General features: G+C 47.6%; 2 protein-coding genes across 12 annotated transcripts; one reads left to right on the top strand and one right to left on the bottom strand.

The window, feature by feature from the left end:
• The first annotated feature begins 30,853 nt into the window (after positions 1–30,853).
• LOC120707013 (proteasome activator subunit 4-like) lies at positions 30,854–34,380 on the top strand. Of its 11 annotated transcripts, none has more exons than XM_039991781.1 (7): positions 30,854–31,493; positions 31,604–32,641; positions 32,786–32,913; positions 33,013–33,227; positions 33,468–33,669; positions 33,749–33,797; positions 34,001–34,380. In XM_039991781.1, exons 2-7 carry the CDS (start codon positions 32,603–32,605, stop codon positions 34,019–34,021), a joined length of 654 nt encoding a protein of 217 aa, XP_039847715.1. In that variant the 5' UTR covers positions 30,854–31,493; positions 31,604–32,602; the 3' UTR covers positions 34,022–34,380. The 11 variants fall into 11 exon arrangements, 7 of the variants coding, with proteins under 7 accessions (XP_039847715.1, XP_039847716.1, XP_039847711.1 ...); XM_039991777.1 differs by lacking the exon at positions 33,749–33,797 and having other exon boundaries at positions 30,859–31,493; positions 31,604–31,732; positions 31,866–32,641; XM_039991776.1 differs by lacking the exon at positions 33,749–33,797 and having other exon boundaries at positions 30,859–31,493; positions 31,604–31,745; positions 31,866–32,641.
• Positions 34,381–49,552: 15,172 nt separating this feature from the next.
• On the bottom strand, positions 49,553–56,457 carry LOC120707012 (phenylacetaldehyde reductase-like). The gene is made up of 6 exons (XM_039991774.1): positions 56,233–56,457; positions 54,238–54,407; positions 52,569–52,757; positions 51,442–51,604; positions 50,595–50,784; positions 49,553–50,033 (listed from the first exon to the last, which is right to left on the bottom strand). Exons 1-6 carry the CDS (start codon positions 56,369–56,371, stop codon positions 49,874–49,876), a joined length of 1,011 nt encoding a protein of 336 aa, XP_039847708.1. The 5' UTR covers positions 56,372–56,457; the 3' UTR covers positions 49,553–49,873.
• Between the last annotated feature and the right edge of the window lie 14,995 nt (positions 56,458–71,452).

The following is a 71,452-nucleotide window of genomic DNA, read 5'->3' as shown; positions in this document are numbered from 1 at the left end:
TTTCACCAATCTGATCCCAATAGAGAGGAGTCCTGCACCTTCTGCCATACAATGCCTCGAAGGGAGACTTCTTCAGACTAGCCTGATAGCTGTTGTTATATGAGAACTCAGCATAAGACAGGCACTTATCCCAACTAGTACCATACTGAATAGCACAAGCTCTCAGCATATCCTCCAACACTTGGTTGGTTCTCTCTGTCTGCCCATCTGTCTGAGGGTGATAAGCCGTACTGAAACGCAGCTTCGTATCCAACGAATCATGGAGCTGCTCCCAGAACCGAGAAGTGAACTGAGACCCTCTGTCAGTTATAATCTTCTTGGGCACACCATGCAAGCAGACAATCCGAGAGATGTACAACTCTGCAAGTCTAGCACCGGAGTAAGTAGTGTTCACTGGAATGAAGTGAGCAACCTTCGTCAATCGATCCACTACTACCCATATAGAGTTGTACCCTTTCTGAGTACGAGGCAATCCAACAATGAAGTCCATAGTGATCTCCTCCCATTTCCACTCTGGAATCTTCAAAGGCTGTAACAGACCTGCTGGCCTCTGATGCTCAGCCTTGACACGCTGACAGGTGTCACAAATAGCCACATACTCTGCCACTGAACGCTTCATCCCATACCACCAGAAACGTTCCTTCAGATCATAATACATCTTCGTGCTGCCCGGATGAATAGAGTAAGCTGTATCATGGGCCTCACTCAGAATCAACTTTCGGAGATCCTTCACATCTGGCACACAGATCCGGTTCTTGTACCACAAAGTACCCTGATCATCCTCTCTGAAATGAGGAGCCTTGCCCTTCTTGAGCAACTCACGAATCTCCTGCAGCTTCTCATCATCTTTCTGATGCTGCCTAATCTCTGACTCTAGAGTCGGTACTGCCTCAAATGCTGCACTGGAAGTATGATGCAAGAAGCCCAGACTCAACTGCTCGAACTCCTCGCATAACTCTGGAGGCATCTGGAAAGCCACGGCCATGTTGACATAACTTCTTCTGCTCAGAGCATCTGCTACAACAATGCAACGATGGTGCCCACCTCGAGGGGGTACACAGACCAAGCCTCGTAGCCTGGGGACCATTGAAGCTCGAGCCCCCTCGTGCCCCGTCGGTAAGTTACTCCCGAACCAAAATGACCTAATTAGTAAGCCAAGACCATCCCATTCCAGTCTTGTGGTAGCGCTGTTGTCCTAGGTTGTCGCTCTATGAACCGGTCCTTATGGAGAGTGGCCAACCCAGCAGTAAGCACCTTGCTGGCCCGCTAAACCATGTTTCTATCAAAAACCAACTTTTAACGAGACGTGAGCCCCTCAAACGGGCCACTCCCAGAATTAAGTTGCATATACCATTAATCAAATTAATTTAAAAGGACCATGTGTGTTATAGCGCGGAACCTAGCACAACTAACCAAAATACGACCCAAGGGATATATAAAGGATAAAAAGTGGCTAGGAAAGTCCTTATAGGCATACAGTATTAAAATGCAGTATGAAAATGTATTTAAAGTGATAGGTGGTGTTCATGTTATACTTGCCTTCCTCAAACTGTTACTGCTGCTCAAACTGCTCTAAAGATGGTGGCTGCTCCGGGTACTAGTACTGGGGCTCCTCCGGTAGCTCAACGTCTACTCACGATCGCAACGCCAAAACAAGTCCAGAACATACACATGCACTCAAATAAAGGCAACCACTAAGAAATAGTACAACAATACATAAAAACAGCTAACAAAACTAAGCTAAAACTATTCTATGCGTTACAACAATCGCGTGGACATAAAGAACGCCTAAAACAGAGTTAAAACGCGAAAACTAGACCTAAAACAAGATCCAGGGACCTAACTGCGAGAAAAACTGAGCTACAGGGGTTTCTAGGCAAAAACCGAGGGCCTAAATGTAATTAAACATTAAATCTGGGGTCTAACACGCAAAAGGACAGGGGCTGGACGGCGGGTTCGAAATCTAAAAAGCTCAGGGTTCAAAACGTAAAAACTAGGACTGAACTGTAAATACTTTTACACTACTCAGGACGGCGGGTTAAATAGGGAAAAACTGAGGGTCTCTTTAGGAAAAGAGCCATTCCGAACCGGTACGTTTGGATCTCGGCCGTCGGATCGGGATCTCGCGGCTCAGATTAAAAAGGTTAGAGATCTAATCGTGGCTGTTGGATTTTGATCGGGTGGCTGAGACACTTCGCGCGTGGGAGCGGCGGCGGTAGGTCGCCGGAGCTCTACTCCGCGGTGGGGGGGTCGCTGGGGTTGGCCAAACCGGCGCCCCAAGGGTTGTTCTGACCCGGCTCTGGGTCTGGGATGGACTATGCGCCATGCGTAGTCCACCTGGGGTCTTTGCAGGCCTCTGGGTGGTCCGCGGCGGCGCGTTCCGCGACGGTGGCGGCCCTGCGCGACGGGGGATCGCTGGCGAGCGAGGCCGGGGCACCTAGAGTGCGCCACAAGTGAAGGTTTCTAGCGGAGCGGTGTGGCCGCGGTGGCGCAGCGCGGCGGCACGGCGGAGCTGTCCTGGTGCTGCGGCTAGGGTTGGTGGCGGCACTTGGCATGGAGGGTGAAGGCTCTGGGGGTCCGCAGGGGCCAATTAAAGGCCGGAACCGGGGTTTGGGCGTGCGTGCCCGAAATGGAAGGCGCGACGTGGGGATCTCGGCCGAGAATCACGGCCGGTTGTTGCTGTGCAGCGCGTCGGAGAAGGAAGGTTTGCCCTGTGGGGTCGCGGTGTCAGGGAAGGAGCGCGCCAACGGGCGAGCCGGGCTGCAGGCGTGGGGAGCGGACTGGGTCCACGGGCAGCGGGGCACGGTCGAGTGAGCAGAGGCGCGGTTGTGGTGGAGAAGACGGGGCCGACAAGCGGGCCCCGCTGGTCAGCGAACGGGGGGGGGGGGGCGCACGCAGCAGCTGGCTGGGCGCGCGCGTGCGGGGGTGCTGGACCAGGGAGGGAGGAGGGCACGCGCGTGGTACTGCTGGGCTGCGGGGTGAGCGGAGAGGGGGAGCTGGGCCTAGCGCTGGGCCGCCCGGGAGGGGGGAAAAGAGAGCTGGGCCGCGGGCTTGGGTTGGGTTGCCATTTGGGTCCAGTTTGGGTTTCTAGCTTCTTTCCTCTTTTTCCTTCTCCTTTTCCTCTCTTCTAACTCAAACCAAACTCAAACTAATTGAATTCAAATTCAAATTTGAATCCAACACTAGCACTCAAACAAATAAAAGAGATGCTCCAGCATGAATGCAACAACAAGATTTCAAACTTAGACAAATTTTAATTACTTGTGGATCAAAATTAGATTTAATGCAAGTCTAAGCATAATGAAACCTTAGAAAAATAAATAAAGCCAATTAAATTTATTAATAAATAGGAAATTTAATTTAGGGTGTTACAAGAACCTATTTGATACATTATCAACCTAGATTAGGATATCATCTTTAGATGAGTATGCTTGAATAGGTGTCACGAACTATATGCTTAGCCATGCTTAGCAACGGTACAAGACGAGAGGTGGCAAGGTCACCACCACTCGTGAGCTATAGGATGTTTGATTAATTTACATGATTAGTCAAGAATGGATAAAAGTTGAGCAAATATGAAAAATGATTCAGAGTTGGGCAAGTATGATAGGGCCATGTTGGGATGGAGCTCACATGGTTAGTCTTGCTTGAGTTGATTAAGGACCGATGCGTAATCGCTTTGATACTTGAGCACCTTTCCGTAAAAACCACATACTATATAATGGGACGGTAAGCCAACTAGCATAAGTCACACCTTGCCTTGATCGGATTCGGTGCGAGTTGTGATGGAGTGCGATCAGCGTTTCCGGTGCACTTGTCCTTCTCGACTGTTCGCTCATAGTCGGTTGTGTTTGTGCGAAAGGTTGAGGCATGAATCAACACTTATCCTTGGCCGTGAGTATGGTCGTTGGTCTTGTTCTCGTGTGGAAAAGTTGTACACCCCTACAGGGTTTTCGATCTATTGCAATAGCCGCGCTCTCGGACATTGAGCACGCTCTTGTACTTTGACTTTAACGTAGAGTTACCGAGGAAGTTCATGGAAGATTGAGCTTATGATTTATGAACACCTTATTTATGCAATTGTTTGATGCAAGCTTTAGAGATCATAGATGCTCTGTCTTTTGTTTATTACAACTTGATCAAAGTTAGATGAATTTATGCAAAAGTTAAATACCGTACCCTATCCTTGATACTAACCAAATCCATTCTCCTTGAGGTCGGGATATTATATACCCATATTGGATAAGCCCTGCGAGTACCTTTTGTACTCATGGTGCTATCGTTAAAGTTGTTGCAGGTGATGCGCAGCCGGAGGCCGTGTTCAGCTACTTCTACCCCGCGGACGGAGGTGCGGGTGAGGAGTAGATGGCCGGTGGCTATGTGAAGGGCACTATCGGCATATAGTGTTACCTTATTATTTTACGATATGTATGGAGTGCTAGTAGTAGAACTTTCCGCTGTAAAAACTCTGAGGACTTGTTGTATTAAACTTTGAACCGCTTTGTAATATAATCTCGTGTGTTAGACGTGCCTATGTAATGGTGTTACTGTTGTGCTCGTAGAGTGTGTTTAAATCCTGGGCGGTGCTCATGACACATTCCAAGGACTACCGGGGTTGGTTCCCTCTAATCAAGTTGATCAATGGACGATGACTCGATTAGGTAGGATCAACTTGGGCTGGTTCCTCACAAGCGAGAACGCGAGGCCGGGGATGACTGCGTAAGGGCGGAGATGAGGACCGCGTAGCTGTGGAGGTTGGCGGCGGCAAGATGGGCCAAAGGCACGGGCCGCGTCGGCGAGGCGGCCCATGGCGACGTAGGGGAGGGAGACGAGTTGCATGAGGAGCATTGAGTGCGGGTGCAGGCGCGAGCACGAGCCCACAGAATTGACAAGGCGAGAGGGAGTTGGGGAGGCGTGCGCGGCGCGGCGCCGAGAGGAAAGTACCGTATACCCTTGCGATATCTGGAAGCTTCACTGTGATCTGAGAGGACGACGACACGGATGACACATATAAATGGATCTTCACTGTTAACTTGTCATCTAATGGTTAAAATATTATTTGCTGTTGTGACTTAATGGTTGAGCTCGTAATGCACGAGCTCTAGAGTGAAAAGATTGTTTGGCACTTTCAGATATGTTGATACCAGTTGTAATTTTGTATTCTGCTAGCAGAGAAGTAATGCAACGGTTGTATTTACCATGTGTGCTATATCATGTACAGGTCTGCACTTAGAAGCTGAGAATGATGCAAAACTTGAGGTCGTGCGTGAAATATGGATTTGCTGGAACTTACTTTTTTTATTTTTCAGAATTGTGAGAAGTGCTAGATTAACTAGAGTTACACAGATTTCATGTTGAATTGAAAAACTTTAATATTGTATCATGTATGTATTTGATGAGATGTTGGATTAGAATGTTTGCTGAAATAATAATGGATTGATTAGAGAAACGGGCTGCATTTTAATGGCCCAGATGTAAAATGGGCTCCTCTTTTTTCATGAGAAGAAACTTAATTGGGCCATATGCAATTGGGCTCAAATTGACTTGCTTGCTGCCACATCAGCTGCCATATCATCAACCACGTCGGATGCCATGTCGGATGCCACGTCAGCCGTTATGTCGGATGCCACGTCAATGTCCATGTCATTGATGGTTGAACACGTGGCATTATTTGTGACATCTGTGATATTTATTTTCATCATAGATATTGGGCTTGGGATGGGCTAAGTGGACTTCGGACCATTTTGTGACGGTTTAGAAATGTCATAGATCGTACCAATCTATGACGATTACAAAAAAAAAAAGTCGCTCGATTTAATCTGTGACACTCAATCCATGACGTTATTCGAAATCGTCATAGATGTTGTTTTATGACATTTTTTCAATAATCTGTGACGAATTTATTTCGAAATAGATTAAATGATTTCTTGTAGGTATGAGCTCATTTCTCTCATTATATTGTGGACAAACTATCATGCCTCCCTGTAACACCCTAATTTAATTTTCCTATTTAATAATAAATTTAATTGGCTTTATTTAATTTTCTAGGATTTAATTTGCTTAGTCTTGCATTTAATCTAATTTTTGTTCCACAAGTAATTAAAATTTTTCTTAGGTCAATATGTGTGCATTCTTGCTGGTGCATTGTTTTATTTGTTTGAGTGCTAGGGTTGAATTCAAATTCAAGTTTGAATTCAAAGAGTTTGAGTTTGGTTTGAAATAGAAAAGAGGAAAGAAAATAGAAAAAACCAAACCCAGTTTCCAGCCCAACCCCTCTCCTCAGCCCAGTCCACCTCCTCCTCCTCTTCCTCTCTACTGCACCGGCCCAGCCACCTGCGCGGCCCAGCGCCCCTCCCCGCGCGGCCCACACCCGTGGCCCAGCTTCCACCGCGCTGACCCAGCGCCGCACTCGGCCCAGCTCTCGCGCACCGGCCCTTTCCCGCACTCCGTTCGCCCGCGCTCTCGCTACGCGTCACCCTTCCCTTCACTGACCAAGCGACCCCACCTGGCAGCTTCGCCCCCTCCGCGCCCTCCGCTCGCGCAACTGTCACACCGAGATCCCCGGCGAGGTTTCCATCCCGGGGGCGCACCCCAAGGACGCTCCGCCGCCCTATAAGTACCGCCCGCGCCCCTCTGTACTTCATTCTCCACGCCAGCGCCGCCCCAAAACCTAATTCGCCGTGCCCGCACCGCTCCGCCGTGAAAAGGCCCCTGCGCCGCCGCGGCCATGCCGCTCCGCCGCACCGGAGCCCCGGCCAAGCAGCGCAGCAGCACTCCCTCGCTGCCTGGAGTCTCTCCACAGCATCGTCCCTCGACCCCAGCCCAGATCTCGCCGAATTCCGCCAGGAGCGCCGCCGCCGGTGAGCACTTCCGCCACCCCGATTTCTCGCCGCCGTCGGCCCTCGGGTCCCTTTGACCCCCACCAGCTTCGCAGGAGCACCGCACGTCGATACGAGGGGTCCAGGCACCCGGGCTCCCTCTGCATCGCCTCCTCCTCGATCTCCGTCCGTGCGCCGCCGCTCGCCATCGACGCCACCGCCCCTGCACGGCCGCCCTACCCGATTTCGGGCCCCGGTGAGCACCTCCCGAACCACGGATCCTTTTTCGCTAGTCTGTAGGCCCTGACCCGTGCCCAGGACAGCCTACACGACTCACGCCGGTGAACTCCGGCCGCGCCGAGCCGCCCTTGTCAGTGAGGACCTTTGTCCCAGTCCCGTACCACCTCCTTGAGTGCCCCAGTGGTTTATGCATGTCGAGCGCTTCCTTTTGCACCAAACCCTAGGCCAAAAGACCCCCTGTAGCGCCTAGGCCAACCTCTCCGACGAACTTCCGGTGAAGCGCTGCCGCGGAGACTCAAGCCCGGCGACTCGCGCCGCCGCCCCCTCGCAACCCCAGCCCTGAGCCGTCCGATCAAGAGTGGATGCGCAAGATTAGATCGAGTTTCCATCAGATCTGAGCCACTAGATCAAGATCCAACGGCCCACGCGCGTAGATACCGGTTCAGCCTGGCGCATTTGTTAAAGAGTCCCTGTCTTTCATCGAAATCAACCCGCGGTCCAGAAGCTTTCAAAAATAATTCCAAACAGCCCCTGTTTTTTATGTTTAGGCCCCTGAGCTTTTTAGATATAGAACCTGCCGTCCACCCCTGACCTTTTCACGCGTTAGCCCCTGGATCTTTTCGGTTTTTATGTTTAGGTCCTCGGTTTTTGCCCAGAAACCCCCTGTAACTTAGTTTTTCTTACAGTTAACCCCTAGATCCTGTTTTAGGCCTAGTTTTCGCGTTCTAGCTCCGTTTTAGGCGTTCTTTATGTCCACGCGATCGTTGTAACGCGTAGAATAGTTCTAACTTAATTTTGTTTGCTGTTTTTATGTATTGTTGTACTGTTTCTTAGTATATGTTATTGTTTGCATGTATGTTTATGTTGTGTATTGTTTTTGGCCATGTGTTCGTGAGTAGGCGTTGAGCTACCTGAGGAGCCCCAGTACCAGTACCCGGAGCATCCACCTTCTGAGTAGTTTGAGCAGCAGGAATAGTTTGAGGAAGGCAAGTATAACATGAACAACACCCATCACCTTTAATTACAATTTCATACTGCATTTTAATAATATATGCCTATAAGGACTTTACTAGCCACTTTATATCCTTTATATATATCCCTTGGGTGGTATTTTGGTTAGTTGTGCTAGGTTGCTGCGCTATAACACACTTGCTGCGCTATAAGGACTTTACTAACACACTTGTGCTAGTTCTGGGAGTGGCCATTTGAGTGGCTCACGCCCCGTTAAAAATTGGTTTTTATAGAAACATGGTTTAGGGGGCCAGCACGGTGCTTAGTGCTTGGTTAGCCACTCTCCATAAGGACTGGTTCATAGAGCGACAACCTGGGACAACAGCGCTACCACAAGACTGGAATGGGACGGTCTTGGCTTACTAATTAGGTCTTTTTGGTTTGGAGTAACTTACCTACGGGGCAAAGGGTGGTAAGCTTCAATGGTCCCTACTCCTCCGGCTTGGTCTGTGCTTGGTCTGTGCACCTGTGCTTGTACCCCCGTGAGGTGGGCCCCATCGTCGCCGATCCAACTCTTCGCGGTTACGCCTTACCAACGAGATTCTTTGTAACGGCCTCGTAGTGTGCTTGCTAGCCATCTCACCTAAGGAAGTGTGATGAACAACTAGCGTAGCTCACGACTTGTGGGTAAAGATGTGCAACCTCTGCAGAGTGTAAAACTAGTATACTAGCCGTGCTCACGGTCATGAGCGGCCCAGATCCTCCTTTTGATTAGTGGGGTTATCTTCCTTTGGTTAGGAGGGTTTCCCTGGGTGGCTTGGTTTGGTTTGGTTCTCAGTAGTTCATAATTAATTCTGATTAATTACTATGTAACTGGGTTTATGGTAATTCATCAACTTGTAGTAAATAGCTTAAATAAAATTTTGCCAAGACTTAAAAGCTAATGCAGTTGAGTCAGCCAACTTTAGAGCCTCATAGTTTGTGTTATACTTGTTGAGTACAAGTTGTGTACTCACTCTTGCCTACTCTACTCTTTTTCCTCTTGGGGATACTCTACTGCTGCTCAGTTTCTGCTGACGCGAGGGAGTTCACTCAGGGCTACCAGGAGTACGAGGACTTCTAGGCGTTCATCTCCCAGTCGACGTCCCTATGGCGCCCAGCTTCGTCGAGAGTTTACGTATATGTTTTACGCTTCCGCTGTATCAGACATTTTGTCATTAATGTAATAAATAACATTCGTACTCACTTTATTATATCTTTTTACGTGATATGTGCTGTGATATACTGTTCATTCTGTTGTATATACATGTGACTTGATCCTGGCACGAATATGATTGCTCGGTTTATGCCCTTTTATAAACCGGGTGTTACACTCCCTTCTTTGTGACCACTTGAACTGGGCTGACCCACTCATTCTCTTGCACGGGGTATATTATACCCGCGTGCGGTAGCTTTAGTACCTCTTTTTTGACTACCTCCATCATCGAATCATTAAGCCACCGTGTTGATGTTCTCTTGATGGCTTATATTCCGGTTCCATAGGAATGTGATGGGTACATAAGTTTTGGCTCTTGATGGCTTATATTCCAGTTCCATAGAAATGCAATGGGTACATAAGTTTGGGCTGATCCCCTTCATGTCTTGGAGAGAATATCCAATGACGGACCGATATTTCTGCAAGACTGCAATGAGCCTCCGAGTCTCGCTCTCTGTCAGCTTATCACCGATGACAACTGGTGTGGGTCTTTTGTTGTGGAGGAATGCGTACTTCAAACTAGGAGGCAGCAGCTTTAGCTTAGGGAGAGGAGGTTGCGGTGTCTCGTCTTCGTTGATCTTACTCTTGCCATCTGGATCTATTTCCTGGGTGAAGTGTGTAATATCGTCTTCAAGAATGGGCTGAGTTTGCTCTTCTTGGTTGATGTTCACTGCGTCCTCTAATGAGTCTTGCTTCAGTCTAGCCTCTGCAATGGTGTTGCATGAACAGACTAGAGTGACCGGAATTCTTTCTTTGCTAACTTTTATCTCGAGGGTTGCTCGATCTCCATTTGGGTTGACAAGTGGTTCTATTGGCTGTTCCACTAAGACAAACTCTTCACCTTCATGGATATCGAAGATGTGGAAGTCTAGGAAGACCTTGTTACATCCCATTTTCAGGTACATGGCATGAAGAATTCTCTTACTTTCCACTATCTGGTCATCGATCCACTTCAGGTGTTTACGAGAGAAGGTCAGGGGTTCTTCTCTCGAGATGTGATCCGCCAAAGTTTTGGACAACACGTTCACCCCGACCTTCAGATCGTAAAAGGTTTCTTGTGGTTCAGCGTCCCCAATAGTGTAGAGGAGTACCCTTGGATTGCACTAGATCTGAATGATGCTACCGCTAGCTTCTGCTTCCTCTGTCCACTCCTTGCTTATGATCTCGCAGAAAGACCCTCAATCTGATGAAGCTTCCGGAATGAACGCCTCAGATCTTGAGCATATGCACTTATGCTCCTTCGGCATGGTTGAAACATCACCGAGTTCTAGGTAGTCTTCCTCTGTGAAGAGGCCTGGTATGAACAATGGCATATCTTCATGGAGGGGCTCATGATCTAGGGACTTTGGTGGTTCAATAATTTCCTCTCTGTATGGTGGAGGTGGAGAGGATGCAGCTGATAGAACCTGAAGTTGTTGCGTCTCACTAGGCTGCTCCATTGGCTCTGGTGGATTGTCATAGATCCGGGTGTACTGAGTGTTGTTTAGAACCTTCTCTAGGAGGGTCCTGACTTTAGCCACTGTTTTGTACATGACGGATCCCTCGAAATACACATTCATGAAATGTGCACTTTTCGGCTTGAGGCCATAGACGAAGTGCTACATAAGTATCTCTTCCGGGATGTGATGTGGCGGCCCAGAGTCTACCAAATGCATGAATCTAGCCCATGCTACTCCAAGTGATTCATCGCCTTGCTCGAAAGATAGCAGTTGCTTCCGATGAGGAATCACTTTGGAGACAGTGAAGAAGAACAAGCAGAAGTCATCCTTCAGTTGTATCCAATCTCCTCCAACTCTTCTTGCAATCCGAATGTAACAAATCTTCACTTCCCCCATCAGAGAGAACGGGAATAGCTTCCACCGTAAGGTGTGTTGAGTCATACCAGGTATAATCAGAACAGAACAATTCTCGTCGAAATCCTGCAGATGAGCACAGGGGCATTCGTCCTTTCTTCCAGAGAAGGACTGTGCATGAACCATGGCTACGAGACTGGGACGGATCTCATAACCATCGGATAAAATGGGGAGGCAAGATGGCGGCGGTTCCAAATACTCGCGAGAGGGAACTGCCGGATAACTAGGTGTAAACTCCATGTGGTAGGGTGGAAAGTCATAAACCCAGGTTTAGCACGCTTCCAAACTTAGTTTACTCCACCGCCGCTAGTTCATCCTTTCTTGCTTCTTCTTGCTGCGAGAAACTAGCCACCGCTAGCCCCCGAGCGTGAAGCGAGAAAAGATTCATTCCATCCACATTCCCATGGTGCCTAGGAAGATTCAGGGAAAAGGAAAGGCGGGCGGAGCTGCTGATGAAGTTGAAGGCCTGGGATGGAAAGAGAGTAAGTGCTCTGACTTCCACTTCCTAGGTCTTGTACAAGAAGATCTTCTCCAGCCTTGGGAGAAAGTTTTCTGGTGGAAATCCATGGGCGAACCTTTTCCTCTTGAGGGAGGTAATGAATCTGTTATTTTTCATTCTCATGTTCTTTGTGGCCTTGGAATCCCCACCTCTAATTTCTTTCGTGGCCTTTTGCATCATTGGGGAATTCAAGTGCATCACTTGACCCCGAATTCGATTCATCACATTTGTATCTTTGTCAACCTTTGCGAAGCTTTCTTGGGGATCGAACCCCATTTTGATCTTTTTTAGTATCTTTTCCACTTGAAGCCGCAACCCAAGGTTACTGAAATAGATGTAGTTGGGGGTGCTGGCTTGCAACTCCGTCAGGGGGTAAAGTCAAAGTATATCCCCTATCAGTTGAGTGATAAAGTCATCGACTGGAAAGAGATGTGGTTTTAGGTCCAGAACCAGTCTCCTCTTTCTTGTAGATCAGTTGGCCCTCCTATCAAAAACCCTAGTTGAAAATCGAAAGGAGGGAACCTAAATCAAGTCAACTTTCCCTTGGGGACATAGATCTGTTGAAGAAGAACCATCAGATCACTGGGGCTTCAGTAGTGGCGCATTGGTCACTCCGAAGAATTCAGCCTTTGCAACAGCGAGTACATTTGGGGATTTAGTATACTGGAGAAATAGACACCACTCGCTATACTCAGTTCAAGATTTCCCACGTTGATCTGAAATGTTGAGTGGATCGACTTCTAAAAAATGCAGTTTGGAGGCCTAATATCTCAGGGATGTTCAGAGCCGGCAAGCATCCTCGCAAGGTACTCAACTTGTAGTAGCCATCGAGTACTTCCCCTTCTTTGTTTTAGAGTCCGTTTAATTCGAGATTTGTCGTGCAGATTAATCCCGAACATTATCAAAGTAGACCTCCTCTTCCTGAAGTTGTGCCCGGAGCACAAATAGACCCAAGTGTGCATTTGAATGCTTTGACTTTGTTGATTTCTTTGATTCGATCTTTGTACTGATATTGATCAATATTCTTCTTGTCACTTGTGCAGGTCCTTCTAAGAGCCAAATTGTATCTGCCAACCGCGATGGGATAGAGGACGAGCCTGTGGTTGAGTTGCCAACGACTCGGAAGCAGAAGGCCCCCTCGACTGGCGGCACCGAAAAGTAAGTGGAAATTGTTGCTTCATACATCTGAAATCTTTGCTGATTCGGTTGTTCTTAGGCCTCACTCTCCAGCTGAAAAGTGGACACGCAGCTCTGCAGCCAGTCCAGTTGCGTCTGCACAATCCGAGCTTGGTGGAAATGCTTTGACGAGCTCTGCTAAGGAGCAGGGTTCATCGGGACTGGCTACCGCACCAAAGCTTGTTAAACCAAAGAAACTGCTAATCAAGAAGTCTTCCCAGTGAGTATGACTGTAGCTGCTACATCTTTGTAGATTCGAACTGAATGTTAATCTTCGAGTTCTTTCAATGTCCAGCAAACCCGTACAATTTGGCGTCGAAGATATGGATCAGGATTCTATCTTTGAGTCACTTGATGATATTGCCAGGATCCCAACCAACCCTCCGACCACCAATGATCGACAAGATTCAAAGGTCAGGGATACTCCTATTGGGCAATTAGAGGAGACCCCTATAGCTGAGCAGGGGGAAGTCTTGACAGACAAGCCTTTGTCTGCTGCCGTTGGTGAGTACCATCACTTTGTATTAACAACATCGGCTTGTTTTTTGTGTCTTTTATCGGCTTCGTTGTTCTTTCAGATGCTTAGTCAGAGGATCTACCACAGTCCTCACCACCTGCCCCGAATGCTGACCAACCAAAGCAGGATGAGTTGCAAAAAGAGACAGAAAGGTCAGCAGAAGGGGCGGATTATCTTGCAGGGGAAATCCTGGACAGTCAGGGTGTTCTGACTGTAAGTAATCATATACTTGAGTACTTATCTGCGTTATCGAGTAGATTTGTGCTTTGCAATAAATCCATTTTTGCAGGAACTGGCAAAACAAGTTGCCAACCAAGCTCAGCGACTTCAAGTAGTTGGTGAGAGATTGCGACTCTCCACCGATCAAGAGCAGCAGCTTCAGAAGATCGCAGCTCTTGAAAAGTCTTTTGAAGAGTTAAAGGCCGAGGACCAGAAACAAGTCGATCTCCTGCAGACCAGAATAGATACTCTAGGGAAAGACAAAGCTACCCTCGAGGAGAGGATTCTCAAGCGGCAGGAGAAAAAAAAAGTTTGGCCAAGGAGAAGAAAGGTAATCACTCTTCCCTTGAACCTAAAGTAGTCGATGTCTCCTTGTATTGTTGTGCATTGATGCTTATGATCACCTTTTATTCACATAGACCTCAAAAACTTGTTAGTAAAAAGAGATGAACTGGTGACTGATCTGACCAATATTGTGTACCGTCACACAGATGCTATGGAGAAGATGTCAAAGATCCAGGCTGATTCGGACAAGCAACTGGTCGACAGCATGCAACTGATCAAGCACTTGGAGGCTGATCGGGACCTCAAGGCTAAGCAACTAGCCGATCTTGAGGCGGCAACGCAAGTTGTTGTTGATATGATTGAAGGTAACGAAGCAGGTGCCAAGACTTTGGTGGAGCATCTTTGTCAATTTCCCCAAAGGATTACTAGCTTCGTGTCTGATACCTCAAAATAGTATCTGGCCCATGCTCTAGGCCTAGTGAAATCATTCTAGCCTGCAGCGAACTTAATTCTGATCGGTGATGGGTTAGCCAGAGGGTGCTCAGAGGAAAAATTCTCTAAGTATGTTGAGGAAGTGAAACCCATTGCTGATAAAATCATTGATGATCTGGGGCGGCCCTCGGATGGAGAGGCTTGAACATTAAGTTGTAATATTCTTTTGTTGGCATGAACACATGATCTACAATGTTGAATCACAACATGATGTAATATTTATAAATAGAGTACTCGACTTATCTTCGTAGTAGTCACTGTTGTGACTTGAGACTTGGTCGAGTAGGCATAGACGCGAAGCTTGAGGCTATCCGCCTCGGGCTTTTAATTTGTCTTTTGTTGAGTACCGAGGTAGTCGAATGGTTGTCTTTATCAGAAGAAAATATGATTACCTACCCTGATTTCACTAACTACCGAGTGACTTAGCGCTCTGGTAGTGTAATCAATGATTGCTTGCTTGATTTCACTAAACTCTCAAGAGTTATAGCGCTCCTGCAGTACATTCTAGTAGATAGGATTGCCTACTTGATTTCACTAGACTCCAAAGAGTGTATTGCTCTGTAGTACAATCGAGTAGATGAAATTGCCTACTTGATTTCACTAAACTCTAAAGAGTGTAGCACTTTGTAGTACAATCGAGTAGCAAAGATTGCCTACTTGATTTCACTAGACTCCTAAGAGTGCAGCGCTCTGTAGTACAATCGAGTAAATAAGATTGCCTACTTGATTTCACTAGACTCCGAAGAGTGTAGCACTCTGTAGTACAATTGAGTAGCAAAGATTGCCTACTTGATTTCACTAGACTCCTAAGGGGTTGTTTGGTTTCAGGGGCTAAACTTTAATCTATGTCACATCAAAGAGAATCTTAATATTTACAAGTATTAAATAAAGGTTAATTATAAAACTAACTGCCGAACCCTAGGGCTCAACTGCGAGACGAATCTAATGAGGTATATTAATCGATGATTAGCGGATGGTTACTGTAGCATCACTGTAGCAAATTATGGATTAATTAGGCTCATTAGATTCGTCTCACGAAGTAGCACTCAGCTGTCAAAAAAATATAATCATATTTTATTTAATACTCCAAAATAGTAAGATTTCTTTTAATGTGACAGGGACTTAAAAAAAGTCCCTATAAACAAACAACACCTAAGAGTGTAGCGCTCTGTAGTACAATCGAGTAAATAAGATTGCCTACTTGATTTCACTAGACTCCAAAGAGTGTAGCGCTGTGTAGTACAATCGAGTAGCAAAGATTGCCTATTTGATTTCACTAGACTCCGAAGAGTGTAGCGCTCTGTAGTACAATCGAGTAAATAAGATTGCCTGATGACGATTTCTCCTCCTTATAAACTTCAACATAAAGCATTTGGTAATTGTATGGACTTTCATAGTTAATACAGTTTGTGGGTTGAACCTAACTCGGGCTGACCCATCCTAGCCTTTATTGCAGAAAGGCTAGGGGTTAGCCCTGAGTTGGTTTGACCCAACCGACTAATTTTGTACATTTGTACATATGTTTGACCCAACATATTGCTGAAAGACTGGGGGTTGATCCTGAGTTGGTTTGACCCATCTGACTAATTTTGGACTTGGTACAACAAGTACTCAATCTTCATAAAATATGATAGATCGGGGGTTGAACCTAATTCGGGTTGACCCAACCCAGCCACCCCCTTAAGGAGATTGGGGATTGACCCCGAATTGGTTTGACCCATCCGACTATAAAAGATGATTTCCGTAGATGATACTAGTCATAGATAGAAGCTTGAGATTATCCAGGAACATTAGTTCCTCTCTTCATTTCATGTCGTAGCTTTGCGGAGGTTGATGCATTGAAAACTCGAGTGCTTTGCTTTAGGTTGTAAAAAGCATTGTGCGTGGAGTCTTTGTTGAGCAGTACCAGTCCTCGATTGCTTGGTCAGTGGAGGAGGTGCTGGGCTAACATTGCATCTTTTTTGTGAGCTGCACAAACAATTGTCGGGTAATCGATAATTAGATGTTGGACTGTAAGCTTCATACTCTTCTCGTTCTTTCTTTCTATTGATGATAACTGTGCATGCATCGCCCCCAATGTTGATGACGTTGCGGAGATCGCTGTTGGAGTAGTCGAAAGAGTCGTCGAGCTGTTGACGACGTTCTGCATGAGGCTACGCCTTGTGCCTCTCTTCTGATTGTGTATTTCTTCAGTTCATTATGCTTATCATCCAGGTGTATGGTGACTGTGACTCTAGGTGGCGGTGGAGGAATCTCATAATTGATTGCTCCTGTTTCTGTTGCTTCCGCATCAGATAAAAATTGATCGTAGTCGCTTGAATTGTGGTCGACGAGGTCTACTCGCTCTGAAGGATTATCTTTGTGGCCTTCTGTTTCTAAAAGCATAGCCATGAAGATTTCGCGATCGGGATTGAAGATTTTTGAAGTGTCATCTTCCCGTAGCGGAGTTCCTTGTTGAAACGGTAGTTCTTTGTCTTCTGAAGGTTGTCGCTTGTTCTCCCTCTGGGTTCTAGATATGTGCTTTTATTTATAGAGTTTCTGATGGTGAAAACTTGATCAGACTTTGATTTCTTGTCTGTGACGGGTTCTTCTGCGATTCGACTTCTTTTAGAGACTTGATCCGAATCCGGGTAGAATTCAAAATTTGATTCCACTCGAGGGGATAGTCCGAGTGTGTGTCGAAGAAGATTTTCATCATATGGAAGTCTATCTGGAATAGGCCATCCTCCGTCGGTTCAAACAGAGAATTCATTCATGAAGCTGTGATATTTGTCAAAATTCTCGATTTCTTCTCACCTGCCCATGTACTCTTCGATTGGAATAGAGTCGAGTTTGGGGTGAGAGTCTGATAAATACTGATCCAATTGAGTTGGCGATCTGCTTTAAGATTCATCCCTTAACTTTTTGGCATTAGATTGTTCCCACAATGCCTCAAGCTTGTCAGGATTTGACAACCCTTCCATGAATAAATCAATGTCGTCCGACCATTCGGCGAGCTCATGTGACAATCCAGGTTTTATGGGCTAAAATCACTCTTTTAAAATAAAGTTTTTGTGTTTTTGTTTATTTAAAAGTTTAAAACATGATTTCCTTAGCAAGGGTATTTTTGTAACTTTGAAAAAGTGCAGAGTCCTTTTTACAAAATAGTTTTGCAAAAGGCAAAATTTCAAATTTTATGAAGGGTTAAAATGCATATTTTGTTTTTCATGTTTACCCTCATAAAAAGATGCATTTATGCTTAGGGCTACCCTTGCAATTTCAAAACTTTAATTGTGTTCTTTTAAATATAAAAAGAATTGGCGGATTTCAAAATATTTTCAAGTCCTTTGATCTATTGAATTTTTGCACAACATGTTGAACACTTTTTCATTTGAGCCCTAGATCAACGGGAAATTTTACTTTACAGTTAGCCCCCTAAACTTTTGGAAAAATATCAAACCACCCCTGCCTCTATCTTCCTTCTTCCTCCTATGCTGGGAAACTCTGTCGTTTTGCCGCCGTTGCTGGTTGCGCCCCTAGGTTGGTCGCGCCGCCTCGGAGCACTGCCTCCATGCGTCGAAATACCCCTCCCCGCCGCCACCCAAGCCGCCTTGCTGCTCTTCGCGCACACGCCACGCCGCCGCACCTCGCTACCTCGCCGGCCGCCCACTGGAGAACAAGCACCGCCGCAGGATTGTGCCCCCAGCCTCGGCGAAGCCAATCTTCTCTTCTGCTCCCTCATCATTTCTCAGCTGGGCCTATAAATAGCCCCGACCGGTCCTATCCCAGCATTCCCATCGCCGCCCAACACCATTGGCGCCGCCGCTCGTCGGCCGTACACCGAGCTGCCACCTCGCCCTCCCTTTTCCCCAAATTGAGCTTCCCATGACCTTCACCACCTCCTCTGGAACCCTCCCAACCCAGCTGTCCCTCCACTCCCTCATCGAAATGCTGCTCCACCGTGCCACCTTGTCTGCCCATCCCGAGCCCCAACCCGAGCCACCAACTGGTGCGCCCTGATCCCCTAAAGCTCCCTGGCCCCTTCCCCCTCGCCGCCAGTGACTCCCTTCGCCGGATTTCGGCCGAACGGAGCTCCCCTGCCGCCGTCCATGGCTGAAGGACTTGATTGTGGGACACCCGAGGTGTCTGCACAGTAGAACAGCATTTATTTTCTGTGATTCATGTGTGAAATTCCTTGAGTAAGGGTCTATTTTAAAAATATCATGTGTGATTATTGTAGGGTCCATTTGTGTAAATATGAATTGATGTAGGGTCATTCTTATAGTTTTATTTGAAGAGGATGTGTGATTATTGTTTTGGTGGAGTGTTTGTTTGCAAAATTCAGTGCAATCATTACATGGCAGAAAATTTTACTTTTTAGTCTGAATTTGAGGTGAATTTGCATTGGAAAAGACAAAAGTCCATTAAATTCAAAATCCTTCTTATGTTTTCAAAATAACTCTTTAACCTTTGGTCAAATCAATTTTTGCACAACACTAAAGTTGTAGATCTTGAAAAGTTGAACAACTTTCATGTTGGACACTTTTTCATTAGAGCCCTAGTTTAGGAGATATTTTAGTTTTACAGTGGGACCCCTGATCTTTTCGGAATTTACAAAGAAGTCCAGCTTCTTCTTCCTCCTCCCTCCCTTCCTGCTTCCTCTGTCCACCGGCGTAGCGCGGCCCGCCGCTCAGGGCTGGCCCCGGCCACCTCCTGCTCTCCGTGGCACCCACGCGTCGCTCCCCAGCCCTTCACCGCTCTTTTGCCCTCGCGCTGGAGCTCTCCTCCCCGTGCCATGCGCCCCCACGGCTCCACTGGCCGCCACCTCGGCGCCGCCGTGGACAGCACAGGATAGAGCCCCGCCGCTCTCTCTTTCGCACGCATCGGCACCATAAGAACCCCCGCTTGCTAATCCTCTCGCTCTTTCGCCAGTTCCCCGCCCCCAAACCCCAGAACGCCGCCGCCGTCCATCTGCACGCCGGCGAGCTCGAAGCTCACTGTCGCCCCGCACCTCCGCAGCCGCTCCGCCCACGCAGAACCCACCATTAGCTTCGCCTCATCCTCGCGCAGCTCGCAGACCTCTCCTCCTTGCCCAGAACCCACTAGAGCACCCTCGCCGTCGATCCCGTGCTCCTACCGCCGCTGCTCGCCGTCGACGACCCATCTCCGGTCGCCTCCTCCCCGACCTGACCCCACTAGAAGGTAGCGCGTGAAGCCCTGAAGCTCCCACGCCTCTCCACCCTCGCCGCCGGCGACCAGAGCCGCCGGATTCGGCCGGTCAAACCCTCCCCCTCGCTCTGACTCCGGCCAAAGGCATATTTGCTAGGATTTGAAATCTTCTAGGGGCTTAACTTCAAGTTTTCAATCCTTTCTCATTTGTTTCTAGGCTGAACTTTAAAAATACCTAGAAATTCGTAGAAAAATCAGAAAAATACAAATCCAAATGTTTTGGAATCCTTGTTACAAGGCCTACAACTTTTGTTACATGCACATCTTCATTTATTGTCTGTATTTTAATCCAAACATCTTCATTTATTGTCTGTATTTTAATCCAAGAAAAAGAATTGAATAAATAGGCTTTAATTGTTCTAGGAGTTATACTTAGTAACTGTTTGTGATTTTTGGTTTGATTGTGTCTTACAGTGTTACTAGTGCCTAGTAAAAATTTGAAACCTTTTTAACATCATTAACTAGGTCAAAGTTTCAAGATTCCTAAATCTACTAGTTTTGCTAATTTATTTGTGCTAGTAGAAATATTTAAGTTCTCAGTGTGACACTTTTTCCATGCTTACATATCACTACAACCTTGCTGTTACCCAAGTTTGGGAAATTTTAGAGCTGTCTAACTATATCTTTGATTTAATACTTGTGAAGTAGGCTTTAATTGTGATAAATAGTTTCCTTGCTTAGAAAATTCTGAGAATTTTTGTGGTACTCTACTTTGGTCGTGTAGTTATGTTTGTAAAATTTAGGATCCACAAACACTATATAACTTCCTGTACTAATTAGCCTTATCATATGTGGTTTAATTTTGTCAAAATTATTACTTCAGTTATATGTCTAAATAAATTCTGAAAAATTTATGGAACGTTCATAAGCATATGAAGCGTGTTCTAAGAAATTTTAAGCTTCATAGGTGTGGTAGTTTGTTCTATAGAATTTAATCTTGTTCTAGGTGTTGTCTGAGTAAATGAATTGTTTTGAATGATTGGCTGCATGAATTGATATGAAATTTTCAGGATTAATTACTCTTTATACCTTCTGTTTAGAGTAATTTTTTATGAATGTCTTACTCTTTGAGTGCTGAGTTGTTGATTTATTAGCAAACCATGTTTTGATTTGCTATATGAAACAACTACCACTTGCTTTTCGAAGATAGTGTAGTTCTTTTGTGAAGTTGATCATGTTGTTTTGTGGAGTAAATGATTTTAATTAACTACTCCATAAATGACTGCCCATGTGTTAAGTTTGTTTGCTAATTGTTAGACTGCAGTGTCTTCACCTCGTGTGTATGTTTATAATACTGTTCTTGCATCACATATATATACGACTGTTTTATCGGATGGGATATACGAGCTGATCCCAGATTCCGAAGAAGGTGATCCAGAAGCCCAGGTGAATGCCGCTGTACTGACTAAAGACCCGGACCAAAATTCGGAAGAGCCCAAGGCTGTTTTAGCTAGCGACTACCGAGAAGGCAAGCCCTAGACATAACCCAGTATTTCAAATTATTACAATTTATCGTTATTACTTACTTGTGCATTTACAGTTCTTAGGATTTGAATTGAAACCCTAGATGCATGATCCTAGGAACCTATGTACTAAATACTAGACCTGAGTTAGAATAATTGCAAAGCTTATAGGACCGGTAAAAGTCGAGTGATTGTCTGTCACTCGCGAGCTCTATAGGAATTACTTGTTTACTTTCTGCTATCAATATAAGGACGAAGGATGGGGTCGTGTTCGATATCATGACCTTGGGTGAGACCCCGTCTGTGTTGATAAATTCTGCTAAGGTCGCGGTGTGTGGTAGCAGTTGTTAAGTTTTTGAACGTACTAGCCACATGCCGTAAATATGGTACGCGGTAAGCCTAGTAGCCGATCGGACCGGGGAGTGGATATACCTTTCACTCTCTCTTAGAGATAGGTTTTATTTATGTTTATGTTGCGCAACACCACGGGTGCAGGGAGCAAGTTGGTGCCCTGTAGTCGTGGAGAGTGACCCTATCCACAAGCCGGAATGAAAGGTCAACAGTTGTTAGGGAACGACCCGACGATGTTCCAAACGTGTGTGTTAGGTCTGCCTGGCCAGGTCAACAAATTTTGATTTGAATCGTCTGCTTCTCACGGTTTGGGACTGCTTGATCCCTTTGCCACATAGAGTAATAAGAGTAACTTTATTTGATCAATCTTGATGTTTGACTAAAGTTCTACCATGGTTGAGTAGAGTTAGTTGCTTACATAGAATGGATAATCAACTAGAATATTGAAAGCTAAAATGTGAAATTAAGGACCTACTCTTTATTGCTTTTCAGCAAATGAAAAACTAGAGCCTACAAAACCCTGCATAGTCTAGCTAGGTGGACTAAGTATATCCGTTGACGGTTAAGTCTTGCTGAGTATTAGAATACTCAGCCTTGCTGTCAAAACCTTTTTCAGGTATGAGTTTTGAGGATCAGATCTCTAGCTTGACCTATCCCTGCTCTTTGCCTCCTGGCTAGTCCGTAGAGTGGGATCCGTCTTCGACCGGCAATGACCCCGATGAGTGATACCTTGCTTGGGCTAGCTTGGTGTCCTTTTGCGACGTGTTGTAGCCGTCGTGTTTTCTTTCCGCTGTTTTTATAACTCTGAACTTTAAACTTATGTCTTGTATAATGATTTACTAAGTTTGGATCTGTATTAAGTACTTTGAACTTATTGTAATAAATACTATGCCTGTGTTGTAAAATGTATGGTTGTGATATCTCTGGACTCGCCTTCGTGCGGGGTATTCTTGTTCGATCCGAGATCTGGTGGTTGTATCGGGACGTTACCCGACAGACCAAGAATTGTTCCGTTTGAAGTGCGTTTGAGTCGGTGTTGCCTTTATGGTGATGGCCAGCATACTTGAGCCGAGATAATTCAGGTGGTTCTGCCACAGATTGCTTTGATTAAGATCTTCTCAAGGTCCTTTTTGCAAAACTGCCTGAGTTCTTTTCTTTTCCTTTCAATGAACTTTGAAAAATTCTAGAAAAATTTTGAAAAATCATAAAAATGCCAAATAAATTTTGTTGTGCTCCTCTTAACTAGCTCTATGACTTTGGCTACTAAAGTTTACTTGAAACCTTATATTGTGTGCTCTAGTTTAAATGTTAGAAAATGAGTGTTTTATTTATATCTCTTTAACCATAGTCTTGCTATACTTGATTTTTGGAACCTAGCATCATTTTACCATGTATGTTCTTGTGTAAAAATTGTGATCCAAATACCTGATTTTACTTGTTATTTCATGTGTTTTATTTTAAATGCTTGGAAATTCATGCTTTATTTATATCTCATATTCCAATACTGTGTTGTTTGTGATCTTTGGAACATGTGTTGTCCATGCTACGAGTAGGACTGTATAAATTTTGTTGGCCCAGTACTAGCCTCTAGCATGGGTTCTTAAATATTTTTGATATATGATGCTTGATTCATGTTTATTTTGTGAGGCTTGTTCCTATTAGTTTTTGTAGCTGAAATTTTTATGCTTGCCTCTACTTGCCATGTGTAAGCTTTCGTAATTTTTGCAGCAATAGTAGCTCTGTCTAGCACTAGGTTTAGATTTATGCTTGTTTGATAGGATTATTTCATTCAGGCAAGTTATTGCTTATAAAAAAATTTATGAAAATATTCTTGAGAACTACTGCTGAGTAGTATGTCATGTCCATGAAGTTTCAATCTCTAGTTATGTCTGGAACTTGACATATAAATAGATCTTGTTGTGCTTTCTTTTGATGTATTGCTTATCTTCTTCAAATTTTTTTAAAAAATCCTTTTTATTGTTTATTGTGTGGAAATAAAAACCCCTTTTCCATGCTATTTTATGAAATCTATTATTTTCACTTTTACTCTATAAATGATTGCCCAGTAAAGTAACACTTTTAAGCTTGGTCTTAAATGTTTACTTTATTGGATAACAACTTTTTAGTGAAGGAAAGCTATACTTAAGCACTTCACTAATTCCAACTACTGCATTGCATATAGAAACAATATCGCTAGCAAACGGAATGTACAAACTCATCCAGGAACCAGATGAGGATTTTTCTGAAGTCCAGGCCAACATTGCGGAATTAACTGAAGTCCCAAACCCAGATTCGGAAGGACCAAAGCTTACTAACTCTCTAGACACCACTGAAGGCAAGCCCCGGTGCATAATCCCATTATTTTAAATTATGCAACTTATTGTTATTATTTATTTGTGCATTTAAGTTATTGGAATTGATTGAAAACCTTAGATGCATAATTCTAGGTTCCTATTGATTGAACACTAAAAACTGAGTCCGTACTAGATGCTATGCTAATAGGACCGGTAAAAGTCGAGTGATTGCCTGTCACTCGCGAGCTTTATAGGAGTTGATTGTTTACTTTCTTGTAATCACTATAAGGAACATGGACGGATTGGGTTACAAGTTTCATGGTGGAAATCCGTCTGTGTTGATAAAATTTGATAAGGCTGCAGTGTGTGGTAGCAGTGATTAAGCGTTTGAAAGTACTAGCCACATGCCGTAAATATGGTACGCGGTAAGCCTAGTAACTTCTCGGCCCGGCAAATGGACATACCTCCCACTCTCTTTTAGAGATAGGAAGTTAATTTATGTTGAAATCTATGATAGGTTGCGCAATCGACCACGGGTGCAGAGAAGAGCGATTCTCTGTAGTCAGGGAGAGTGGCCCTGATCCATGAACCGGAATGAGAAGCAAACGGTTGCTTAGGAGTGACTCATCAGTGCTCCAAGCATGTGTGTTAGGTTTACCCTTGCAAGGTTGGAAATTCGTTTCAGAATTGTCCGTTTCTCGCGGATATTGAGACTGCTTGACCCCTTTGCCACATAGAGTAAGAAGTGGAACAATATGATACTCAATATGGTTGGATGAAATTAATTCTCTACATGCTTGAATAGATAGGTGCAAATCTAGAATGGCTAATAAAACTAGAATTTGACAGCTAAAACTTGAAATTAAGGACCTACTATTTGTTGCTTTTTAGCAAAAGAAACCCCAGAGCCTTCACAAGCCTTGCATGTCTAGCTAAAGGGATATTATATACCCTTAGTCGTGTCAGCCTTGCTGAGTATTAGTATACTCAGTCTTGCTTTTGACTTTGTTTTCAGGTGCCTGGTGAGATTGATGTCATGTACGGGCTTCATCATGATGTCATATATCAACGCTAGATATCGTTTACTTTCCCGCTGTTTATAAACTCTGAAGTACTTATCTACTTTCAAATTTCTGAGGTGCCCTATTTAAATTCTCAAACTCAGTTTGTAATGACTTTTACTATTGAAATTTTTGTTATAAAAGTTATGGCTATTGTAATCTCTGGGCTCACCTTCGAGTGAGGTATGTTGTTTCGATCTGAAATATAGTGGTTTTATCGGGATTTTACCCGACAGACTGTCAGATTACTCCGTTTGAAGTGTGAATTAATTGTTTCATCTATAATGGTTAGGGTTAATGCACTTTAGCCGGATTAATTTTGGCGGTTCTTCCACAGCTTGTCTTCAGAGATCGACCCGTCGAGTTCGTCGAGGTAATCGATGAATGCTTGGTCTTGTTCAAAATCCGATTGACTTGATGCCCAGGGATTAACGAATTCTGGATACTCTTGATCATCGAGTCCATTTGCGTTGAGCGTGTCTTCTGCCAGTTTTATGCATTGAGTAATCTTCTTATCAATGTGATCAAGGCATGAGAAGATGTTGCATGTATGTTCTATCTGTGGATTAGTTTTCTTGTAGCTGACACTTGATTTTCTCTTTCGGAGGGCTGATTTTGCAAGATTGATGCAGCCTGCAATACTGTTAGAGACACGATCGATCCTGTCGAGTAGCTCAGAATTGTCTACTCGAGGGCATTGAATGGCCATCAAGTCCTTGAGATAATTCCCAATCGTTATTGATGAAACCATGTTGGTTGGTAGCTCTGCTTGAACAATGTCCTATCGGGATCCAGACAAGGGAGCCTCTCAATTAATGATGGTTTCCTGTCTTGTGATTTCCAGGAGTTTGTTCAAGTCCTCTTCCATCTCTGAAAGAGTTTTTGGCGTAGGTGAGTCAAAATCGAGTTGATTCCGGACTTCGTTGACATGGATTGGGAGTTCGACTTCGTCGAGTTGATCAACGAAGTTATCGATTTCTTGACGTCGCGCAGCTTCTGAGGCTTCCAGTGCGTTAGGATCAATCAGACGGCTGTCGAAGCCACCCGAGCCATTGGCAACGAAAACCCAGGAACCCACGTAGAAAGTGGTGCCTTTAGCGGGCACTGTGTTGTCGTCGACGGGTGCCATCGAATTCTTCTATCGATCATTGGCGAAGCCCCCTACCTAGCTCGCCAGCTGTCGGTGTTTAGCCGCCAAGCTCTCCGAGGTATACCCCGAGGAGATTGATTATAGGCAGGGACTCGTCGGGATCAGAATGCGATGGTGCAAGGAACACAAAGATTTAGACAGGTTCAGGCCTCCGGAGTGTAATACCCTACGTCCTGTGTGGTGGTTTGTATTACCTTATGTGTTGTTCGATGTGTATCGTCTGCTTTGGAGGGGTCCCTGCCCGCCCTTATATAATCTGGGGAAATAGGGTTACACGGAAACTCCTAGTCGAGTATTGTTAGAGTCCTAATCCGATGAGGTCGGGTAGTTTCCTTATACATCAACTAGTCCTACTGCTATTTGAGTAGTTACTATAGAGGTAGGGCATATCCATGTGCTACTCCCTACTCAAGAATATTTGACACCCATGAGCAGTCCCGTTGCCCCAGGTCTGACAAACACCCAACTCACAGGATCAAGTTGAAACAGACTCATACCCAACGAGTTATTCAAAGGAAACGTAGGATTCGCTTTGGTGAATCTGAACTTCGGGAAACAAATCCTCGTATCTCATTTTTGGTTTGCCTCACAACTTGTGTTCTAGCATTTTATTTGTAATTCCGCATCAATCTACTTTGGTGTGTTGTTTCTGTGTGTGGAGGGACTTGAAATATACTTGATATCACTTGCAGAAGCTTTAAACCAAGTTATAATTGTGCTAGAGCTTGAGGAGGGGATTACTCTGATATTTGTGCAGGTTCTACAGCTGACTGGTCTAACCGGTCACTCAAACCGGTCTGATCGGTTGTCTGGTTTGTCAGCCATTCTATGTGTTAGACTGGTCTGACCGGTTTGCCTTACCAGTTTGACCAGTCAGTGTGCTGACATTTTGTCTAAGTGTTGTAATTTGCAGAATTTGTTGAAATGCCTATTCACCACCCCTCCTCTAGGCGACATTCGAGGTCCTTTCAATTTTGTCTAAGTGTGCTGATGTTGGCACTCCTTAGCCTAAATGAATTACTCCGCAAGCGCACAGAGACCGATTGTAGCTTTCACCAGGGAGTATACTTGAGATATCGAATCCAAGGAACGGTAAAGCTTTGACCAGATCTAGAACTATTCAACCGGACATACCGAGAGAGAAGTGGTAATAGGGAAGAGGACCTAACTCCAGATAACCTACTACTCTACATAGTTAACGAGCTAACTACTAACTTGATCTGCTTCGGCGGCTAGAAGAGGAAGGACTTCAGAAAGGGATGAGAGGGGAGTCCAATGGCAACAGGCAACTACTGCTAAGAAAACACTCGAACGCGAGGGACGGACAGGGCTGTCACCACCTGCAGCCTACTATAACGGTACCATGGGGTGGAACACAACCTGAGATAGCTAGCCAAGCCTGGGCACCTCTCCCACAATTCTCAAGCTATTTGCTCCTACCATGTACTTAGATTGAAAGCAACCTCAAATAAGTAGAACTTGCTACTTACGCAGACTCAGGATCCCGCAAATCAACGGAAGTAACTAAATAAGTAACTAAAGTGGAAAGTAAAGCTAGGCAGAAACTGAAGTTGAGACGAGGAACTTCCTCAAAGATATATTCCTCCGAGGTGGATACAAAATACGGAGTAAGACCGGGAGAACTTACTCAGAGATACATTTTGTCTAAGTGTTGTCATTTGCAGAATTTGTTGAAACGCCTATTCACCCCCCCCCCTGGGCGACATCCTAGTTTCTTTCAGTTATAGGGGGAAATTTAGTAGTGTTGGCATCTGCAGGCGTCATCGCTGGTCAATTAGTGGTGACGTTGGTAGGTGCCAATAGCCCATTGATTCTCCATCTCAAGAGATTCATTGTGGAAGCTCATGGTTGCATCTCGATCAAGGTCGAGAACAATATATTTTGGGCCAGCGGGAAGAGGCTCAAACTCAATCGAGGGGATGATGAATGTTCATCTTCACAAAAGTGAAGGCTATCATCCGAGTCGTACTCTTTAGAAGATTCCACTTCCAAGAGAACGAGCTCGGATGACACGAACGGAGTGCATCATCTCCTCGAGCGTGTTCTGCTTGGGAATGGGCTTTGCCAAAAGATTTTCTGAGTAAGAAGTAGCAGTGGCAAAAGCAGTTTTCCTAAGCAGTTCAGCTAGGCTCCCTTGATGAGATGTGAGCAAACTTTCAAGTGGGTAGCCTATGAGAAGATCAAAATCGAGGGTATCGAAGATATGAAAGTCTAGGTGTACCTCGATTTTGTCTAAGGTTAGCGAAACGGCACTTGCGACCCCCCGACATTCAAGAATGTGTCCAAAGGGACAACTTTTGAGTAGCTTGTCGGATGGTCTTAGCATAACATCGCCCAAAAGAGTATACGCTATAGAACATGGAATGATGATAGAGGGTGTACTCGTCCAAACGTCTTCGGAAAAGCATCTCATTCCATCTAACCATTCCTCCTTTATGACCTCCTTGAGAAATGGTTCGTTAAGAGGATCGAGAGGAGAAGGAGGTACCGTAGAATTGAGGGAAGGTTCTGTCAGGAGATTTTACAATTGGTCAGTATGGATAGAAGAGGGTTCCTTCCTTAATTGGGCATCATGGAAATTCGAGGTGTTCTTGTTGTTTCCAGATGGATCATCCTCAAATCCATAAGAGAACTCCGAAGGTTGTATTTCTTCTTCCTTCGATGTTTGTGGTTTGAGAGAGGGCTCAACAGACGAATATTGGGATGTGAAAGATGAAGGCTCAGATTTTGGTGTTGAGAGACTCTCATTGTAACATCCCAAATTTTTTCGGAATGTTAAAGAGTCAAAAAATATGAATTCCAAAAAAAATTGTGGTGGTGCTGTAGTAAATTCATTTAAGTAGGAATTCTACCTCCCTAAATTCCTAGTAAATTAAAATTTTGTTTTAAATTAAGGAATTAAATTGTTAGTGTGGAAACACGTGGAGTTATATGGATTCCTTTGCAACAACCTTGTTTAATTCGAATTCGACTTGGATTTATTTCCTCGTTTGAAAATTTGTCTGGAAATTAAATTGAGGTGTGCCCCACAATTTAATTTCAAATGCTAACTACCCTATGTGGGCCCCTTCTAAACCTTGGCCCTAACTCGTGACCCATTCCGCGGCCCAAGACCAAAAGCCCTATCCAGATCCAGCCCAGCCAAAAGGAAAACAAAGCATCCTTTTAAACCCAACTCAGCCCAACCCCCTTGGCCTTTCTGGTCTACTCACCCGCGCGGCCCAGAGCCGGCCCAGCTAGCACAACCCAGCATCAGCCGACACCACGCCTCCTCCCTCTATTCTTCGCCTCCTAACGCTGACAGCCGGGCCCCATCTAGCAGGTGCCCCTGTTCCCCTTAATCTTTCCCCTCGACGCATGCCGCCCGCTGCTGCTTTTGCTCTGCTCGCTCGCCCGCTCGCACGGCGTAGCCTTCCTCGCTTCGCGACAAGTCGTGGAGACCGCCGCTCCTGCCCTTGATCGCTTGCTCCACGCATCCAAATCGTAGCCCAGCGCGCGCGACCGTGGGATGGACGCCACGTACCCCCTTGCATCCACCGAGCCCCGCCGGCTAAATCCTCGACATCCTCACCCTAAACCCTAGAGTCGCTCCGCCTATAAAGGCCCTATCGCTGCCGCCACAAACCCTAGAAGCCCTCAGGCTCTTTTCCTTGTGCACCGCCACCAGAGAAATGGAAGGCCAAGAGAAGGGAGAGAAGAAGTAGAGAAGAAGAAGAAGGGGGAGGGGAGGAGGGCCGAGAAGCAGCCGCCTGCCACCGGAGCGTGACACCGTCACCAGCAGGAAGGAGGAGCACCGCCAGTACCCTGGACCATGCCGCCGTCAAGCCAAGGAGGAGGGCGACGCCGGAACCGTCATCGCCAACGGAGCTTCGCCAAGCCAGCGCCCAGTACGACGACATTGATGTCCATGCGCTGCCTGCACAGCCCCGGCTCGCCCCTACTGCAAATCATAAAGGCGCCGTCATCCCTCCGTCCTCGAGCCAAACTGGTAGGCCACCATCGATGCTGCCTGTTTCCTTGCCTCCTTTGTACTGCCGACGTGCGCGTTCGCCGTTGATGAGCCCTCTCGTAGTGAGCCCATAGGACACCCTGTCCCCGTTTCCTGCAGGAGCCCGACGCCTTGCTCCGTGCGCAAACCCGCAGCCTGCCATCGCCGTATGTCTGCACCAGAGCCGCGCACGCCCAAGGGGACAGCCCAAGGCCGCACCTTTTCTGGCCCCTTGGAACGCACACATTGAAAACGAGCCTTGCCATGACCTTATGGAGACGAACACAGCTATTTCGTCGCGTTCGCGACAAGATGAGCCCTTGTTGGCATTTCGTCGAGCACTCACGGTGCGCAGCCACACAGCTCGCACGCACACACAACCTCGCCACGCGGTGCACCATCGCCTGAAACGCCGCCCTGGCATCGTTGCACGCACACATGCCGCCTCCAACGCCATCGAGCACCGACAGGTGTCCCTTGGCATTTTGCCGAACACCTTGCAGGAAACCACTAAACCACATCCACGCACACCGCATGCGATGTCGTAGGCTGGTTCACTTTGCAGCCGTCGCATTCCATCTCGGTGTCTCTACCCTGTTTTAGCCCTAGCCTTGTCATGCACAGGCATCGCACATCGTGGCCGTGATGCCGCGTTCATGCCGTGGCCATGCTCGACGTGGGCAGGCGCTGATCGGGCCGATAGGCCTTGCCTTTTGCTTCCCAGCGTGCACAACCGAGCCGAGTAAATTGCAAGAGAATTGTAAAAGTTTGTTTATTAGATGTGTATCAAATCTTCTCAAGTTCTGTACAAATATTATTTATAGCCTAAACGAATAAGTCCTAGCACATCTATTTATATATATATAAACAATTGAAATTAGCAGGTAAAAAAAAGCACATGTACCTCTCACAGGTGACCCTACGTGTCAGACCCTTAGTACAGCTGCAGACCGAAACAGACGAAATCTCTGCCAAATCTCTGGATCTTTTTTCACCGCACGCAGCGCTTACCCGCCTGCGCGTTCCCGCCCTGGGTTACCCGCTCCCCTCCATTTCCTTATCTGCAGCGCCCCTCTCGATCCTCTCCCCGATTCCCTTTCCATCCGCCGCCGTGACGGTGTGCTCCTCGCCGCCGCTGCGCCCGGCGAGGATGCCCCTGCGCCGCGCCGTGCGGGACCTCTGCGTCATCGCGGGGATATGACGGACGATTTCCATTGGCTTTGAGGTCTTCGACCCGCCGCGCCGTGCCCTCAGTCTCGTCGGGTTCCCGCCGCAGCGGGTGTGGGAGGCCTCGCTGCCGCAGCGGCCAGCGGACGCGGCTGAACGGATGCGCAGGGGCGTGGCCGGCTTCCCCAGCCAGCCTTCCCGCCGGCTCCTCCCTCCACGGTTGCTTCCCTGTCGCGCGCCCTTTCCTCCCTCCCCTCCCGATCCCTCACGTGCGGCCGCTGCCGTCGTCGCCGTCTTCGTCACGTTCGACCTGCCCCCACCACGGATCCACACACGCAGTGCGCGAGTACCTCCTGCGCACCCTCGCTGTTTCCTGCGACGCGTCCTCCCCTGAGACGGACGAGCAGATGGGATCGACGACGACCGGATGGTCGCAGTGTTGGCATCGGCGAGCAGGGCAAGCATGGCTCCACTGGTGACGGAAGGTAAGAAGAGACTCTTCTTCCCAAAATTATTTTTTACAGACAATGCCTTTTGGTTATTTCAGGATGATTTCGCATGCTGGCCTCCTTACTTTCATGCTTCAACCTTTAAGGAATGGTGGTGTATCCTAAGCAATGGTTCCCTTGGCGGGATGCACAACCACGTCAGAGCAACAGCCAGCACGCCGGCGCGCTGTTCACCACCAGCTGCTGCAACCCATTAGCCGTCCATGTCTGTGCTGGTAACCTGTTCGAGTAAGTGCCTATGAAAGGCACAGTTGTGGATTAGTTAGTTTCCTTGTGCGTCCTCCTGTTGATTCACCTTCAGACACGATTAACTAGCTTCAATGCACGGGCACCTTCTCATGGCCACAGACCTGGCCACGGTGAGTGGCGCCTTGACTGGGGATGCCACGGCGAGGGCAGCGGCGTCGACCTGGCGCGCCGGACGTGCTGCGGGCATGCGGGTTCCTGCATGGCGCGGTGTTGGAGCTGGTGATGCGGTCATGTGCAGGGACGTGGCGCCGCAGAGCTGGGCCACCACGCGCGCTACTGCTGCTCACTGGGACACCGGGATCGGTCGCGACGCAGCACTCGGGGGCTTCATGGGCAAGACGATAACCGGGGCGGACCACAAGTTCGACTAGCTCTCCGACATGGCCACTGCGCTGCTCAACACCATCGCCGACGGGAGTTAGCCGGCTGGCAAGGCGCCCGCCCTGCCATTGGATGTATTTATTAGTAAATACCTGTTGCATATATTAGTAAAATTATCGTAGTTTCCCTGCTGCTTGTGGTCCAACGTTCTTCCATAGGATGTTAGTCGCTAACCAATATTCTTTTTATTCTTCAGAGTGGTTTTGACTTATCGAACCAATGTAGGTCGATTTGTTGATTAAATTTATTAAGATGCATCCGTGATTTTAATCTGAGTTGTAATCCTCTTGTTTTAATCTGAGTAGTCTCAAAGGTTTTTATTGAAATGCATCTATGATTTTGGAGATAAATAAAGATCATGAACATACATAAAAAATCTAACGAAATGTATGGCTTTTATTTTGCATATTGGAGGTGGTACCTAATTGGTTAAGGCTAATATTGTTGGTTAGTGTATGGCTACAATGCAGTTAATTGGTTCCATATTTTCAAATGTAAGTCTTGTCTTTTACCTTTTCTTTTGCAATGCTGATTTGTGGTAAAGAGTACTGTTCCATATTTAAATGTTTCTACACTTCCTTGTCCAGTAAATATGAATTTCCAATCGTGCACACGTTTCCTTCATTTGCAATTGACAGTCCCTGAAGAGAATTGCCAAGTTTGTTAATGCAAATATCCTCCCTGGTGCTACTTCCGAAGTTGGGCTTCTTTGTTGTGCCTGCGTTCATTCATATTTGGTTTCCTATTATCCAATAGATCAGTACAAGTATGTTTACGACTTTGTTCACCAGATGGTTTCCTCATCTGATCTATAAATCGTTTACCCAAGAACCTTATATTATCCTGTTTTTTTTATTTTTTGTAGGCCATTCACTTGTCAGCCTGGTAATATTATTAAACCATGGGGCTGTTCAAAAGCTCATCAGGGTAGGGAGGTTGAAATGCTTAATTTCTGTCCAAAGTGGCATGATCCCAGTCAAGATGAACTTTCTTGTGCAAACGAATTACTACAATTTCATTTGCAGTCAGCTTTAGATGATCTTTTGACTATTTGTCAGACAAAACTTCATTCTAAGACAGGTATTTATGGTTTCTGGCCATTGACATTCTGTTTTCTTTCTGTTTGATTACACATTGGGAGAAAAAAATCAATATCTCATGTCAACCTTAAGCAACGCAACCCCCCCACCCCCCCTCCCAAAAAAAAGAAAAAGAAAAAATAGAAGAAAAAACTATGCAGTCAATGCAGCTATGTTATCCTCTTTTTAGTATTTGGTTATTATTTTCTCAGGAGCCTACTTATAATTTTTTTTCTTTTAGCAGGAGATGAGAAGGAGCACCTAAAAGTAACTAACACATCTTCTCTGCAGTGCATGGTGTTGCCAGAAATGCGCCCATCATATAAAGATGAGAGGTCGAAGGAAGTGGAGCCCATATACTTCATAGCAGGATCTGCTGGTAGCACTGTTGGCAGCTCAGAAATGCGTGAAAAGTCTGCAGAATTTGTGCACATAGCTTGCAGGTGAAGTTTATTCTTAAATAATCAAGTATCATTTGATAATATTAAATGTTTAGTCTCACAATTGCATTTCTATAAACATGCACTTACTAAAGGAAAGAACTGATGACACTCGCGTAATTGATGCTTTGGTAAACTATGGCATTCACTAGGCTAAAAGACTCAAGTTTGTGGATTCTGATTCTTCTATGTGGATTGTGATCGAAGTTCTCAATTTTGTCTCCATTAGACCTAGATGCTGAAATCTCTATTTTACAAAATATTTTAGATGGCAATATATTAATAGGGATAATTTAGTTACTCTTGTAGATCTCATTCCACATGAGCATCACAGGTTATGGCTGACAATATATAATGGCTCATGGTCGCTGTGGAGAAGATCGGTGGGAAGGTACTCAAGGTCTGCGTCAGCAACCCGGACCTCTTCGCGCTTGACAGCTCCCGGCTCGACGTCGACATTGGCTACCACATCAAATATATGACTATGCACGTGGATGCTTACGGAGGGAATTCATTTCACCCGTATCAACGCACGGGTACAAGTTTAAGAAGCATTATATACTTGATATAGAGTGATTGCTACAGTATCGATAAACAAGGTTAATTTCTTTAGTAGTCATTTCTTGTAATGAAATTATTTTATAAATACATTTTTCTATGACACGTGCCACACATCTCCACTACCTGTATAATTATCTGTCTAATTATCACACATGCCATTTGCCTGTTTTTATAATTATATATATTTTTATATTTTGTTGTCTATTTTTACCACAAATGAGATTTTAATGTTTGTTTTTACCATATATAGTTTCTTAAAAAAGCTTGTTGCAACTAAAATTTATTGTGATTATTTTTTTCACAATATTATTCTTTAAACATGTGCGTGTCGCACATGCACCCTACTAGTCTTGACAAAAAAGAAAAAATATTTCCTAAATAAATCAAACCGAACGAAAACCAGATCCTTAGAATCTTCGACCAAATTTGGAATATTCTCTGGCCCATCGGCAATGGCATTATCGGCCGATCTCCTCGCCGTACGTGTGCTGGCACTTTCCGAATCGGCAACCTTCCTCCTCTTCCATCTTGATCTTGACACGTGTCGAAAATTGGTGTCAACAATTCTTTTGTAATCAGGTCCCTGGCTGGAGTTGGGGAACAGAGAGAGACGGGCGGCCAGATTCCGGAGTCGAGGGGTCTGGGGTGGAGGAGCATCAGGAGGCGAGTGCGCACCTGTGGGTGGCTCGGGTTGGGCTTGGGGCGGCCGGAGGCGGCGGCGCTGCTGTGCAGCAGGGGCGGCGATGGCTCGCCGGCGGCGTGGGGAAGGGGGTTTCGGGCTGGGGAGGTTCAGTGTAGGTCGAGGAAGGTAGTGGAGGGATCAATTTGGGGGAAACGACACCGAAGAGGGGCGCTCCACGTGCAGTCGGGCGGTGGCGCTAATAGTGGCTGGTGGCGCCTGTGCAGGGAGGGTAGGGAGGCTGGGGAGGACGCGTTGCCCTTTTATAGGCGGAGGAGAGGAGGAGGGCGAGCTGGGGCTCCTTAGCTGCGAAGGAATGGCCGGGACAGGGAGGGAAGGGGCGTGGTGGTGCACACGGCAATCCTCGCCGTGCGCGCAGGGAGACGGCGCCGCCTGGCACTAGTAGAAATCTGCTTATCTATGACGATTACCTCGTGACGTTCACATATTTTGTCATCTAACATAGTCTATCAATGACGAAATTTTAGAGTTTGTCATAAATCATTGGTGACGGAGCTCAGGCACTAAAAAATTATGACGAAAGGCAACTCATTGTCACAAAACAACGAATTCATTCGTCATAGATCATACGAGCCATTTAGCTTGTGAACAAAAGCATGAGTTCGTGGACCCTAACATCACAGCAAATGATCTTTTTTTATTGCAGTACAGCACCGTCAAAGTGACGCATATCAGTCAGACACATCTCTGATGATGATTTAGAAAAAAAAAGAGAAACAGGTCATGTAACACCACTGCTCTACTCAAGATGACATGAATTTATCAAATTACATAGTGACAAACACTTAATCTGGTAAACCAATCTGGAAAGACAAAAAAAATAGAGAAATGTAAAGAACACAGATATTCATTGCAGAGATCCATGAGGAAGCGGTTCAGTGACCACTACTCCAGGTAGCAGCAAGCGGCTGCTCACTCCTTTTGCCGTCAGGGAGATCAGAAGCAGCTTGCTTGATTTCATTTCCCCCTTCTTCTCTTCTTACATTTGTTCATGTCAATGTGTGTCTGCAAGCTGTAAAAGTTGATTTTGTAATTTATCTTTGTATCCAATCAAAGTCAGAGAAAAGATTACTTTGTCTTTGTTTTGCATCTTAATTTTTTTAATATTCTGACTTCTTGAACATGCTACCTAGAGTAGCCTGAACAAGTAGCTCCTTGCTAGCTAGAAATATTCATAAACAAAATGGTTCTTCTGGCAGGGTAATATTCTTAAACAACTATTGTATTTCAGGATAATCCCTTGCCATTAATTATAGAAACCAAGCTGAACTTATGCTCTGCAATTCAGTTCTGTTTCAACTTAAACAAAATCTTATTGCAGCAAGATCTTTCTTAAATGGTAGAAGATAGTTAGTAGTACAGTTTGAGATCTCTCCTGCAGCGCTGTCATTAACTGAGAAGAAAATGAGGAAACTACGTGTATTGTGCATACAACATATGGACAATGGGATGGAATTAATCAATATTAATCTAACAGCAAGAATGATTCTGAACAATTTAGAAGCCATTGGCCATTATACCTCAGGGCACCAGTTGCAGAGGTCCTTTTTTGTTGTGAATGAGCAATCTGCCATGATCAACTTGACTGTCTCCCAATGAGCTGGACATCCAGCAATCTGCAATCTGACGATAGCCAACAAAGAAAATGATCAACCTGCAATCTTTTTCATTCTAATACACGGACTGCAACAAATCAATTTGCAGCATCACACTCCAATCCACGGCAGCATGACCGGAGGGCTGGATGGCTGCATGTCTGGAGTGCGGAGGCGGCGAACTTAAAGTCGTCCTGGCCCGAGGGAGGTGGCGGCGAGGCACAACGTGGACGTGCACTCTGAGATCGCCTCTGCCCAGCCTAGACCGTCGCCCATGGACAGGGTGGCCTGTTGGACGGAGGAGGTGGACGACCTGGCCGACACCGGCAACATCGACGGCGCCATCTCCCCGGCGTTGAAGGAGGGCCGGTGCGTCGTCGTGGGAGGGCCCGACCAGGCCGGAGCTAGGCGATAGCTGGGGGCGAGGGCTGAGCCTGGCCGGATCGAGGCAGCGCCAGTGGGGAACACGCCGGATTTGGAGAGGCCGAGGTCGGCACCTGCGGAGGAGTCCCCGGCTGGTGCGTGGCGTCCGTGGAGCTGTGTCCTGAAGCGGCGGAGCGGGGAGGAGGTGGGGGTGGAGCCATCCACGGCAATCTCGACAGCTAGAACCGCGGCGGCGAGGGCCACGAGCACGACGCGGGCAGCGAAAAGGAAGACCACGAGGCGCACAGCGGCGGCGGGGACGGGGTGGGTTTGGTCTGGTGTGGCCTAGTGGCGCGGCGGCGGGGAGGCACGGGTGCGGAGGAGGCAGGGGCCCGGGGGCCATGAGTTAAAATGAGAAAAAAATTAACGATGGAAGGAATCGAACCCGTGACCTCACGTGAGGCTACAACCTGTCTTACCATCAGACCACTCTTTAGTTTGGGTAAGCAGTGATGCGAATAAAATTAAATAACAAACATAAGAGTGAATTAGGTTTACATGATGAACACAGGTATGGTTTATCTTTCTCTTTTTAATCCAGAGTTAAATTTTGTTATTGGTATTTCTCCCTCATATAAACTTCAAATTTGATGGTTTTTTTTCTAATTTTTTCTAAAATCATGAACTTTCATTTGATGGTGTTTGTTTGAATGTTAACTATTTTTTTAGATCTTGTACGTATCTCTTATTTTTCTTCCACCCAAGTAGACAATAAAAATATATGTTTCTGCATAACAATTAGTGATATAATTTTATATTTTCTAATATTACGGTAAATATAAGATTATGTCCAAATTTGAGGTACATACGAGTTTAAAAAGTTTATGAGCTATTCAAATCTCAAAGTATGACTTGAATTGTAGGAAACTATGTGAGGGGTTGTATCATTTTGTAAACAATCTATAATCTCCCTTTATCAAAACCATCTAAGTTTTTTACGGTAAGCTTATAGACCAAAAATATATTGTCAACTCAATTTTTAGAATTTTCTGACCCCATTTAGATATTATTATATTTATTATGTGGTAATTTGGAGATAGAAGTTTGAATTGAAAACTGCAAAACACGTCTGGCTCGGCTCGCCAACCCGAATACTCCGGGTATACATATGTTCGGACATCCAATCGATAACCCAGATACTCAGAGTACTCCGGACAAATGTTCGGACATCCGATCGACAAGCCAAAAACTCCGGATATATGTCCGGATACTCTGAAGTATCCATTTTGTGAACATGTAAGCTCTGCTTTTTCCAAAAGCACATGAAACTTTTTTCCAACCTTATATATCCAAACAATGATCCCATGTCAAGTTGTGTTATTTTTTGAGAAGATTTAGGTATTATTACCATTTTTTGTTGTAAACACATGGAGAAATTCAATTAAATGATAGAAAATACCAAATCTTTTTGAAAATTCTTGAAAGTCATAGATGACACCTCATATGATGTCAATTACATGTGAAAAATCTCTTGGGGGTCTATAAGTCAATAAATTTGCATGTTACTTCACAAGGGTGTCGTACTTTGTTATTAAAAAAGAAATACTTCAAAAGAGGGTACACATGAATGGTCTTCACTTTTTGTCATCTGTATTATACTGTTAACAATATAATAGTCTTTAGTTTACATAAGAATGGTCCTGAATTTTTATCATCTATATTCATTCCACATCATAGTGTTCTACCAAAATTTTAATAAATTCAAAACCTCTGTTGCCCAAATCTGGGCGCCAGCCCAAATCTGCCCTCTCCCACGTGATGAGAACCCCCTCGCCCAACCCCGCGCCCAGCCGGCCCGCTTCGACAAAAATTTAAAGTGAAATGACCATCCCGCCCCTATTTCAACTACCATGATTTCGGATCACCATCCCGCCCGGGGTAGTAATGGGATTTCGTATTACCTTCCCCCGCCGCCCCTACCTCATATCTGGAGGACCCGCCCCCGCCCCCACCCCCGCCCTCATCTGCAAAACTCTAGCCGCCCCCGCCCGCCCTTGCCTCCGCCGCCTCACCGCTACCATCCTGCGCCGGCACCTCATCGTCGCCCCCGCCGACGCCTCATCACGGACACCTCACCGACAAGGACTCCTCGTCGCCGAAACCTCACCGACGCAACCTTACCGACACCACTGCCTCATCACCGACGCCACCACACTGACGCCGCCAGCTGGACCTGCTTCCACATCGACGCCCCTCGCCGGATCTGCTTCGCCATGGATGCCCACCTCGCCGGTTTTGCTTCCGCATCGCCACCATGGGAAGAAGACGCACCCGCGGGGAGGACCCGCCGCTGGGGCCGTTCCCCAAGTCCGCCTCCACGGGTGACCCGCCGTCTGGGCCGCTCCCTACCTCGGCGGCGGCTTCCTCTGGAGCATCTCCTGGGTCGCCGTGCGGCCGTCCGTCCTCGGGCAGTACGGCAACGGCGGCAGCAGCGGCGCGCCGTCTGCTTCGCCCAAGGGGAAGGGTGGCGTGCCCTTGCCTGCTTGGACGTACATCTCCACGAGTTTCTCCTAGGTTACTTCCTCTCTCTAATCCCCTTCGATCCCTCTCGGCTTTCTATTCTAATTTGTGCTCAACTGCTGCTGTCGCTGCGCCGTCATTGCCGAGCTGACCATTGTGCTACTGCAGAGACAACACGAGCCATGGAGGAATCTCCAATTAGGTTAACTCACTAATTAACTCATCAACCGCCCCCCTGATTCATGATACTAATTTTGGTATGTATGCACATAAGAACGTGATAGAGCATTAGGTTGCAGAGCATTTGCAGAAATTGCTCGTGTGCAAAGTTGTTTTTTATTGCAAGTCTGAAAGAATTCAGTTAGGAGCTATGGTTTTGTTGTGATTGCAGGCTAAGCTAAAGTGCTATGGTTTCATGGCAGAGCATTAGGTATGTGCTATCTTTGTGGAGGGTGGCATTCAGGATGCATGTAACATTTGCCTTCAAGCTTTCTGTGAGAGTGACCCTTCTATTTTGTGGATATTCTTCTTAACCATTTTGTTCTTTTTCTATCTAGTTGACTGGATGCAAACATGAGTTCCACCTTCAATGCATTCTAGAATGGAATGGTATGACCATTTTTTTATTTATTTCTGCTGTGCACATGAACCTTGTTTTATCTATAGTTCATCTGTGCTCATGGGTTAGTAGTTATCACCACAGGTCAACATTTTAATCATTGAAATTTTTGGTGTTAAGAAGTTACCTTCCACAACTTATTTTGGGATTAGTTGGCCATATCTATTGCCTTTTTTTGGACCGTAACAACTGGTTCCAACTAGCAACATAGGACAATTTATGATGAAGGCCAATGACTGACGAAGCCAATTTATGATGAAGAATGGATTGCACTAGTTGCCCACTGGTCTGACCCTAAGAATAAGGTATGTTCCAACTTCTCAATTTTTTTCAAGCTGTACTTGGGAACAAAATCGGCAGAAAGTGAAGTTCCATCAGACAACAGGTTCTCGCGCCTATGTTCCCCACTTGCATGCCTATGTAAGTCAATCTCCTTTTATAGTCAGCACCCACTTTTCCCTTCAATGTACTATATGAAATAACTATTCTAATGTTCCATATATTTGTACCAGAGGCAGAAGAGAAAGGAGGTTGAGCCCAGCACAGAAGATGAAGAGCTTGATGCAGTGGATGCCTTCAAGTCCTGCCATACAAGCTCCAAAACGGGACTGACAGATGAGGCACAACGCGCTGTTGTAAGTTCGATTCTAATCTGTGATTTATTTATTGTTCATGACCTTATGTATCAAATACTGTTGACAGTTAGGAAAGTATCAATTATGGTTTTGGCTGGCATGTAAAATATGTGCATTAGATGCAGTTTTTATCATAAACTTGATTTGAGATAATGTGTTGAGAAAATATGTGCAGCTTTTATCAAAAACTATTGCACTAATGTACTATATGGCTTGCATTGACTTATATTCTGCTGGTTTGCATTGAAGCTAAGTACATACATGCATAGTATTTATTCATGTTGGCTTCTACCCACCTAATATTCTGTCATTTGAATTTTTTTCAGTCCGAAATGGAGTCTTTGAAGGCAGCAGCTGTACCTGATAGTGAAGAGCAAATGTCTAGTGCACAAGTTGTTGCCAAGGTGCTCACCGAGGACAGCTCCATGTCAAACACATTTCTGAAGAATGCTGGTCTACAGTCTGGGTGCTCCTCAAAATCAGCTTCATCAACTGAAAGGGATCTTCGGGAACAACTTGAAGCTGAACGACGAGCCAAAGCTGCCCTCGAGGAACAACTTGCAACCTTGAAGAAGAAGAGTGAGGTTACCGAGGAAGATCTTGCCAAGGCCCAAAGGCAGTTGGATGAAACCACAAAGACAGCAGAAGAGATCTAAAGGCGTTTGGAGCAAACCGAAAAGACAGCACAAGAGAACAATATCATCCTCCGCCGTTTCTTGAGCTTCAATGGTAACTCATCCTAGACTTATGAGCTGTTCCCTTGTCCCAATCTAATGTTAGTCAAGTTCTGTGTTGAACTTGTGTCAGTCCATGGTGTGTTGAACTTATGTCAGTCCAGTGATCATGTGGTGAACTTATGTCAGTCCAGTGGTCTGTGTTGAACTTATGTTGGTCTGTGTTGAACTTATGCCAGTTCAGAGATAATGTGGTGAACTTGTTGAATTTATGTGTGGTGAACTAAGATGTAAGTTCTATGAACTACTGTGTGATCTGAGCTGTGTGTGATCTGAGTTGTGTGTGATCTGAGCTATTGTACTTCTGTGATGAAAGAAGACCAAATACAGTGACATTTTTTGGTGCCTTTTGTGATGATAAGGATGTTTTCCATGATGAAAATGGACATGTTTTGTGACGAAAAAACATTTCAGTGGCAGACACGTGGCGTGATTTGAAATGATCCACATGGTAGGGCCAGTGAAGGACATGTGGCAGACGCCACATCATCGGCCAGCGTGGCAGATGCCATGTCATCCACTACGTGGCAAAAGCCACGACATCTGCCAGAGTGGCCGACGCCACGTCACCTGCCACCTGGCACACGCCATGTCACCTGCCACGTCATCTGCCAGCGTGTCACCCCAAGCCACGTCAGCCGCCAGCATGGTCCACGCCATGTGGCATTTCCTTTAATGACAAATTTGGCGATGTCCTGTGACGTATATACTTTTGTCACTGAAGATCGTCTGTTCCATGACAAAGGCCGTTTCGTCATTGAAAAGTTCACTTCTATGACGAATTTGTCGATTTCGTCACGGTGGGATAAATGTGACGGCATATGCATGACGAATGAGTTTTCGTCACTAATTCGTCACAAAACATCTTCAGTGACGTTTTGATGGCCTACTATGACAAAAATGAATCGTCATCTTTGTGAGATTCCCTACTAGTGTGGCGAGGCCGAGTGACGTCGGGGGAGGCCGGTTTGGGGAAAAACTAGGGGTGCGTAGGGAGGAGGGGAGGTGAGGGATGAAGTCAGGGGCGATTTCATAATTAAATCAAAATTGCAGTGTTCTTTGTAAACTCAATTTTTCTACCTGCTCCCAAGCTCAAATGAAAAACTTTTGAATACCAAGTTTGCTCAGTTTTTTGAGATCTACTACTTTTGTGTCAGGCACTCTTTCATTTGAGCAATGATTTAAAAGTTATTTAGTTATTTCAAAAACTTCCAAATAAAGGACTTGTCATTTCATGTGACTTTTGTCACTATTACCCCTAGTGTCCAACTAGACTTCTATTACTCTTGTCATGGTGAAAATGCCTATAAATTTTCAAGGGCTAATTTGACTTAGTTTGAAAGTTACAAGATTGTGTGTCAAAGTACATATTCACATGCACATACACATATACATGTACACATATATTAGCAAGAGCAAAATAGGAGATATTTATTTAAGTTTTTTTGGATGTTTATGTATGACGTTTATGCTAATTGTCTTACTTTGACTAATATGACACCTGGGGTGTCACAGCTAGCTATGCGCGGGAGTGGATAGAGTATCAGTGTTAGGAGAGGGCTGACCTATAGCCCTCGATCAGCAGAATTCGTTTGAATCCCATTCTAGATTGCTTCGTAGCCCCGGGCGACCTCTCGTGGGAGGATACACCCTAGACTGGGAGCAGATTGGTGTCATAGCCGATAGTTTCGTTAGACCGGTGCCTTGGAGTTAGTCAAGTCATTCCCGGCTGGTGTCGGAGCGAGTGGGTACAGTTGTACAACCCCTGCATGGTGAAAACTATACATACAGCCGCATACTCGGTCATGTACAACTCTGAATCTGGCTTCACATTCTAGAGTAGTGCCACATATCTTTTCTACCTCCCTCTAGTCTACTTTTCCTGCTCGAATAGCAGCTGAGGTGCGGGGAGAGGGAGTTCCCGCACCAAACCAGGGATGGGTTATTCCTGGAAGATAGATATGACCGGGACTCCGGGATGCCGGAATGGCCTGCGTCGAGTTATGGTTGACATATGTATTGCTTGCTGGTGGCATAGGAAACCCCTGCCTTATCCGTTGTCTATACTTTTATACTGTTGCATCCACACAAAGCTTGCTTACGGATGGTGACGTGAACCTATCCCATCCTTGGGGATAGCCTGATAGATGCAGGATCCGAGCGGAGGATCGACCAAGACGACGAAGGATGAAGTTTAGGACGGCCTGAGCTACACTTCGAGCTTCGTGTGGAGAAGATCCTAGGAGATGGAGTCTGCCCAGATGAATAGATATTGTTTCCTCTTTTTGTTTGTTTTTCTTTAGCCCAAGGGGCTTGTACTCTGATATTCGTACTACAATCCATCGGATTATGTAATAATTATACCTGTGTACTGATTTAATGCGAGATATTTCTTTGATATATAATTGAAATGAGTTATGTATGTGATAGCTACTGATCCAGAGACTATCATGACGATACAGAGAGTCGGGTTCTCCTTTTGGAAACCCAGTTCATTTTACTCATGGCTAGATGTGGATTCCTCCTGGCATGGTTCTCTTTAGTCGGTAGGAAAGGAAGAGTTTTCTAAAAAACTAACCAAGATTTCTCTCCCTTCCACTAGAGTTGTGTGTGCAAACAAACCTCTGATGGTGATGTCGAGGTCTAGGGCAGACTTCATATCTAAACCCAAACAAAAGATGTCCAATGATACATCGTCGGGTATAGATAAGTCTGGGCTAGATGACAGAAGGCGTAAGAATCTAGCCCAAGCTGCACCTATGGACTCCTCTAATTGCTCGAAGTCGAGGATGTCAATCGGTAGGTAGTTTATGCGTTTAGTGAGAGAGAACGAGTGACAAAAGTCAGCTCAAAGCTCTTCCCAATCACCGTTCATACTCCCTATTGTGAGGGTGTACCATTGTTCCACCGTCCTAATGAGAGAGAAAGGAAACAATTTCCACCACAAGGTTTCCTTTCTCATGCCTGAGATTACCAGGCTCGAACACAGTTCCTCGAATTCTTGCAAATGCTCAAGGGGATCTTCATTGATTGCTCCAGAGAAGAGTTGTTTCCAAACCATGGCTATAAAGCTAGGGTCCAGTTCATAGCTAGATGAGGAAGATGATGATGGCTCAAAGAACTCTCCCTTTAGAGTAGAGAGCTATGGAAACGATAGTTGCTCCATGGGCAGCGTGGGTAAAGGTATAGAATCAAGGAAAAAATACGAGGACGAACTAGGTCCTAAGATAATATAGGTGCCCTTCCCCGGCAACCACACCATAAAGCTTGTTGACGTTTCGTAGCATCACGAATAAACTCCACAAGCGCATGGATATCGTCGTAGACTTTCAACCAAGAGCATTCCAGGGTATTGTATCTACAAGGGAACGTGAGAATACCAAGGTTCTAATTGGTCCAAGGACACCACACTACTGGAGAGATAAGGGGTTGAGAGGATTCCTAAGGCTCAGAACTCAACATAAGACAAGATCTAGAATCGTCATTTACTTCGGGCTACTGGTTTCTCCTTACTTGAAAAGTCAGTTGCTCCAGCAACTGTGCACTGTTTCGTAACCGAACACGGAGGGTTACTAGGCATCTAACAGGGCTGTCACCACCTGCCGGCTACCTCTACAAACTATGGGCATACAAAACAACCAAGTGGTAAAAGCTAGCCTAGACACCACGTCTACTCTATCTCATACTAACTCTAGAGGCGATCAGAATTATCCGTCTCTATCAGGAGTCCAACTCTAGAGTCATCCATTATTCACTAGTAAACACTCGATCCAGTAAATGATAGAAACTAGTACTTGAGCTACACTTGAATTCTAAAAGCATAAGGAAGTCACGAATATTTACTATGATTGATAAGCATCAGTCGAGGTACAAGCGAAGAAGAGTGCCGATAGACCCGGCACTTCCGTGACTCTCCCTCACTCTCATAGGGGTATAGTTTGGAGAAGAAAGCCGTTATCAATGCCCCTCCTGAGCACCTCTACCACTAACCCTTGCAAGGTGACTCTACAACTCTAGTGTAAACCCAAGAGAAGAGTGGATGTGGGATGTGAAGTGTGAAGTGTGTCTCATTTCTTACCCCCTCATCTCATATTTATAGGAGGGAGCCACTGGTTTTGACACCATTGACTGAGCTAAAGCCTGGCTGAACCGACATCTAGGACCAATGGAGGGCCCCCACGTGGAAGGGGTAAGGCGGTGGCCGCCTGGACCAGTCGGCCGACCGGGTTGGTCGGTCGACCATGGGTCGGCACCAACCAGTCTCCCATTTGACCAGGAGACTTCCATGTGGGCCCTTATCACTTTTGCACGTGGGATAGCTTCTGATAAGTTAGTTTCACCGCTCTGGTGGGCCCATGGATCCTCGCGCTTGCGTCTGATTGGTCGAGAGGAGATCGCTTTCGATCGCTGACGTGTCATTGATCATGGGCTGCCTCTCCTTCACATGTGCAGCTGCCAAGTGGGCCCTTTTGGCCTTTGTCCTGCTTGTGCTTGGCTGGGCATTTATGCCTTGGATAATAACTACTAGTTTCATGCAATTCTGGCCCAAACTCACTTGCAGACATTTTCAAACCGAATTTGTTAATAAATCATCCTATGCTAACATTATTCCTTTCGATGCTCAAATTTTTGCGCGATAGTTGATGGTCAAAATGGGTCAAAATAGACCGTCAACAAGGGGTTGGCCCTGATCCACGAGCCGGAAAGAAAGAGGAAATGTTGCACGTGTGACTCTAGGAGTAATCACGTGACGTGTGTTTAGGTCTACTTTGCAAGGTTAACAAATTCGATTCAAATCATCCATTTCTCGCGGTTATTGAGACTGCTTGACTCTTTTACCACATAGAGTAAGAAGTGCACTACAACACATATGACCTTTTATGACAAATATCTCATGATGATGATCAATATTATTGGATGATGAAAGATAATTGTTTTCACCATGTATGCTATTGGATAGTTGCTCACATAGAATGGTTAATTGAACTTGAATCTGGAGGCTCAAATATGAAATTAAGGACCTACTCTTAGTTGCTTATCGGAAAAACAAACCCCTCAAGCCAAAAGCCTTGCATGTCTAGATAGTGTGCTATGTATACCAACAGTCGGGTAAGCCTTGCTGAGTATTAGTATACTCAGCTTTGCTTGTGGCTCTATTTTGTTTTTAGGTGAGACTTTTGATGACACAGTTGCTAGTTTGACTTGGCCCTGCACTCTTCCTCCTGGTCGGTCGGTGCAATGGGATGCGTCCCCGGCCAATGGTGATAATGTGGAGTGATGCCATGTACGGGCTTCACCGTGGCATCTTGTATCGTCGATTAGAACTCATTTTTTCTGCTGCAGTTAAAATCTGATGAACTACTTTCATTTTGAACTTCATGTACCTTTTTGTATTTCAAACTTGGTTTGTAATAATTCAGTTTAAGACTCTGTGATGTAAGAATTTGTGGAATGTTGTAATATCTGGACTCGCCTTCGTGTGAGTTATGTGTTGCTTTGTTCAATCTTACTACAAGTGGTTTCATCTGGATATTACCCGACAGGGATGTTGGATTACTCCATTTGAAGTGTGTGTTAGCCGGGATTACCTTTATGGTGATGTTTAGCGCACTTGAGCTGGATTAATTCAGGCGGTTTTGCCACAGAACATCCATCTCTATTAGAATCATACTCTAGAGGCATCCACTAAACTAGTGAACGATGGTCCCATAAACAACTAGGGGACTAGCACTACTTAACTAAGAAACTAAATCACAAAGAAGATCATGAACACTTACTATGATTGGTAAGCATCCGTCGAGGTACAAGCCGGAGAAGGACACCAGGGGGCGACAACCCTGGCACCTTCCTGACTTCTCCTCACTCCCTTTCTACCTAGGTAGCACTACACCTCAAGAATGACCCTAAATCTCAAGTGAAGAAGTGAGAACTCAAGAGGAGAGTGAATGTGTTGTGTTTCATTTTGGAGCCCCTCCTCTCATATTTATAGGAGGGAACCAGGGGTGTTTCTGCCGTGCAATCAGGCCGAGCCTGCCCAAACCAACATCCACCTCCAATGAGCAGCCTCCACGTGGAAATTGAGAGGCGGTGGAGCCTAAACCCAGTCGGCCGAGCCAGGTTTGGCTCCAACCGACCTCTGCTTTGGCCATGTGTCTGACACGTGGGCTCCATGTCATTGGCAGGTGAGAGGGCCTCTTCCTATGTCAGTTTTGTGCTCTGATGGGTCCTCTAATAATCCATTTGTTTTTGTGTGTCGCGCTCTAATTGGCCGAGAAGGTGTTGCCTCGGGTTGATGACGTGTTCATGCGCATGGTTGTGTTTCCTTCTCATGTAAGGCTGCCAAGCATACATAACCAACATACAAATATTCACCAACACTTTGTGGATATTGTTAGTCATAACTCCTACCACTAATGCCGATGTTCGTCCGTTGTGTGTCCATGCAGGAGCTGATGACTTTGGATTCAGCATGTGAGAGCTGCTGACAGTGGCCACAGCATCCTCTGACCGGCTGGGGTTTGTAATTTGGAACGTTGAGCCTGTTTTACATAAAAACATGTATTTCTGCCCAAATTTCGATATAGCAATATATCAAAAGGGAAACGCGGAATTGACCCTTTTTGGATAAAATATGCAGACATGAAATTTTAATTCTCATGATTTCTAGCTCCAAACGACGCTAAAAAATTGTTGTTATCGAGCGTCAACAGCCGCCCAGCCATTGCCATCCCCTTCTTTCCTCCCCTCTACTCTCATGGCAGACCTAAGCCCGGTCATGGAGGTCGGCCCCGGTGGTCCTCGGCGAGCTTCATTCCAAAGGACCGTCGCTACCAGTCGGGAAACGGCGGATCCGCCCCCACTGGCCATCTCGACACCACTCAGTGGAGAGGAGCCGCCTCCCCCTCATTGGAGGAAGAGGCAAACTCGGCGCCAAGCACGTATTCGGGCGGAAGGATGTGTCAGCGCAGGCGGTTGGCCATCGTGTCGGGTACGAACATCCTCCTGCAGAGGACGACGTCGATGTCGTATCCGAATCCCGGTGGCCACGCAGCAACGTCGGTGTTGGAGATGGAAGAGGCACCATGGCGTTGCGCCAGGGAAACCGCCGCCTCCGTTCTAAGGCCTTGCAGGCGTGGTCAACAGCAGTGGTGGATGGGGCGTCATCATCTTAGGTGTCGGCATCGACGATGGCAGCGAGGATGACGGGCGAGGCAACCAATGGGGCTCTAGGTGCGGCGTCGACGGGCGCTGGCCACCGCTTCCTTTAGTGCTGATGCCGTTGGAATGGCGAGAAGGAATGCGATGGGCGGTGATGTCTCGAAGGACACAACAGACGGCATCCTGGAGCATGAGCCGACAAAGGCCACCGGCCTAGATGTCCCAGTGGATGGCGGACTCCACTGCATCGGTGATGGAGTCGACCATGGCATTCATGGAAGGAATGTTGGGAATCGCCATCATGTCTTTACCATGTAGAAACTCCAGCGAGGTCTCCGGCGAGGCTCCTTGCAGTGGTGGTTCCTTCTACTCTCTTTTCTTATCCGCTTACAGTGGTATGCGGAGCGCGCGTGGGTGATAACGTGTTTAATGAAAGTGACATGATCTGTATTCGATGAACATATGTATGAATATGTACAAGTCTATTAGGCAGTTGCATGATGACCGAAAGGGCCGAATGCCCAAAGGGGCAAAGGGTGTCGTTAACTCCCAAAAGGTGTCTATCTATGCCTACTGTACAACTGTCATTAGCAGTTGTTAATAATGTGATTAACACTAATTGATCACTAATAATTATTCCTAGTTAATCTTAACAGACTCACCATACGATCACCGGATTCAGGTTGGACCAAATTTTGTTGAGCCCTTTTTAACCCAAAAAAAGAAAAGTGGTTTCATGCAGGATATTTTTGGCATAAGTTTGGTTGGGACCTTTCTTGCCAAAGAAGGTTCGGTGCAGGCCATTTGGGGCCCAATTGTACGTGGACCAACCCAAGCTCCAATCAGTTATAATTAAATTAATATTTATATGTATCTAAAAAATAATATTTTAAAATCATGTGAACTGGATAGCCACAACCAGAACAAGACATTGTAAAACATGGTTCAATAAAGTGAACGATTGACATGGTGCAGATTGCCCAAAGTTACCAGTTGAGAAAGGAGGTCACAAATTTGATTGGTCTCCTTCAAACCATGAATCTGCTGGCTTAATATCACAATCTTAACGTCCAAATATTATCTACCCATTGTTCCAGTTGTCTAGAGAGTTTTGTCACTTTGCGTTGTATCTAAATTGACTTCCAACATGGAGCAAACTGGATACGGAAAATATAACGAGTCCAAAACTACAGAATGCCTCGTTTATTTCAGGTCACCTTATAGTTACAGGCCACGATACTACTTGGCGTACCATACAATCATGTGAACTGCAAAGTCTGGTACAGACCATTGATCTTGTAATATCAAGCTTTTGCTTTCTTTCACAGATTGCTATAGTCAAAACTAACAAATCCCTTCTCTTTTAAGCTCTCGATGGTCTCCCTGATGCACATCTCCAGTGGAATCAACTCGATGCCTAAGCTTCTTATTTTCTCCTTTGATACCTGGTATGTTGGGACAAATGGTTTGTCATCTGCACACCTGCAGAGGAGTGCACACTTAGTTTCTTACTTTATTCTGCAGACTAATAGTGCAAGCAGCAGTTTGTTGATCCTACCTACTCCCTCCGTTCAAAATTGTAGGTCGTCTTAGCAAATCTAGATATATAATTTTTGCTATGCATCTAGATAAACACTGTCTAGATGCATAGATAAACACTGTCTAGATGCATAACAAAAATTATGTATCTAGATTTGCCAAAAAAGACTTACAATTTGGAATGGAGGGAGTAATGCTTAAATGCTTATTAAGGGATATGGAACCCTGACAGTGCTGACAGTCATTGGCTGGCGCCCGCTGCCAGTACCTCCATGGTAGGACCGCATTGTTAGCACAGGCTGAACCCTACCACATTTTTTTAGGGAGGCACAACAAGGGGATTTTTGTTTTGTGCAACCTCGATTTGAACCCTGGCTGGCTGGTACCACTATTTTTGTGACCAACCACCTCCAAACAAGGTGTATGTGTAAAAAGTATTGTATTAGATAATTGTGAGTCCAGGAGGCATCACATTTGATAATGTTTCAATGAATATTAACTTACTTGTCTGCAAGAGGAATTGTAGGATACATCTTGCGTATGATGTTGACAACTTCTGAGTAGTGAGCAACTCTTTCCACCATGCAATATCTTCCATGTGCTGAGGGAACTTCATATGCAAGGATATGTGCCAGTGCAACATCTTTAACATTCACCCATCCAAAGCTGAAATTGGGATATGTAGACGATGACCCTGTAATAAGATGGGAAGTATTTGCATTAATCTCTCCATTTTGACGCTGACAGAGAAGAAACACAGTGTAGTTGATACTTAGAGAATACTCTGTTTTTCGTTTTCAGCCATATACTCTCTTCAGATTTTTCATAAATCACCCAATCACCCTCACAGGTAGATGCATATATGTTTTTAACACTCATGTGGAATAAAGACAGCAAACAGCTGCCCAGAAACTACTTGACAACAAAATAATGTCAGAACAGTAGTGTCATATGTGAAACAGTAGTCAGTAAGCACGTATGATGAATGCCACGGCACTAGAAGCTTATAGAGCCGTTGATATAAGGGGTAGCACAGTCCAAACTGTTGATCTGGGGGTACAAACTTAAAGACTGATGATATCCACACATTCATGTAGCTTTGGAGGATAAAGAGGTTATATGTGTATTTGACCTGTAGCTATAGAACACATGATATTATGGTAGACTTAACAGTAAGTTTTTCCATGCATCCCAGTACTTGCAGAAACAGGAAATAAATTCCTGAGCTCGAATACAAATTTATAATGGATGCAAGTGTAGCTACTGTTGTTACATATATTTTATAACACATAACAAATCAAGAAATAATGTGGCTGCAAGAGTTTAAAAATTAGTTGGTCAAGCAACATACCATTGATTAGCTTTAGGATTGCTTCAGCACTAGTATTTAGTGTAGGCTGCAACAGGGGTCCAATAACCATTGCTGGGTTTATCGTAACAATTTCCAATCCGTTATCCCTAGAGAACTTCCAAGCAGCCTCCTCTGCAAGCGTCTTGGACAGAACATACCATTGCTGCCAAAGAATGAACAATTAGACAAGAAGAAATGATAACAAATGGTAAAACAGCCTGAGATCATTGATATGGAGCAACGAACGAAGCAATCAAACCCTTCTGCAAAGTGCAATGTTCACATGCAAAATCAGATTAACAAATGTTGGAAGAACTCACCCTAAGGCAGCAATGTTAACTATTACTGAAGTCAGGATTTGGACTGCAATTTACTAATGACAACAGTGGCATTAATTAAGTGGATCAGTAAAGAAGTCCACTTCAACATTCACCAGAATATATTTAATGCTAATGACAAGAGCAGCATCAATTAAGTGGATCAGTAAAGAGGTCCACTTCGACATTTGCTAGAAACTATGTAGTCTCCTGCACAATTTTGTGAGTCTCATCACCTATATCACATAATAAGACCAAACTTCGAACCCAAACCTAATCAGAATGCACGTACAGCAAGATACTAAGTGAATTTTATGCAACTAGGATGACCCATGCATTTTGCAGGCCTCAACCCAAATAAAATAGGCTGAAAAGTAACAAGCGTCAACACTAAACATAATGAAGCCATCAACCATTATCATAAGAAACAAAATGATGCAGTTCCTCGCGAAGGTGTATTGCACGATATACAAAGTGAGATGGGCATGGTAACCCAAAAAAAGAAAAAAATTGAAATACCATTTAAATCAATTATTTTGATTGAGCAAAATCTTCAGGTAGAAATATTTCTAAAGAGAAAAGAAAGTCAATACAAAAGTAAATAAAGCGAGGAATTGGAATGCAAGCAGAGTGGCAGAGTGGCAGACTGGCAGACAATGAGACATGCAGAGGAACCAGAATCAGAACCATGTACATGATAGTTGCTACTCCACCATGTGTGCCAAACAACTAAAACAGTACAAAAGTAATATATCTGCATAAAAGGTATGTGAAGAAATAATTATTTATGGCAGAACGGTGGTACAATACTTGATTCTTTTCACAAATTTGTGGATCAGAAAACCATGTCTCATCAACTATAACTTCAGGAGTTCTTGGCTTTCCATTGTAGGCAACAGCAGCAACGGATGATGTTACAACCACCTTTTTAATAGAAGCTTTCGTGCATGAACCAAGAACATTGAGTGTTCCCTTCACTGCTGGGTCAAGTAACTCAGCCTGAATGACACATAAAATAAACAAATATTACTCCTTAGATAGCTAGAAAATTTCAAATTTTTAGCAAAGTTAAAATTCGATATTTAGATCCACCTCCAGCAAGATTATATCACTAGATAAATTGTTGAGCACCTCAACTGTTATTGTTAAGCATTTGGCCTGTTCAAAAACTGTAAATCCTGTTTTAAAATTAATAACTTCTCTGTTTGAATCCTTTGGACTTATTTATTTTTGGGGTTTTGGATTTATTGGGAATAAAAAGAGTAGCGATTGCAAACTATGGAATAAATAAGCAGGATCGGGTATTGGTATTGTCAGTTAAAAAGTCCCAAGAACTTTATAGTATTAAAAAGAGGAGTGAATTCCCTCAATGCCATTAGAAATTATAGGACTTCCAAATTCTTGTATATATGAGATCCATGAACGATTTATTTCAATAATATTTTTAAAATAATATGTAATTGCAACTATATGCACTCTGAATTGCAATCACAGAAATAACAGAATTGCACCATAGTTTAGCCTGCTAGTTGCAACTTGTTACTGCACAATCGCAACCCCAGTTAGTACTGGTTGCAACCCGTTACCACATAATTAATTGCAACTCAATTACTACTGGTTGCAACTAGTTACAACTCAGTTGCAACCCAATTGTTACGTTAGTTGCAACCCAATTGCTACATTGGTTGCAACCAGATATGTTCCAACTGTATCTGATTATTGTCACATGATGCAAATAGGACACATCGTTATACCTAGTTGCAATTTGATACTAGAAAGAGTTGCAATCGGTAATACATGACGATGCAATTCATAAAACAGATATAAAATATATCCATATTGGATCTAGTTTTGTTAAGCACATTTTTTTGAGTAAGATGCAACAAACGGTTTGTTAATCAGACTTACGGTTTAGAAGAAAATTTGTTTGAATGAATCAAACCAACAAAAGATTCCATCCATCCATGCATGCAGGCTAGTGGGATTTTTGTGCTACGTCACTTTGCATGGTTGGCGGGTGATAAAAATTAATTAGAAAATACACATGCATTTTCGGTCGGATGCACTAGTTGGTTCAGCCTGACGCGCCCGGCGGCCTGGGTGCATTCTATGTACAGAATGCCCCCAGGTGCATTATAAGAACAGCTATAAGTTGAAGCGAAGTACAGAAGCTAAATATACATCGCTTTGTCTCAAGATACCATTAATCTTCAAGGGAAAAAATGAAACTACTCTGGCCCTTACAAAATATAAGGCGTATTATTCAAATTGTATCAATAGATTAATAATTCAAATATCTTTTAATATGAATTGATTTTGTAGCAATTGATGATATATTATAAGAGTAATTGATTGTCAAAGTATACTTCTGAAAACTTTTCTAAATCCTATACGCCTTATAATAAGAAATGGAGGGAGTACAGGATAAATCTAAAAGCATAGGGCATATGTTGTTTTCATCACGTGTCATAATACAAACCTTAGGATCCTTGACATTGTGATAAAAGGGAGAAGCAGTATGGAACACAGTTTCACAGCCATCAACTGCAGCATCAAAAGATCCCTCTTCTAGCAGACTTGCTTTAAAGAAGTGCAGCCTATCCTTAGCTCCATCCAACGCACTCAGGTGCAATGTTTTCTTTGGGTCAGCTGAAAAGTTAAGGTAAGAACATAACTGTATCTCAAAGGTAACATTATCAAATAATTTGGTCACCTATGAAATGCAGTGGGAAAAAAGCTCAGAAATAGGGGAAAATACAATAGTATGGTAGGAGGTAGCAGCGCAATGCGAGTGCAAAACAGAGAGTTGTGGAAAATTGTGAACAGAGACACTTGGAAGGGGAGTAGGAAAAACACATGAAATGGAAGAGAGTGGAAATGAGGTTGGACCATAGGACAACATATTCAAAATCCTCTAACATTCCTGCCATTCCTTTGTTCCTGAAGAAGGTTCAGGACTGATACAACATGAATTGTGTTAATGTGGGTGGTTTACATTTATGCAAGTACAAGGCTGTTAGCCACATCTAATCAACTAACAAACTAACAGCTATGAGTTAGCTAAATATAAAGAACAGGCAATGGATCATCAACAGCTCGCTGCAGTTTGTATATCGTCCCTTGCACAAACACATGGACTGGACAGGAATTGTTCAAAGGCCTTTGTGGATAGCCCATTTGTCATAATGTGTGCAAATTATTGCTCTGTGGGTAAATAACTAACTCTGAATCGACCAAGAGCACCTCATTCCATGAAAAAGTGAATGTCCAACTCAACATTTGTGCATTGTGAAGGAATATATTACTTGCCTTGTAAACTGCAGAGACACTACAGTACACAATTGTAGCCACCTCAATTTTGCAACAAAACTCAACAAGTAGCTGGCATAGCCAAACACATTCAACAGCACTAGCCACTCAGAGGTGCCTTCAGTGTCAGAGCTGTTGATGTGGTCAAGCAAGCCAAACTTGATGAAGATGGCGAGGAAGCAGATACGCAAAAGCAGGACTATGGGAACGTGAGTCTTGATGTTGATCAGCTGAACTTGAGAAACCGGAGCGGGGTTCGTGATGACCTGAGGAACATCAAGCTCCGAGAAGTAGAGGAAGGATCTAGATGGTGGGGAGGATCAGGAGGAGGAGGCTATTGTGGGCAAGAGGAGAGCGCAGCATGGAAAATATGCATATTGAGAAAACTAAACTGATACCATGGAGTGTAGAAGGAATATCACAACATGAATCGACTGATGCGTGTGGTTTACATATACACAAGGCTGTTAGACACATCAAACAATCTAAGAAACTAAGAGCTCCCGGTTAGCTAAATATAAGAACTGAACTAATCAAAACAGTTTCAGGCAATGGATCACCAACAGTTCCTAAGGGATCCATAGGATGCAAAGAGTTCCTACTTCGTACACTGTTCCTGTTTTCCAAAGAGGGAGTTATCTCCCCTTTTGGAGCTGTGAGACGTTTGGGGATCCAGAGTGCTATTGATTTAAAAAAAATGGAAACAGTGAATCATCTTTGCAGTTTCATTTTCTGGTACCGTAATCAAATGGAATTGGGACCATGCCCTCTTGTTTCTAGAACATAAGCAGTCCATAATTATTTCCTGTCATCACTAGCTTGGGTGAGTCGAAATTCTCTTGAGAAAGTGAACCCCAGAGAGCTGAAGCACCAAATTCTTGTAGCCGACTGATGGGAACAATAAAAGATAACTAAGCGAGTTGAAAGTTAGCATCTTTAATCGGTGTTCAAGTCTAATGCAGATTTCGTGATGCTCGGACAAAGGGGAACAGAGGGTGGAAGCACAATAGCACCAAATCTACGACCCCAATCCCAAATTTACTGGCATCCAACATCTGGTCACGCACCTAACTAATCAATCCCCAAACGTAACCAGCAACCAAACACGTGGCAGGGAGGGGATCAGGGGAAGGAAGGGGAGGGAAGACAGGCCGTGGGCGCGAACCGGTGTCCCGCACGGTGGCACGGACGGTGTATCCGCGGGCGAGAAGCAGCTTGACGATCCAGGACGCGATGTACCCCGACGCGCCGGTCACGCACACCACCTTCCCCGCCCCCGTCATCGCCGCCGCCGCGGAGCTCATGCCGTGGAGTCTCGACTGGAGAGTGGACTTGGGAGGCCGTGCTGCTGTTAGCTGCGAAGAATCGGAGGAAACGGAGACGGGGTCGGTGGGTTTATCCCGTCTATAGATGGCCATTCGGGCCGCTCGGCCCGGGCCCGCCCTGGCTCACTCTTTCTCGGGCCGGGCCGGCCGTGCCGTGTTAGCCCACGGGCTCTGCTGACGGCCCAGGCACGAGCCCGTGGGCCTGTTTCGTGCCGGTCCGGCCCGATAGAGTCAAACACTCTTGCAAATGTCGGGCCGCTGTTGGCACTACTTAGCCTAAACGAATTACTCCGCAAGCATACAGAGACCGATGTAGCCTTCACTAGGGAGTATACTTGGGATATCGAATCCAAGGAACGGTAAAGTTTCGATCAAATCTAGAACTACTCAACCGGACCCATCAAAAAAGAAAAGGTAAGAGGGTAGAGGGCCTAACTTCAGATAACTTACTATTCTACCTAGCGACAAGCTAACTACTGACTCGATCTGCTTCGGCGGCCTCAGGGAAGGACTCAGACTGGGGTGAGAAGGGAGTCCAACGGCTGTCGGCACTACTACTATGAAAACACTCGAACGTGGTGGACTACGAGGGACGGACAGGGCTGTCACCACCTACCGCCTACCACAACGGTACCGTAGGGTGGAACTCAACCTGAGATAGCTAGCCAAGTCTGGGCACCACGCCCACAACTATCGAGCTACTTGCTCCTACCGTGTACTTAGATAGAAAGTAACCTCAGATAAGTAGAACTTGCTACTTACGCAGACTCAGGATCCCGCATATAAAAAAAAATAATTAAACAAGTAACTAATGCAGAAAGTAAAGCTAGCGAGAAACTGAAGTTGAGACGAGAAACATACTCAAAGATATATTCCTCCGAGGTGGATACAAAAAGATGGAGTCAGACCCGAGAGAACTCGAGCCCGCTCCTTTAAGCTTGGTTTGCACCAAAGCTTTTCACCTCACTCTCTCCCTATTCTAATACAAAAAAGGATTAACAGTGAACTCTTCTCTCTAATGGATGGTGTGCGTTACAAGTGGGAGAGTGAGCTCTATTTATAGTGCTCCGAGGTCGGTTCAGCAGGTGGCGTCGGTTGTAAGCCGGTAAGGCGGTTATGCATAACTTCCACGCCATGGGGGAGGTCCAGAGGCTACCAGGTGGGGCCGGCCGGCCTCCCCTAGGCCAACTAGCCTAGGGATTGCGCCATCTGGCGCCGACCTTCTCTGGGTGGCTTGGATCCACTCCTGGAGTCGGTGGTGCAATGTTGAGCATTTTCCACGTGCTTCCTAGGCCGGCCGGCCTCACCAAGGCCGGTCGGCTTGGCTCTAGCTCATCTTTGGCCCATTGTTGCCGTGTCACGTTGCTCCAGGGTCTTGTGATGCTTCTCAAGTCGGTTCGGGCTCTCGTTGAACGATTTGTCACTGATTGTGGACCCGAATAGACTTGGTTCGTGCCTTTCGATCTTGTTTAGTTGCAATCGTGTTGAACACTTGATCTTGGCTTGATATCTTGCTCAGGACCATCTCCGAGAAGTCACATGACAGAATGGTGCAGAGGTAGGCTGGTCGGCTTGGGATTTCTCCTATTTCGGCTCAAACTTATACATTGTGTTCTTGAAATCACAAGTGCACCAAAACTCGTGGAACTCGTTAATGTTAGTGAAATTCGATGTATTAAGGTCCTGAGAGCCTGAAATCCGAAGGAATGTTGGCGGTAGAAATCACTGAAAACGACCGCCAATGTTTTTCGAAATATTTCCGTTTCGACCCTAAGCTTCTCGTATCCTTGGAAAAAACGGACGCGAGGCATAAGCAACTACGGTACGGGGCTGGCCGAGTCGTGGGGCCGCCTACGCCTCCGGGATACGGCACCCCCCTCACCACTCTACGCCTACGTTGCTTATGAACGCGAACTTCCTCGCAGATGTTTATCTAAGTCGTATACGAAGAACACAGAAATAAAGTAAAGAAATATATGCTCGAATGCACAATGCCTCAACGGGCCACACATTCAAATTACGAAAATAAAATCTCTTATATTCATAGAAAGCGATTACAAAGCGCGACTATGATATATTCACTAATCTATTACATGGGCTTCGAGGCCTAGTTTTCCTACAGGCTACCATCCCCCCTTGCGGGCCCTCAGGGACATCGAATTCGGCGATGGGAGGGATGTCTGCTTCAAGCTTCTCGGCGAGGACGGTGGCGAACTCCTCCGCGGCTGCATCGGCTTCGTCCATAATGGCCGACGCGGCATCTGCATCCGCATCATCGGGGACGACATACCCCGACGACACCCTCTGGAGATCCATGAGGTAGTGTGTCGAGGCCACGGCGAGAGCCTGCAGGACACCGAGACGGAAGGTGCTCTTGGCGTGTTCGGCAATCCGGCCGCCTAGCGTGCGCAGGCGGCTGATCACCGAACTGCCCGAGACGGCACCCTCCCACTCGAGCTCTTGACACACGCTCACGGCGGTCTGCTCCAGCTCAGCAAACTCCATCTACGCCGCCGTGAGCTCGGTGTGGACCGCTTCCTTCGCCGTGGTCTCGTCCGCCACCTTCTGCCTCAGCTCTGAGCAAAGGAAATCAACGTCAGCTACGAAAAGAAACAAATCGGCAAAAAATCGAAGACAAGAAGGCTTCCTTTTCTCTAAGGGCGCCCCCCATGTTCTGGAGGGCCACCTCCTTCCCCTCGAGGGCCTCGCCCTTTTCCCGGAGGGTCCCGGTGAGCGCAACCATGGCCACCTCTTTGTGGAGGAGCTTGGCCTTCTGCTGCTCGAGCGTTGTGCTGAGGCGCTGTAGCTCAGCGCTCTGCACCTCAGCCTCGCGAGCTCTCTCCTCGAGCGCCGTCCGAAGGCGTTGCAGCTCGGCAGCTTATGCCTCGGCGTCCCGGGTCTTCTGATCAGCTACCGCCTTCTGGGCGTCCCGCTCATCGGCAACCCGCGCCAATTCCTCTTCCAGCGCCCGCTGACGCGCCCCCAGATCCGCCATTTTCGTATTGGCGTCAATGTTCTTGAGTACCAGCTCGGCATTGTGCTGCCCGAGCTGGCTCACCTGGGAGTACAGCCGGGTCATCTCGGCGCTCTTTTCGCGCGAGATTTCCCTCAGCTGCTGCAAAAGGGGAGGACGTGGGTGAAGACGCGTAAAAGCTAAAACCGAATCTGAGCAATTTTCGGGGGGGAAGTATTTACCTGGCTGACCTGGTAATCCGCATTCTGGTGGAACTGGAAGGCGCGGTCGAGGGCTTGCAAGATCTCGCGACCCACGCCCATCTGCTTGTTCCAGGCCTCCTCCTCCTCTTGCTCCTTGCGAAGGAACTCCGAGGGGACCCCGGACGGGACGATCGCCCCGAGAGGGCCCCCCCTCGGACGTCCCCACCTCGAGCATGCCTGCGCTGGCCGACGCGAACTCAGCGATGTGCGCAGTGGCGCTTGCCGCAGCAGCGGGGTCGATGTCCATCAAGTCCCCGTACTCTTCGCTGCTGTCCGGCAGCTCCACCACCGCCGTCACGCCTCCCTGCACCATTGGCACGGGCACTACCGCGACGGTACCCTCGTCCCGGGCCTCGGTGGGCTCCGAGATGGGGGCTCCTTCCACCCCTGGCGCCTCTTGCGCCGTGTCCTCTGCGACGCCCTCGCCCTCGGCCCTCGAGGGCTCGAAGACGAGGGTCACCTCCTCAGCATGGTCGGCAGGGCGCTCCTGCGCGCCCCCACCGGTCTCTCCTCCTGTGTCCGGTCGGGCGGCGCTAGCCGTATTGCCCTGACCGGCCTCAACTCCAGTAACTGCCAGGGCGGCGCCATCCACGCCGCCCTGGCCGGTCTCCTCGGCGTCGGCGGCTGGAGCAGCTGCTTCGGCACCGCTCTGGCCGGCGTCACCCTCCTCCTCCTGTGCCCGGGCTTGCTGCGCCGCCTGGGCGCCTCGAGCCACGGCGTCCCGTAGCCTCGCGGCCGCCGCCTCGAGATCCACAGTAGGCAGGGGCTGCGGCCCCATGTGCGGCGTGCTGCGTGCCCCGGTCTTGAGAGCCTTAGCCGGGGCAAGCTGCACCGCATCTTTGGGAACGGCCCCGGGGCTGGAAATCAAGAGACACGAGTTGAGGACAACAGGATCGAGAAAGTCCACCAAACACGCAACGAAAACGAAATCCAATTCACTTACCCATATCGAGCGCTCATGCTCCGCTTCCTCGTGGCACTTATTCGAGCCCGAGTCACCGAGCCACCCCTCGAAGACTGCCCCGAGGGCGCACCCCTCGTGTCGGCCTGGTGACTCAAGGCCGGCAGCGCGGACAACTCCGCACCCGCCGCAGCCTCGTCGCCACGGATCGGCACCTGGGGCGCAGGCGTCTCCTCACCGCCTGCCGGAGGCGACGACTCTCGCTCCGCCCCCTCGAGGGATGGGTGCGCCGAGGCCACGGCCCTTGTCTCTTCTGGCGCCGCCGGCTCCCCCTCATCCTCATCCCACAGGTAGAACGGTGGGGGGCTCGCGCCCGCACCTTCCCCGTCGCCCCTTAGAGCATGATCCTCGGCATCCGAGGCCTCCTCTTTGTCCTCCTCTGAGGACTCGGGCGTGGCGGGCTGCGGCTTCCCCTCCGCGCGAGCAAGTTTGCATGCCTTGTCGTGCCTCACCTTCCTTTTCCTCTTCCTCTCGACCTTTGCCTCCGCCGCGTCCTTCCGCCTTTTAATCTTCTCTGCGTGGAGGCGATTGATCAGACGTTGTTCCGGGACCGGGGGCTTCGAGATACCACTCCTCAACCCCTGCAAAGCACGCCCGAGATGGAATCAGAAAAAGAGGGCTACATGACGCACGCCAAGTTCGAAGCCAAAACTTACCAGAGAAATGTACCCCGGCTCGGGGCGCATCTTGATCCTCCATAGGTCCTCGGGATTTTGGGGGAAATCCGCCACCGCGTACTTCGCCCTTCGGGCGGCAGTGGTGTGGGAGAGAAGCATGCTTGACGTCCTCGAGCCTTCAACCTGGCTCCCGGGAGTGAGCTGGAAGATCGGCAGGGCCCTCTCCACGAGAGGGATCACCCTCTGCCGGTGGAAATTCGCGATGACGGCCGCCGCCGTCAACCCCTTCTTTGCCAAATGTGCCAGCGCGTCGGTGAGGCCCTCGAGCTTGTCCTGCTGTGCTTGGGGCGACACCCCCCAATCCCACTTCGCCGGTCGCTCCCGGAGGACCCGATTGGTAAACACCGGGAGCGCGCCTCGGTAGTTCCGAAGGTAGAACCACCCTCGGCTCCACCCGGCGTTGTTGGTCGTCATCCTGCTGTGGATGTAGAGGTTCCTCCGGGAGTGGCGCACGTGGAACGTCAGGCCACCGGTGCGCGCGAACCGCCTCGGCTGGCCTCGCCCGCTCTCGACGAAGAGTTCGCCGCGGAACAGGTGGATCCAGAGATCCCAGTGCACCTCTATCCCGAGGTACCCCTCGCAGACGGCGATGAAGACCGCCGCCTGCGAGATGGCGTTGGGGCTGAAATTGTGCAGCTCCGCTCCGTAGTACTCGCACAAGGCCCTCATGAACCTGCCGACGGGGACGCCGAAGCCTCGCTCGTGGAGGCGCACGAAGCTTACAACGTAGCCTTGCCGGGGCTTTAGCTCAGTCTCGTCCGGGTGCGGGGAAATCCACGCCGGCGCCCCCGAGTCGGGGTTCCGCGGTAGCAGCTGGTCGGCGACTAGCTGCGCCAGAACCGCCACGGTGGCGGAGGACTTCCCCCACGGTAAAGGCTCCTGGATGTCCAACATCTCTGCGAGACGAGAGGGGATGCAGGAACGAAGGCTCCGAAATGGCTAAGGTTCTCTCTCTCTCTCTCTCTCTCTCTCTCTCTCTCTCTCTCTCTCTCTTTTTCTCCTTCTTCCTCCTTTTCGCTCTTGGCTACGGGTTCAGGATGCAAGGGAGGCGGAGAAGGCAGAAAGGGATGAAGGCAAATGGCCAGGTTAGCCCAAACAACCCACTCCTCATTTTATTTCACCACGACGGGCACAGCCGCAGCCACGGCCCAAATCTACCGCATTGAGTGCGGTAGATTATGCTCTCGCTGACAACTGGGCCCCACGACCACGGAGTCTCCCACGCGCGTGCGCAGCAATAACTGCGGCACGGTAACCGGCGGGCACGGCGCGACTGTTGCGCTATCCCATCCGTCAGCCGCCGCCCACACCGCTTCAACTACCCGAGGCTGTCGCCTGAAAAGGCGCGCCCGTGTCGCACCGCACAAATCAGGCCACGTCGCCCACCACCAGCGGAAGACCCCCGCGCGTGACTCGCGACTCTGCGTCATTTCCGAATCAAGACAGAATATTCCTTCAGGAGGTTCCCTGACCCTCGAAGGAATCGCATTTCGAGGCCTTACTGATCAGGGGGTCGAAGCCTGGCCCTTCAGGGGGTTCGACAAGCGCCCCAGATCACCAGAGTCAGGGACTGCAGGGACGGGCCATACAAGCCACCCTCGAATGCGTAGTTTGAGATGTCCTACGCAGTGTTCAAGGCCAGCCGAGGGTGCCTAGAAGGGGGATCCCATCGAGGGAGAGCATCGAGCCCTCGGACCCTATCGAATGGGTCCGAGCCCCACCTAGCGATCCTTCGCAAGCGCTTTATGTGACGTGTCTATGGACCACGAGCCGACCCTCATCGAATGGGGCACAGACGTCCGCTTGAACAACCCGCTAATAGCTCAATGAAGCAGCCATAGCTCGCGGCCCGGGCATGGGTAGCATGGTGCGCTTCACCCCTCCTCCCTGCGGAAGGGCGACGAGGGTTGTAATCAATGTCGAGGGTTCCCCTGAACGCCTTCACACGGGCCTGGGCTCGGGGGCTCATCGCACACCACAGTTCAAAACCGCACCCTCGAATAAATCGACAACTGCCAATTATGAAGCTCCACATGTATGACCGACCCCCCCCAATTAGCGTACGTTCCCCTAATGGCTAAGCTAAACGCCGGGTTGCTGTACTAGCACTGAGAGTGCCGAGGCCGGCTGAAAAAGTGCCGATGCCGGCTGAAAAAGATGCTGGACGGCCGTCCCAGTAAAGCTACCTAGTGGGACAACGTTTGTAGCCCTTGGACGAGCACAAACGCTCCTCCAAGGCCTCGGGGGCTACACCCGCGGGTGCGCTGACGTGCCCCCGCGGAGGAGACTTCACACATGTTCGAGGGGCATAACTCTCTGTACGCCCCTATACCCTCGGTAATCCTCCCCGTAGAGGATAACGGGAACTTTGTTGCTCAAATACAAATAAAGATTACAAAGGGTTACCGGCGCGAAGCCGTCGAAAGATACAAACACATTGCCACCTATGTGGCAATTTTCCCTGTCTTGGGGAGGAACGAGTGACGAAGAAAGGCACCGAGCCCCTGGGTGACGCAACGGCCAGGCTGCTAGGGATGCGAGGAACAGCCCTCAGACCGCACGGGTCCAGCGGGGTGCTTGCCTCGCAAGCCTTCTTCTAGCGTCTCCTCCACCGAAGACCACGCGGGGGGGGGGGGGGGGGGGGGGGGAGGGGGGGTCGAGCTGGCGGACAGCGCCCTCCGCACCGTCTCCCCGAGAGCAACCTTGTCACCGGGGGGGGGGACGATGCGAAAAACAGCCGCCGGACCTGGCGCCAACGCCACGGTCAGGCGTCTCCATCCCCCCTTCAGGCTAGGGGACATCGCAGGAGCAGGACCCCATGGGATGGTGCGCATGCCCACTCCGGTCTTCCCCCACCGCTCGCAAGCATTCTTCTAGCACCAAAGGCCTAAAAAAGCCAGGCCGCCCCATCCGGGGGCCGATCACAAAAGGGCAAGGAAAACATCACAAGATTTAGGCGATGCTGGAAGAAAGGGCTGGGAGGTTGGAGAAGAAAGGGAACCCCACGGCTCCTATTTATAGCTGCGCCGGGCATAAAGCTTCAAACTTGTCAAAAAACGGAGGCTTGTATCGCCCGTGACGACGCGGCGCTCCACGAGCAAAGGGTGTCCTCGGTCCCTGCGCCGAGACACGACCGAACGAAATAAAGCAGAGCTGAGCCCCTGGACGCTGAGCGGTGCAGCATCGGCTCTGGCCGACTGCCCTCGAATGGCGCGCCCCAAAGCAACCAGGAACGCCGGGGCCAAGGCCCTACGTGCAGGACAGCGTGATAGGAGCACCAGCTGCCAAGCAGCGGGCGCTACCGTCGCCCTGGCCCCCCTCAGCACGAGGACATGTCTTGTCCTTCAAACAAACAAAGAGGCGCGCGCCTCGAAGTACTCCCCCACGGGCGTACTACCCCGACCGGCGTGTTGTCACATCTGCCGGGCTGGCGCTCAGGCGCGTCTGGCGGGTGCGCGGCATTGACTGATCACGTCAAAGGGAAAATCGCCGAATCACCCTTTGGCCGAATCCATCGACTCGACCAAAGCCTCGGGGGCTACTGTCGGGTACCACGATTAGGGGCACCCTAATCGGGGTACTAAGATCGCTTTAAAACGCAAACACCTGTTAAGGCAGCTGGGCCCATAAAGGTCCACGGCCTGCTTCCCATCCAAAAGAAAGGAAAGGACTCAAAGAAGCCCAGCATGCGGCCCATTCGCATCCCCCTCGAACCCACGGAACGATCTCCGCCTCGCTCGAGGGTCCCTCTAGGACCCGCTGGACGAACTCTGCCTCGCTCGAGGGCTCCCCCCGGGACTCTCGACCACGCGACACATCTCCGCCTCGCTCGAGGGTAGCAGATCTACCCTCGAGCGGGTGACTCATCTCCGCCTCGCTCGAGGCCGTCGCTCGGCACAAGGGACAAACGGCCCTGCCGCCCAACCGCTCGCCGTACGAAGGTGTTAAATGCCAGCCACTCCGCCACGGCAGCCGGGACTGGCGGCGTCGGGCCGCCATTCCCACAGTTGATGTGACCGGGGTCCCCTCCGCTGACTCCGGTCACCGCTCCGCCTTCCCGGTTGCTTGTAGCAACACTGTGGGACATATGACGCGGGACAAGACAGCTCGGCACTGCTCCCGTTACTGTTCTGCCGACACCGACCATCCGGACTCGCCTCCCGCTGGGGAAGGGGTCCGGCGACGTCACGTGTCCTTCAGGGAGGGGCGCTCGGCGCGCACGTACGGAGTCCCCCGGACCTCCTAGTATGCATGCCCGCACTCCGACCAGGGGTCCGGGGGCATCGCGCGTCCCGCTACCGCTACCACTGGTGCATGCAGGACCCTAATCCGCGGGGCCCACCGAATGCCACCGCGCCGTATATGGATGACCATGCACCAGCAACGACTACGCCGCCTGCAGAAGCTGGCAAGATGACCGGCACGATCTTCGCAGGAACAAGGACGATATCCAGGACGACTGCGACGCACGCCGCCTTCCCACAGTGTACTTCCTACAGTATCCGACCACTGTGCCCCGCGATTCGGGGGAAAACGATGACTTCTATGCCCTCACTCATGTGCGCCGCCCCTCCTTGTGACTATAAAAGGAGGAGGTAGGCTCCCTTTAGACGGGCTGGCTCGGCTCTGGTTTTCTGGCTTCCCTCTCAGAGAACTCTCAGCACTACCGAGCACTCATCTCAACCCCCTCCACTTCTAGCAGAGACCCGGGAGCCTTCCTCCCACTCTCACCTCGCTTGTATCCCCTACTACAAGCACTCTGAGTGCAAGATAATACAGTGCCCTCGCACACCCCTTTGCTGGACGTACGGCCTTGTGGCCGGAACCAGGATAAACCGTGCGTTACTGTGTTGCCTCTTGCATCATCATCTGGGACGAGGAAACACGCAACATTCACTGGTTGGCATCCAAGCCCCCTGGGTCAGGACACCGACACATATTGTTGAGGCGTAGCCGGAGTGCCACAAGCTGTGCACGTACAGAAGCGATGTCGGTAGGCTCCTCCTCCTCCTCCTCCTCGTTGTCCTCGTCCTCATCCTCCATGTCCGTGTACGCGTGGATCTCAGGAGGACCACGGATCGGCGGCGGCTTGATGTGATGCCTCACCGTATCCGGTGGGGAAACGACGCCGCTGCGATCCAGTGGCGGAGTGAGCACCTTCCCGCGTCCGACCTTGCATCGGTCACGCGGTAACATGGAGGGCTAGGACTGGCAGGGGAGTACTGCGGGGAGTACGTCGACGAGTCGACTTGCACTACTGAGAGTGCAGTGACCTACGAGACATGTCCCGCAGAGGACGTTCCCACGCGCTTGGTAATGACCTTCCGAGGGGAAAGGACCCCTTTTGTTAGTCGCACCGGGCTGATCGCACGGGAGTGCACGAGGCCTCCTGCTCCTGGCGCCTGGGTGGTGCTCTCCGCCGAACCGGGGGAGACCCGGTCTCTGGGTGAGGCCGGCCGGCCTGGGACTAGCGCCCCTGGCCGGCAGGCGGTGACGGAGAGAGGGCGGCGATCTCCTGGTATCCGAGGATCCTGATACCGCTGGATGTTGCACGCGAATGGCCTGACTTGGAGGGCGATTTCGAGTTGGAGAGCTCCATGGGCGTGGATTTGGGAGTTTTAGGCGAGGGCTGCGTGTCCATGGGCGTGATCTCGGTGGTGGAGTGGAGGCAGGAAGAGAATTCTGGTGGAAAGGGTTTGAATGAAGGAGAGGGGGGATGCCTCTCGGCTTAAATCAACACAGATCGATCCGAATGCCCCGGAGATGAACGTTTCCGAGATTTCGAACGTTGCACGAAAGGATGAGGGCGAACGAGCTCGGGGCCAGGCCGGCCGGCCTCCCTTAGGCCGGCCGTCCCCACTTTGTCAGGTGTGGCTCCGGGCTTCTGGAATCTTCCTCCTCGTTGTTTCTATTTTCGGGCATTGGGGTGTTTTGGTCCAGAAAGGGAAAGAAAAGTAGGGGGAGAGAAAGAGAGACACTAAACCTAAGACACGGCCCGTTTAAGGTACGGCAACGACCGTAGATGCGTGCTCTAGCTCGGATAACTCGTAGACATCTACCTCTTCGAGTTCCGGTATTTCGGGCTCGAGGAATATTTTCAATCTTTGGCCATTGGCCTTGAAAATTTTCCCGTCATCGTCCTGGAGGGTTATAGCGCTGTGGTCAGCGGTGTTAAGCACTAAGAATGGGCCTTCCCACTTGCTTCTAAGCTTACCATGACTAAACGAACGAACACGGGAGTTAAAGAGTAGTACCTTGTCTCCCGCTTTGAAATGCTTGATCTTGATACGCTTATCATGCCATCTTTTCGTCCACTCCTTAGAGCTTGGAGCTGTGGTAGGCCTTCTCCCTCCATTCATCCAGTTCGTCCAGTTGGATTTGTCGTTTGATCCCGGCTGACTGGAGGTCCATGTTCCACCTCTTGATTGCCCAATGGGACTTATACTCGAGTTCAATTGGAAGGTGGCAAGTTTTGCCATAAACCAGTTGATACGGTGTCATCCCTATCGGAGTTTTGTACGCCATCCGATAGGCCCATAATGCCTCAGGCAGTTTGCTTCGCCATCCTTTCCCCATGGCATTGACCGTATTCTGCAAGATATTCTTGATTTGCTTGTTGGACGTCTCTGCCTGACCACTTGTTTGGGGATGGTATGGTGTAGCAACCCGGTGGTCCACTCTTAATTCGCTGAGGCACTTCCTGAAGGTTTTGTCGATGAAGTGTGAGCCTCCATCGCTGATCACAACTCTAGGAACTCCGAAGCGAGGAAATATGATTTCCTGGAACATTTTCTTCGAGCTCTTTGAGTCGGCCGCAATGCAAGGAAGTGCTTCAACGCATTTGGACACGTAGTCCACTGCCACAAGAATGTACTCGCACTGCTCTGACATTGGGAAGGGACCCATGAAGTCAACTCCCCATACGTCGAATATTTCCACTTGAAGATTGCTCTTCAGTGGCATGGCGTCTCGGGAATTGATATTCCCATGCTTTTGACATCTTGGGCAACACCGCACGAATTCTTTTGCGTATCCACACATGTTTGGCTAGAAAAATCCGCTCTGCCAAACTTTTGCATGGGTACGGAAAGCTCCGTAGTGTCCTCCATACGACGAGGAGTGACAACGCTCCAGAATTTTGCGGGTCTCACACATTGGGATACAGCGTCGGAGTAGACCATTAGCACAGACTCTGAATAGATATGGGTCGTCCCATAAGTGAAACCGGCTGAGGTGTATCAATTTTTTCTTATCTTCTCCTGGAGGTATGTACCCAATAACCATGAAATTCACCAGATTTGCATACCATGGACTGGTTGCAGTAACCTTCAGGAGAGTATCATCTCTCAGATAATCGTTGATCGGTAGGTCCGATCCTTGTATTTGCATTCTGGAGAGATGATCTGCCACACAATTCTCTACTCCTTTCTTATCTCTTATCTCCAAGTCGAACTCTTGGAGGAGCAGAATCCAACGGATGAGTCGTGGATTTGCATCCTTCTTGGTCAGGAGGTACTTCAGTGTTGCATGATCCGTGTATACAATCACCTTAGCACCAACCAAGTAGGATCTAAACTTGTCCATGGCGAATACCACCGCCAGAAGTTCCTTCTCCGTTGTGGCGTAGTTTAACTGGGTCCGGTCAGCGTCTTACTGGCATATGATATAGCATAATGTTGTTTATCTCTGCACTGACCCAGCACTGCCCCCACTACGTAGTCGCTTGCATCGCACATAATCTCGAATGGAAGTTTCCAATCGGGTGGCTGGATGATGGGCGCTGATATGAGTGCCTTCTTGTGGGTTTAGAAGGCTATGAGGCATTCCTCGTCAAAGTTGAACTGGGTGTCTTTTGCCAATAAGTTTGTCAAGGGCTTGGTTATACGGGAGAAGTCCTTGATGAATCTCCTGTAGAAGCCGGCATGGCCCAAGAAACTCCTGACTCCTTTGACATTTATCGGGGGTGGCAACTGCTTGATAACATCGATTTTCACCTGATCCACTTCTATCCCTCTTTCAGATACTCTATGTCCGAGGACTATCCCTTCTATGACCATGAAGTGACACTTTTCCCAGTTAAGGACCAAATGTGTCTCTTGGCATCTCTTGAGAACTTTGTCCAAATTCTCAAGGCACTGATCAAAATCCTTGCCGTAGACCGAGAAATCTTCCATGAACACTTCCATGATGTTCTCGATCAGGTCAGAGAAGATTGCCATCATGCACCTTTGAAAGGAAGCTGGTGCATTGCAAAGACCAAATGACATTCGCCGATAAGCGAATGTTCCATAGGGGCTGGTGAAGGTAATCTTACTCTGGTCATCAGGATGGATTGGAATTTAATGATAACCAGAGTATCCATCGAGGTAGCAAAAGTATGAGTGTTTTGCCAACTGTTAAAGCATCTCATCGATGAAGGGCAGAGGGAAGTGATCTTTCCAGGTGGCCTTGTTGAGCATCCGGTAATCGATACACATTCTCCATCCAGTGACTATCCGTTGAGGTATGAGCTCATTTCTCTCATTCCGGACAATTGTCATGCCTCCCTTCTTTGGGACAACTTGAACTGGGCTGGCCCACTCACTGTCTTACACGGGGTATATGATACACGCGTGTAGTAGTTTCAATACCTCTTTCTTGACTACCTCCCTCATCGCATCATTGAGCCGTCGCTGATGTTCTCTTGACGGCTTATGTTCCGGTTCCATGGGGATGCGATGGGTGCATAAGTTGGGGCTGATCCCCTTCAAGTCTTGGAGAGAGTACCCGATGACGGACCGATACTTCTCCAGGACTACAACGAGCCGCCGAGTCTCACTCTCTGTCAGCTTATCACTGATGACGACTGGTGTGTCTCTGTTGTTGTGGAGGAAGGCATACTTCAAACCAGGAGGTAGTGGCTTCAGCTCCGGAAGGGGAGGTTGCGGTGTCTCCTCCAAATACTCGCTAGATGGAACTACCGGATAAATAGAAGAAAACTCCATGGGATAAGATGGAAAGTCGTACGACTGACTAACTCTAAATCTTGTGTTGCTACCGTTCCCCGGCAACGGCGCCAGAAAGCTTGTTGGCACTCCTTAGCCTAAACGAATTACTCCTCAAGCGTACAGAGACCGATGTAGCCTTCACCAGGGAGTATACCTGGGATATCGAATCCAAGGAATGGTAAAGCTTCGACCAAATCTAGAACTACTCAACCAGACACACTAAAAGAGAAAAGGTAAGAGGGTAGAGAGCCTAACTCCAGATAACTTACTATTCTACCTAGCGACAAGCTAACTACTAACTCGAACTGCTTCAGCGGCCTCAGGGAAGGACTCAGACTGGGGTGAGAAGGGAGTCCTACGGCAGTCGGCACTACTGCTATGAAAACACCCGAACGTGGTGGACTACGAGGGATGGACAGGGCTATCACCACCTGCCACCTACCACAACGGTACTGTGGGGTAGAACACAACCTGAGATAGCTAGCCAAGTCTGGGCACCAAGCCCACAACTATCGAGCTATTTGCTCTTACCGTGTACTTAGATAGAAAGCAACCTCATATAAGTAGAACTTGCTACTTACGCAGACTCAGGATCCCGCAGATCAAAGAAAGTAATTAAACAAGTAACTAATGCATAAAGTAAAGCTAGCAAGAAATTGAAGTTGAGACGAGGAACTTACTCAAAGATATATTCCTCCGAGGTGGATACAAAAAGATGGAGTAAGACCCGAGAGAACTCGAGCCCGCTCCTTTAAGCTTGATTTGCACCAAAGCTTCTCACCTCACTCTCTCCCTATTCTAATACAAAGAAGGCTTAAGAGTGAACTCTTCTCTCTAATGGATGATGTGTGTTACAGGTGGGAGAGTGAGCTCTATTTATAGTGCTCCGAGATCGGTTCAGTAGGTGGCGTCGGTTGTAAGCCGGTAAGGCGGTTATGCTTAATTTCCACACCAAGGGGGAGCTCCAGAGGCTGCCAGGTGGGGCCGACCGGCCTCCCCTAGGCCGGCCGGCCTGAGGATTGCGCCATTTGGCGCCGACCTTCTCTGGGTGGCTTGGATCCTCTCCTGGAGTTGGTGGTGCAATGTTGAGCATTTTCCACGTGCTTCCTAGGCCGGCTGGCCTCACCAAGGCCGGCCGGCCTGGCTCTGGCTCATCTTCGGCCCATTGTTACCGTGTCACGTTGTTCTAGGGTCTTGTGGTGCTTCTCAAGTCGGTTCG

Source organism: Panicum virgatum, chromosome 5K (assembly GCF_016808335.1).
Source record: "Panicum virgatum strain AP13 chromosome 5K, P.virgatum_v5, whole genome shotgun sequence".
Taxonomy (NCBI): domain Eukaryota; kingdom Viridiplantae; phylum Streptophyta; class Magnoliopsida; order Poales; family Poaceae; genus Panicum; species Panicum virgatum.
Note: the sequence above shows the minus strand (reverse complement) of the source record. Positions and strands in the feature narration are given on the sequence as shown.

Excerpts from the sequence above, each read along its gene's own strand:
- LOC120707013 (XM_039991777.1), top strand. The coding sequence starts at position 32,603 with ATGGCTACAATGCAGTTAATTGGTTCCATATTTTCAAAT. Across the intron at positions 32,642-32,785 it reads TTGGTTCCATATTTTCAAAT|TCCCTGAAGAGAATTGCCAA; the intron begins GTAAGTCTTGTC and ends TGCAATTGACAG. Across the intron at positions 32,914-33,012 it reads TATCCAATAGATCAGTACAA|GCCATTCACTTGTCAGCCTG; the intron begins GTATGTTTACGA and ends TATTTTTTGTAG.
- LOC120707012 (XM_039991774.1), bottom strand. The coding sequence starts at position 56,371 with ATGAGCTCCGCGGCGGCGGCGATGACGGGGGCGGGGAAGGTGGTGTGC. Across the intron at positions 51,605-52,568 it reads AAATTTGTGAAAAGAATCAA|CAATGGTATGTTCTGTCCAA; the intron begins GTATTGTACCAC and ends ATTCTTTGGCAG. Across the intron at positions 50,785-51,441 it reads AATCCTAAAGCTAATCAATG|GGTCATCGTCTACATATCCC; the intron begins GTATGTTGCTTG and ends ATCTTATTACAG.